The sequence below is a fragment of the Capricornis sumatraensis genome, chromosome 21 (genome assembly GCF_032405125.1).
Source record: "Capricornis sumatraensis isolate serow.1 chromosome 21, serow.2, whole genome shotgun sequence".
NCBI classification, from domain to species: domain Eukaryota; kingdom Metazoa; phylum Chordata; class Mammalia; order Artiodactyla; family Bovidae; genus Capricornis; species Capricornis sumatraensis.
Window position 1 is genome coordinate 3221073 of NC_091089.1, and position 70050 is coordinate 3291122.

Consider the following 70050-nt stretch of genomic DNA (forward strand, 5'->3'; position numbering starts at 1 on the left):
CTCCACTGGGAGCCTGGCTCCAGCCGCCACTGCTGTGTGAGCTCAGATAGGAGGAGGTCTGGCTTCCAGACGCACTGGACGGGCAGGACTTTCCTTGATTTTGAACCTGTTTAGTATCATGACCCAGAATACAGAGAACTGCACCCAGAATACAGGCAACGCTGGCACTTTCTGTCCTCCTGCTACAAACACGCCAACACAGTCCACACAGCAGTTCCGCTGTCCCAGTGATGGGCAGCACCCAACCCCCAGACGCCCACTGGTGTGGGAGGAGTGAGGGGACGCCACCCAGAGGCAGGCCCTCCGTCCACACAGTCTCCCCGAGTCCTGCTGGGGCCAGGTGGCCAGGTCAGTGAGAACTGTCAGGAACACAGAGATCACAGCCTCGCCCACCGGAAAATCCTTTACAAAAATAAATTTGCCTCTTCAAGCTAGAATTTAGTCAGAAGCACTGCACCGCTCAGAGCAGCCTGAGGGTCTCTGGGCCCCAGAACCCCAGCCTCGGCTTTCACGAGCCCAGCACTCCCTAAGTCTAATCTAAGATTTAAACTTCATTGTTTAAATATCTGACAAGGTTAAAAATATCCACGAAGGTCACTAAATTCTGGGAACTGCAGCCCAGGGCTCTGGCCACTGGAGCTTGTCCGCTTCCTCCCTGAGCCAACTTGTCCAGGGAGGCGGCACAGAGCTGAGGACAGGGCCAGGGCCAGGGCAGGTGTGCCCAGGAGGGCAGGTGCAGAGGGGAGCGAGGGGCGCAACTGCTACTTCAAGAGGCCGGGGGCCAGCGGGCGGGGCACAGAGTGGTGGCCCAGCCTGGCCCCACCCCCTCGGGATCGGCGTGGGCGTCAGGGGCCAAGGGACCATCTGCCCCTCCATGTGCAGTTTGCTCTTACAGTCTTCGCTCCATGGATTTAAAGAGCAACGTAAAGGTCTTCTGTACTATTTATACATGACATTTCAATTTGCCTTTTTTCTAAACAGACAATCAAATTAAAATATTGGGAGTTTCATTTTGAGTAGATGCATTACTGACTCTGCTTTACGACACAGGTTCCTCCTCTGAAAATCAGAGAGCTGGCACGGTTCAGAGCAGCCTTCTGGTCTGACACGGGAGGAATCAGAAAATATAAAACAGCAGCAGCTGAACTATTTGCCCACATCTCAGAGCCAAGGAGGCTTAAGACGCCTGCCCTCCCAGCCACAGGCACCCGTGCCTCCCTGCGTGCGTCAATGGCACAAGGCGCCAAGTACTGGCTATACCTTGCAGGTGCCTCGCCGAGCGGGGAGCTGGCCTCTGTCTTGTCTGCTTAGGCTGAGAAGGGCTGAAGCTCTCAGAAGAGTTGCTGGGTGGTGAAACAGACACAGCTGTTTCTTTTACGCCCACACAGGACCCCTTTCCACTGTGTAAGGGTACACCAGTCACCCACTGCCGGGCCGGGCGGGACCGGAGCCTGAGCCGGGACCGGCTCGACAGTGAGGCTGCAGGTCCCAGGGCCCTCCGTGGAGCCGTGGGCGTGGGGCGCCTCCACTCGGCCTGAGCTGGGGACACCCCGTTTAGCCTCACCCTGAGGGGCCCCGCCGGCAGTGGGGACTCCGTGGCTCTGTCCTAAGATGTCCCTATTCCTCATGAATGGCCCACGAGGACACGGTGCTCAGATGATCAGGCGCACATGGCTGCTCTCCTCGGACCCCCACAGAGCCCACCAGCCCATCCGTCAGGCTCCCCAGTGCCCCTCCTGGCTCATGTGACCCCCCCACCATGCGCACACATCTTGAGCTGCCTCGCCTGCTCCCCTTCACCCCCGCCCGCACATCCCCGCTGAGGGAGAGGCTGAGAATCCAACTGCCCACCTCCCTCCTGGTGCCTGGATGAAAGAGCCGGGGGCAGAAAGGGGGCTGCCCGTACCCCAGATGCAAAACCCTCCAGGGACACAGACCCGACCTGCTTTTGCCAGGGCAAACCCCAGCATTTTACCACTTCCTCCCAACCCATGTGTTCTGCATGACCTATTAATCATGGCACATACACCTGTAATTATGATAATGCAGCTCGCAGCCATACCCTGGGTAGAAACTCTTAATTAAACTCAAACAATGAATCAACTCGCACATATTTTTCTAAGCATCTGGCATGCGCAGGCCTCGGTGCCAGCCAAGAACTTGCTTCCCTCCTTTTTTCGCCTGCCTACAAAAACATCCAATGTTTTTTTTCTTAAATTATGGAAATCTCGAGGTATTAAAAAAAAAAACTGCAAAGTGGAAGTACACAAATTGTAAGTCTAAAAGGGTCGGAACCCCTGGGCACTGGCCTTGGAAAGGGTCATTCTCCCAGCCTGTGCCCAGGGAAGGTGCAGATGCACCCATCCTCCATTGGCGGCGTAACCCTTGGTGAGTGTGTGGCTGGTCAGCAACGGGGATCCAGAGCAAGTGGACTCCAGCCCCGGTGGGCCACAGCGCTCCCCCGGGCCGGTGTAAGAGGGCCCAGAGCAAATCCATCCGCTGACTGCCTGGGGACTACAGGTGTAGGGGAGCCTTTGGAGGTCGCGTGCACCGCACAATCCTAGAGGTGGGGGTGGGGCAAGGAGCACACCCTCTTCTGCTTGAACCCAGCTGGGCTTGTGAGGTCCACCCTGGATTTCTCAGCAAGGACGGAGAGGAAGACCTTGGGGGTTCTCTTGACTGACCCCCCCTTAGCAGCGGCCCCAGAGCAGAGGGATGAACCAGCTGCCACTGCCGCCCCTTGGAGGCCACCTCCCAGAGGGGTCACTGCCACGTGCACCAACAGGGTCAAAACCCACTTCCAACAGCCAGTGGCTCCAAACCTTGGCTTTGAGTGCAGGGCTGAGGAAACCAGGTCTTTGCAACCCAGGGAGAGAAGGAGAAGGGGCGGCCTGCAGAGAACGCCAAAGGCGAGGAGAGTCTGCCAGGGCACAAACTCAGCTCAGGGCTGGAATCTCGGACGAGGGGACAAAGGTGACAGGAGGGGCCACAACCCACGATCAGAGTCTTGTCCTGAGAGTCAGAAACCGGAAACTGGATCTACTGGAGCATGGGGGGTTGGGAGGGGACTCCCTGGGTCACCTGAGACCTCCGGAGGGCAAACCCCCAGGCCCTGGGACACTGCAGGGTTTTGGGAGACTGGAGGCTTGGGCGAGCTTTCGAGGCATAGAGAGAACCCTGGCTCGCTCTTCTAGGTGCCCCCCTACCACCGTCATCCCTGCTGAAGCCCAGGACCCCCGGGCAACCGCCTCTATGCGGACCCGGGCCTCCCTGCGCCCCCAGCCCCGGCGCCAACCCGAGCTCAGCGGGGGAATGTGGGAGCCTCCCTGGCTCGGCTCCGGAGGGCTCAGGGGCGCTTGGGCTCCTAGTTAGAGAATTCAAGGCTGCCGGAGAGGGGCTCCCTCTCTGGGATTCAGGTCTGCGTCCGGGATCCGGCTCCGGCTCCTGGCCGGGCAGAAGGCAAAGCCACGAGTGTGTATGTACGTGTGTGTGCGCGTGTGCGTGTGCGTGTGTGTGTGTGTAAGACTACATCTGCGCGCATCGCTGTGTATACGGGGGCGACGTTCCCCTCTGCAGGGCAGGGGCGGCAGGAAGGGGCGAGGAAGGAGCATCCACGCGCCGAGGACTGCATCCCGCGCCCTCTGCGCGGAACCGGGGGCTCCCGCAACCAGCCAGCACGGGCGCGGGGGATCCCTGGTCATCCCGCTCGCTTTGTCGCCCACCCTTCCTCTCACCTGAGCTCTTGCAGATCCCACGCGGAAAGACGGGGCGGCAGCTGCAACCAGACCCCGGCCACGGCCGCCCGGACCTCCATGAAAGCGCACGAAGCTGCCCGAGCCCGTGCGCGCCTGGGGCCGGACGCCAGCCCGGCTGGGGACTCGGAGCAGAGCAGGGGGCTGGGGGCGGCACCCAGCCCGGCACCGCCCTCGGCTCCGGGGGCCGCGGGTGGGGGGAGGGGAGCTTACATGTCCCTCTCGGAGTCTCCTTTGCCCCAGCCCGTCTGCGCAGCCGAGTGGAGACTCCGCGCGCGGGACTGTGGCCCCCTTCCCCTGTTCCCGCCCGGACGCTCGGAGGTAGACGCCCGCGCCCCTCCAGCCCCGCTCCTGTATCGGGATCTTACGGTGTAGACCCCTTGTCCTCGCTGCGGCCCCGAAAGACTCCAGTGTAGACCTCTCTTTCCCGCCGCTTCAGCCTCCTGTCTCCTTTCCCCTGGGGACCCCCCGCTGTAGACCCTCTGCGTCCCGGTCTCTGCCCCGGAACCCCGTGTAGAAGCCCCGAGCCCTCCCGCCCCCGCTCTTGCATCGGATCCTCGGTGTGGACCCTGCGCCCTCGTCCCCAACCCGGCCCCGGGACACTCGGGTGCGGATCCAGGGCCCCACCGCGCACGCAACTTCACCTCGGGGCCCGACTCGGCTGGCTGCCGCTCCGCTCGCCCGGCCGGCGGCCTCCTCCGGGCGGAGCGCGGCGTCTCGAGAGCCCGCTGCCCGCGGAGTCCGGCACCGCCCCGCGCGCCGCCCCCAGCCCGGCCTGGCCCTGGCGATCCGCTGCGGTGGCGTGGCGCCCCCTCGCGCCCGGCCGCGGGTCCCCAGGGCGAGCGGACCCCCGGTCTGTCCGGCCGGGAGCCAGGAGCCCAGGGCCGTGTTCCCCCAGGAGGAACTCTCGGGGGCATAGGAGGCGCAGACCCCTCTCTGCGCACTGCACCCACCGACGCGACAGGCACACGCGCCCACCCTCACGCACAGTGGCGGCTCCAGGGGCGCAGACGGCGCCCCCCGTAACCACACGCCGAAGTGGCCCTTAGGGTAAAGGGGCAGACGAGGGGCTCTCCACGTGGGTGTGGTCTCCAGAGCCGGAGGAAGGCCTCTTGTGGGGTCTGGAGACTCTTGATCGGTCACCGGAATAGCCTCCTCTCCGGGGCGGGCATTGCCAGATGCCTATGAACTGTGCCCTGATCCTGACGCGGCCTCTCTGAGGGGCTCTCATCGTGGACACGGGGATGTTCCTCTTGGGCTTGAGCCTGGACACTGAGACCTTGGACGGGTTTCTTTCTTCATGTGTGTGCGTGCTAAGTTCCTTCAGTCATGTCTGACTCTTTGAGACCCTGTGGACTGTAGCCTGCCAAGCTCTTCTTAGAGCCAGAGAGAGGGCTGGCCACCTCTCTACCCCAAAAGGCCACCTCTCCTACAGGAAGTGGTGGCTGACTGTCCCATGTTTGGGGCAGCTCCCATCTGTTAGCAGAGTCTGCCCAGCTGAGCAAAATCTGTTGGGGGAGGGGGCAGCATTTGTCCACCAGGAATGGATGTTGTAGCTGCTGAGGCAGAACTCCATGGAGGATCCCTGTGACAGAGACCCCTCCAACCCTGCGGGACACTAAAAAGTAACTAAACAAACAAGATAGCTCATGGAAGTCTGGGGCCATGTCCGGCCACAGCGAGTGCCCTACAGCTGGGTTACATAGGTGTGTGTGGCTGGGCATGTATAATTTCTAAGACCCTTGCCCTTCATGGGGGGAAATTTCCAGACCCAGTGCCACCTGGCTGCCCCTTCAGACCCTGAGCCTGTTTCCAGCCCTGGGTAATTGCGAGGAACAGAGTCAAATGAACTGTCCCCTCCCTCCCCAGATGCCACATCTCTGTTCATCTAGCCTAACCACCAGCTAGCCTGTCTTGGCACCATGGCGTGTTCTCAGCCAACTCCCGGTTTTTAGTCCATGAAAATCTCCATCTCCGCAGTGTCTGTTGGTGCTGTTGTTCTTGGTTTCTGACCTATGTTTTTCAGTTACACAGTTCTTTAAAATCTAGGTTCAATATATTTGTTTCTTTTAAATTGTTTGTCAGCTTTTACTAACCTCTTTGGTGAGCCTGTCAGGTGTTTTAGAAGCTTCATCCAATCATACAGCACATTCGCTATTTCCTCACCTTGAGCTTCCCCGGTGGCTCAGTGGTAAAAACCCGTGTGCAGAACAGGAGATGCAGGTTCAATCCCTGGGTCAGGAAGATCCCCTGGAGGAAGGCATGGCAACCCACTCCAGCATTCTTGCCTGGGAAATCCCAAGGACAGAGGAGATGGGCAGCCTACAGTCTATGGAGTCAGTAAAGAGCGGGTCATGACTGTGACTAAACAGCACCTTGAGCTAGTGGGAAAGAGGTAACTCAACACTGTCCAAAGAGGCGAGCTCGGAGGCGAGCTCGAAGCGAGCTCCACGGAGCTCTGTCTCTGTTTGGTGCCAGCCACAATGACCTTGCCTGATCACAGTGCCAGGGACTCTACCCAGCCCAGACAACCCTGGCAACACACACTTTCTATTTCCTTCAGGACACTGTCTTGCCGCGTCTCGCTGTTCAATGAACCCAGGGCAGGATTTGGGTGTTTGGCCCTCCAGCGGCCACGTGTCTGGGAATCCAGCTCTGCTGGTGTTTTATAAAGTGCCTGCTGGTCCACAGGACAGGACCAGAGGCAAAGATGAAAAATATGGTGAATCATGACTTTTCCTGCACGTTTGTTCAGTCATGTCTGACTCTGTGTGACTCCGTGGACTGTAGCCCGTCAGGCTCCTCTGGCCGTGGGGATTCTCCAGGCAAGAACACTGGAGTGGGTTGCCATGTCCTCCTTGCAGAACATGGTGCATCACTGCTTTTCTTAAATAATATTAAATTCATTGCTGGTTGATGCATTTGCATTTTTGTGTGGCTTCTGTTTTAGGAAAGGAGCAAACATTTACAAAATGTTTTTGGAATGTAATACATGCCCGTTGTAGAACATGAGTAACCTTCTGTGAAAAACACAAAAGAGAAAACGAGAAATCCCTACACCTCTCAGCTCCATCACCCACACTTTATCACTGTTACTATTTGGAACCTATTTTGGTACCAAAACATTTTGTACCCTTTAAATGTAAGAATGTTTTTGTTTGTTTCTATACAAAAATAGCATCATAACAGCTCCTGGATTTTCACTGTATTTAACAGGATATGAGCATCTTCAATGTTTTCCAGGATCCAACATAATTTTAAATGATTATCATGTGGCTGGTACCATACTGTAACTCAAACTCCATTGTGTGATATCTATGTTTTCTCCAGTTTTCTACTTTTACAAAATACTTTGGCCAAAATGGCTTTCATATGTATTTTAACCCACTTTCTTGCCTATAGTTGCATATGAGTAAATACTGACTGGTATGTTATTAGTGGAAAATCCTTGGTGTGAATGTAATTGAAATCATTTCGTTGAAGAAATAGAAAGTTGACATGCATTTCCTTGTCTCTGTCTCAGCAGGCAGTAAGGCCCTTGCACAGGGCCTTTTTATCTTTGCTTCCTTGTCCTCCACATGGGTGGGGCCTGGCACCCACATATGTTTGGAAAGTGTTTACTGTGAGGGTGGAAGTGACGAGGGGAATGAAAGCTGTTAAAACGTAGATGTCTAATTCCCTTCTTTACCAATATTTTCCAAATTAGTTATTTTCTTCTAGCTATTTATATTTAACTTTCATGAATTTTCATTTATTGGCTCCTTTTCAAAACAAGATGACACAATCAGTCCGCTTTTTTTGGTAACAGCTTTATTGAGAAGAATTCCGACACCACACAATTTATCCCTGTAAAGTGTGCGATCCAGTGGGCTTTAAGTTGTTCACAGAATTATAGAGACGTCACAACCGATGGTAGAACATGACTACCTTCGCCTAAAGAATCCCGGCCCCGACCTCCTTTCAGTCCATCTGTCCATGTGTCCATCTGTCCACCTGTCCACATGTCCCCTCTGCATTTAGCAGAGCTCCTGGGCCCTGTCAGCCTCCCAGACACGTGACTCTCTGTCTTCCTGTTCTTGGCTTTCTTTTTCGCTTTCTCTTCCTGTCCGTGTCCATCTCTGGCCTGTGTCAGCGCCCCGCCTGAGCATGGAGAGGAACCAGCCCTCTCGCCGTCATGGTTCCCCAGCCTGAGTCGCCTTTCCCTGGTTCACTCGGCTGCTACTTGGAAGCCATTCTCTTCCCGCCTCTCTCGCCTCTGATGTCTCTTTCTCCAGAGCACTTGCCGCAGTGCACGTGTTCTCTTCAGTCTGCAGTTCCCACAGACAGCCCTGATCTGTGCTCCCGCTCCCCACCCCCAGCCGCGGGTGGCCGTCTGGCTCCTGTGTCCGCTCCGTGCTCTGCTTTGATGATCAGATGCTGCCACCGCAGGAGGATGGGCCTCGGAGCCGCCTCGGCTTTCCTCCCTTGTTCACCCGTTTCATCCCCCGCCTGCCGCCCCTGCTCTGTGCTTCTCTTCTTCCATTTCCTCATCTCACTTTGAGCTCCACGCAGGGACTCCATCTGCTGAAGGGACGCCGTCTGCTTCAGCCCTTCATCTAGGAAGGCCTGAATCTCCTTGAACCTGTGGTTCACAAACAGGGTGGGTTCACCCAGGAAACAGAGGTCCTTCCAAAACGTGTGCACCATACAGTTTTGCCAATCAGCTCAAAAATTAGAGATACCAAGGGAACATTTCATGCAAAGATGGGCACAATAAAGGACAAAGCAGTATGGACCTAAAAGAAGCAGAAGATATTAAGAAGAGGTGGCAAGAATACACAGAAGAGCTGTACAAAAAAAGATTCTCATGAACCAGATAACCACAATAGTGTGATCACTCACCTAGAGCCAGACAACCTAGAATGCAAAGTCAAGTGGGCCTTAGGAAGCATTACAATGAACAAAGCCAGTGGAGGTGATGGAATTCCACCTGAGCTATTTCAAGTCCTAAAAGATGATGCTGTTAAAGTGCTTCACTCAATATGCCAATAAATTTGGAAAACTCAGCCGTGATCACAGGACTGGGAAAGATCAGTTTTCATTGCAATCCTAAAGAAAAGCAAATCCCAAAGAATGTTCAAACCACCGCACAACTGCACTCATCTCACATGCTAGCAAAATAATGCTCAAAATTCTCCAAGCCAGGCTTCAGTAGTACTTAAACTGAGAACTTCCAGATGTTCAAGCTGGATTTAGAAAAGGCAGAGGAACCAGAGATCGAATTGGCAACATCTGCTGGATCATCGAAAAAGCAAGAGAGTTCTAGAAAAACACCTACTTCTGCTTTACTGACTACACCGAACCCTTTGCCCATGTGGATCACAATCAACTGAAAAACTCTTGAAGAGATGGGGATACCAGACCACCTGACCTGCCTCCTGAGAAATCTGTATGCAGGTCAAGAAGCAACAGTTAGAACCAGACATGAAACAATGGACTGGTTCCAAATTGGGAAAGGAGTACGTCAAGGCTGTGTATTGTCACCCTGCTTATTTAACTTATATGTAGAGTACATCATGTGAAATGCCAGGCTGGATGAAGCACAAGTTGGAATAAAGATTGCCAGGAGAAATATCAATAACTTCAGATATGCAGATGACACCACCCTTATGGCGGAAAGAGAAGAATTAAAGAGCCTCTTGATGAAAGTGAAAGAGGAGAGTGGAAAAGTTGGTTTAAAATGCAACATTCAAAAAAAGAAGAATGGCATCTGGTCCCATCACTTCATGGCAAATAGATGGGGAAACAATGGAAACAGTAAGAAACTTTATTCTCTTGGGCTCCAAAATCACTTCAGATGGTGAGTGCTGTCATGAAATTAAAAGACATTTGCTCCTTGGAAGAAAAGGTATGGCTAACCTAGACAGCATATTAAAAAGCAGAGACATTACTTTGCCAACAAAAGTCTGTCTAGTCAAAGCTATGGTTTTTCCAGTAGTCATGTATGGATGTAAGAGTTGGACTATAAAGAAAGCTGAGCATTAAAGAATTGATGCTTTTGAGCTATGGTGTTGGGGAAGACTCTTGAGAGTCCCTTGGACTGCAAGGAGATCCAACCAGTCCATCCTAAAGGAAATCAGTCCTGAATATTCATTGGAAGGACTGATGCTGAAGCTGAAACTCCAATACTTTGGCCACCTGATGTGAAGAACTGATTCATTGGAAAAGACCCTGATGCTGGGAAAGATTGAGGGCAGAAGGAGAAGAGGACGACAGAGGATGAGATGGTTGGATGGCATCACTGACTCGATGGACATGAGTTTGAGTAAGCTCTGGGAGTTGGAGATGGACAGGGAAGCCTGGTGTGCTGCAGTCCTTGGGGTCGCAAAGAGTCGGACATCGGTTAGGGGGTGGGACCCACATATTTGAATTCTCTTAACCCCATGCATCTGAGGAGCCAGGCCCTTGGAGGCCTGGGTCCTCCTCTCCTGACCCGTGTGTCATCCAGTCTGTGGGCCCTGCTTGGCTGCGCTTTGTGTGTAAACTTCCGAATCTGTTCTCAGTGGGCGATTCTCATGACACTCCTCAGCGTTCTCTTGCTGTGAGAGCTTGTGACCCCAGGACACCTTGGGGTCTCCTCAGGAGCCCCTCATCATTTAATTTAAACCTACGGTGGTGCCAGCGTCTATCTGCCTCTGTCAGTTTTGTGCTTGTGAATTTAATATTTAATTTCACTCATGCCATACTTCTTGGAAGCAGCCTCAGATTGAATGCAGTAACATTTTAAATGATTTAAATTGCTTAACCCTGTACAGAATGCTGAGTGAGGGTCTGACTGAATGGGACTTGCTTTTCTCCTGAGCCACTGAGCATGAGTGACTCTCGCCTTAGTGAACAGGGCAGAGACCTGGGCTAGTCCCGTGCACGGACACGCCACTCACGCTCACCAGAGTCACAAGTCTTTGTTCACGCCTGCACCCTGCCGCCGGGCTGGACACCCTGTTCTGCGGTAGCCACGTGCGGGGGCGTCTCAGAGAGCAGAGCCCGAGATGGGAAGAGCCTGAATATTGACACCTGGGGCTTTTCTGTCTTGACTCAGCTTTTAAGTGAGCTTTAAATTCTTCCTCTCAAAACATGAACAAACCATTGTGCCCCCCACACCCTCCGCCACACACACCAATTTCTATGGAACAATGGTGGCTGAGGTCATAGAACAGCAGTGAGGAGAAGCGAGACACAGGGGGAAGCTGCGGTCTGCCCCGAGCCCCACCACACGTGCTCGCACACACATGCACACACACGTGCACACACGCACATGCAACAGAACAAAGAGCTGTTCTGGATGGACTAGCAACAGGCAGCAGGTGGCCCTCAGCCGGGGGTGAAAGTGGCCTCCTTCCCGAATAACAGTGAGTGAATCAGGAACAGCCAGGAGAGACAGGGATTTCCAGCAAGTAATGGGAGCGGCACAGGAGACGCAGAGGAGAGTCAGCAGGGTGGATAAGACAAAAATAAACACGCCTGCCAGAGCAGTGACCTCCCAGCCGCCCTTGACCGCGCTTTCCTCACCCTCAGAGAGCAGCAGCTGCCACCATCAGGCCAGGCTGCAACCGCCCCCACACCCTCCGCAGCTGCTTCGGCCACCTCCTCACCAGGATGGTGCTTAGAGCTTCGGAACTGAAAGCCAGGCAAGCAAATACAGACAGTGCAGCCACCTCCAGCGCTGTGACCCTTGTCTGTGTGTAAATGCTGCTGCTATCAGTGCCTCTGCCTAAGCTGGCTCCTCAAGTCCACCCACGTGCCCAGGTGTCCAGGCACCCAGGTGCTGTTTTGGCTGAGATCAGATCTGCCTGTGGCCTCACCCGGACCCTCACTCCCGCCGTCAGAGGACTGACTGCCATTCATCTTGCATGTGGGCCGTTATCCTGCATTTTCCTCTTAAGTCCCTGCTCCATTGCCCCCAGCACTCGGCCTGATCATGGCCCGTAAGGAGGTGCTGTATTTCAGGCTGAAGTGCCTGTCCATTGGACTTTTCCCTGGATAAGTGCTCAGCTTCGCACCCTGGCTGTCGGTTCCCTTGCGCGCATTGAACCTCACAGCCTCTGAGGCGGGAGCCTCAGCCTGTCTGGCCTTTAATTATCGACCAGCGACGTGGCTCCTGGCCTCCACAAAGACCCCGGTGGGGATGCGAGGTTTGTGCTTTGTGCTGGCTTTGGGCTTTTTCTTTGCTGAGGAATAATAAGTCCCAATACTAATTACAAGGAGTTCCCACAGTTCTGACAACACTTCCATCTGTGGCTGTCCTGCTCGCATCTGCCACCAGGGAACAGGCCGCCCACAGTGGTTACACAGCCAGGGCGCTGTGCCTTCCCTGGGGACGAAACGCGCCGAGTCATTTAGCAGGAAGCACAGTCCATGCTTCCTGGGGACCAGGAGTCCGATCAGCTTCCTAGGAGTGTCAAGGACAGGCCCAGAGCCCCGGGGACAGTCCGTGTGCCTGTGCATGGGTGAGATGGGTGTGTGAGTGTGTGTGAGCCTCAAGTGGCAGGCACTGGCGTGTGCGTTCAGAGAACAGACACAGCACCTCCTGCGGGAACTGCTGGGGCTCCTCCGTCCCGAGCTGGCCGCTGCCCCCTCCCCCGCACCTCCTTGCCCCCCTCTGCTATCCTAGGGGAGGACCCTCCCAGATTCAGAAATGTGCACCATTGTGGGTGGGTTGGGGCTGGCCCCTGGGTACGAGCGCCTGGCAGACAGTCTGTCTGGGAGCGGCTGGGATGGGAGGAGCCCTCCAGGAGGGTGGCCCCAGTGAGCCCCAAAGCAGAGAAGAGCCAGGCTGATGGGCAATGAGCTTCCCCAGCTTCTGGGGAGAGTCTGTGTCTGCCCTGCCGGCTTGGGCCCTGGGGGCCTCGTGGTGAGGGAGCAGGGACACGGGTGGAGGCTGCAGGGCCGTGGCTGAAGAGCTGGTAAGGGGCTCGGCCTCCAGGTTTCCTCCCTCCATGGAGTGGGGGCGCTGTGGGGAGGACCCACCTGCTGTCCTGAGGGACAGCCCCGCTGTCAGGGAGCCCCCTGCCCCATGTGAAGGACGGGCAGGGCCGCGTGTCCTCGGGCTGGACTGGCTCCTGCTGTGGCCCCGGGGCTGGAGGCCCTGGCTCCCAGTTTCCCGTCTGAGAGTCGAGCTGGGGGCTCTTCAGGCACAGTTTCCCACTCAAAAGTGGTCGACCAGCTCTCTTCTCATCACAAGGGCTACGTTCCTTACCTCTCGAAGCAGACAGGCCTTCAGTGTGAATTTCTAGAAAGTCACATTTCCAACCTCAAATCCTTTTGGGGAGTTATGATCACGTTTCCAGCTTCAGATCTGATCAGAGAATATGGGCTTGGACTGAGCACACTGAGGCCTTGACGTTTCATTTACTCAGGCAGCCCCTTCCCCAGACACAGCTGTTGCGTTAGCAGGTGGGCTGGCATAGACCCATACCTCGCTTCTCACGGGCAAGGACCTGAGCTGAGGCTGTGTGCAATGCGGTCAGGCCCTGTGTCCCTGGCCCACCCCTCCGCTTGTTCTTGGCAGGACTGCACCTGGACTGAGGCCACTCAGGGCTCCGAGGGGAGAGAAAGTCCTGACAACACTCTCGGGGGCGGGGGGCGGTCTGGCCCTGTGTCTGCCCTGAAATGGGTCGCTGTGTCCATAGGCACGCGCTCTTGGGACATCAGGCTGGAGTCACGGGAAGGCAGTCCAGGCCATGCTCCCTCAGCATCTGCGGAGGCTCTCCATGGGGCTCTGTGCCCGAGGTGGCTCAACATGTTCCTCCCCCGCGAGATCCCAGGGACCCCCAGTGGTTTAACCAAGGCCAAGTGTCCCCAGGTGAGCAACATCGTGGTGAACAGTGTCCACACCACAAATTCTCCATTAAACCAAGAAAGAAAATTGCTTTCAGGGCCGGAATGGGCTGTGAGTCGCTTGGATTTCATCTCAGAGCTTGTCTGGTCCCGTTTCATTCACAGGAAAGGAAAGGTTACCGAAGTCTCATACAGCTTAGAGCAGGAGAAGCCGCAAAGTTTGGTTTGTTTTCCTAGTTTCAGGGCTGACTGAGGGGAACGAAGATGGACACGGGAGAAAACAGGGAAGGATGCGTCACCACGTCAGGGGCCGCCCTGGGAGCCTGCCCAGCTGCCCACGGCCCGCAGCGGTCCTCCAAAGCCCCGAACCTCAAAAACAGGAACTGCAGAAGCTAAAAATAGGTGTGCTCTGGGTGACAAAGGCAGCCGTCTTCTTCCTTCTCCAACTTGAATATTTCCAGCTCTGTTAAGATCTTTCCTAAGCTGTAGCTGCCAGCACTATACCCTTCTGTGTGTCTGCGCATGAATCGCCCCGAGCCCCCGCTCTCACGCCCTGTGGGGTCCAGGGCTGAGACAGCATGTGAAGTAGGGACCGTCAGCTCGAGGCCTGGGACGCACAGGGAACCTACCACACCCAGGAGCTACAACTGGGCCTCTTGGGGGAAACTCGCCACCAGGCAGTGTCTTGGGGGACCTATAGATAGATGTGATGTGCAGGTTGAGAGGTGTGACATTGCAGGCAGACAGGGGTGGCTGTGTGAGCAGACAGGTGTGACTGTGTGAGCAGACAGGTGTGTGACTGTGCAGGTAGACAGGTGTGGCTGTGTGAGTAGACAGGTGTGGCTGTGTGAGCAGACAGGTGTGGCTGTGTGAGCAGACAGGTGTGTGACTGTGCAGGTAGACAGGTGTGGCTGTGTGAGTAGACAGGTGTGGCTGTGTGAGCAGACAGGTGTGACTGTGAAGGCAGACAGGTGTGGCTGTGTGAGCAGACAGGTGTGGCTGTGTGAGTAGACAGGTGTGACGGTGTGAGCAGACAGGTGTGACTGTGTGAGCAGACAGGTGTGTGACTGTGCAGGTAGACAGGTGTGGCTATGTGAGTAGACAGGTGTTGCTATGTGAGCAGACAGGTGTGACTGTGCAGGCAGACAGGTGTGGCTGTGTGAGTAGACAGGTGTGACTGTGCAGGCAGACAGGTGTGACTGTGTGAGCAGACAGGTGTGTGACTGTGCAGGCAGACAGGTGTGGCTGTGTGAGCAGACAGGTGTGTGACTGTGCAGGTAGACAGGTGTGGCTGTGTGAGCAGACAGCTGTGGCTGTGCAGGCAGACAGGTGTGTGACTGTGCAGGTAGACGGGGGTGACTGTGTGAGTAGACAGGTGTGACTGTATGAGTAGATAGGTGTGACATTGCAGGTAGACAGACGAGGCTGTGTGAGTAGACAGGGGTGGCTGTGCAGGTAGACAGGGGTGGCTGTGTGAGTAGACAGGTGTGGCTGTGTGAGCAGACAGGTGTGGCTGTGTGAGTAGACAGGTGTGGCTGTGTGAGCAGACAGGGGTGGCTGTGTGAGCAGACAGGGGTGGCTGTGTGAGCAGACAGGCATTCAGGTTACTGGCACACACTTCCTTGGTCACACGTGTCTCCTCCAAGGTGGGGAAAGCCAGCCACTGCCCCCGACCCCTGGTGAGCCGGCGCCTGGCCAGGCCACAAGCCACTGCAGGAAGGCAGGAGGGCTGCGGAAGCAGGGACGGCTTCCCTTTCGCTGGGTAGGGGCGGGGTGAGAGGCCGAGGCCCCCGCAAGCCTCCTCCACCTGCCCGCAGGCCACCCTCGCCCTGGCTTTGCTGAATCGCTCTGGCCTACTTTCCGCACGCACCTCGCTCCACACGTCCGCATCGCTCCAAGGCTCCCTGATGCCTCCTGACGGCCCTGTGCTCCTGCCAAGGTCCGCGGCCTCCCCTAGCCTCTGCCCCAGTTACAAGGCAACAGCTCCCTGAGGAGCAAGACCTGTGAGGGAGGCTTCTCTGTGTCCAGGGGGACGGGAAGTTCAGGGTCGGACACGTCGCTGTCCTTCAAACACTCCTTGGACGCAGCTGGGCCTCGGGTGGGACCGGGTGGCCTGGTGTTCCCAGGGCTCCAACGAGGCTGGCAGTGGGCGTGAGGCCTCTGCCTTCCGGCCACTGAGCGCAGCCATCCCACCAGTTCCCAGGCCGCCCGAGGGGCCACACTTCCTGCGGGTCCCCTGACCTAGGGTCCTTTTCCCTCAAGGGCCCAGGAGACGCCCCGGTGACCTGTGACCCTGGTCTGCAACTGCAAGCTTGGTGAAGACAGCAGAAAGGCTGCACTGTGACACCCTCCTTGGGAGGCTGTGTCCAGTCTGCTCAGCGGTGGAGCGAATGCTCAGATTCCTGCAGGACTGGGGCCCGACCCGGCCTGCCGTCTCAGAGGAGCAATTGTGGTCCGGAAACACACAGCCCATGGAAAACCAAACCAAAGCACAGTGAGCATGTCCTCAGCTGGCCATGGACACACTGGACCCGGGCCCACTGGTGCTGGGCTGCAGGGGGACACCACCGGGCGTGATGCTCACGGCCAGGGTGCTGGGGTGCAGTGGAGGCCCTGCCCCGGTCTGGGCTGGCCACTCCGCTGGTGGGCAGTCAGTGCATCCACAGAAAAGAACCCAGCCTGAGAGGAGTGCCCAGTGCCCGAGCCACAGGTGAGTGTGGGCGCCGGCTCGGGGCACGTCCCAGGACACGCCCTGTGTGGCTGCCCCTCCGAGGGCTCAGGACCACGGAGTCCCTGAGGTTGGGGCACCGGTTCTGCCACGGGCTCCCCCGGCCACCATCTGTGTCTTTTCTCTGGGACAAAGCACAGCTCTGAGAGGGACAGCTTCCTGTGTGTTCACGTCCAGCCTGAGGGGGGTCCTTCTGTGGATGCACCCTTCTCCCTGAGCACCCAGCTGGGACCAGTCGGATGCAGAGAGAGTTCTCTGATGGGCTGGTGTGCCAGCTGCAGACCCCGGGACGTGTCATCGCCCCAGCCCCTCCTGCGGGGACATCTACAGGGCAGACCCAGTGGCAGCCTCCGCATTTGAACAAAAGGGGAGAAGAGTCATTTCTCAATGAAACAGGCCAGAGTGGTGGGCCCTGGGCACCTGGAGTGCCATGTCCAGGGGAGGCCATGACTGCAAGACAGAGAGGTGGGGTGACTCTGGGATCCTCTTGGGAACAGGAGCTGGTGACTCAGACGCTGAGGCCACGTCTCCCCCTGAGGGGGGCCGGACTGGGGTCTCAGGAGCAGGTAATGGGCCCCGTCCTGTGGGATGCCCTTCAGTGATGTCGCAAGTGTGACGCCATCACCCGCGTGACGTCACGGGGAAGCAGGCGCACAGTGAGAGGCAATGCTGACAGGGGTGAGGGGTGCTCCTCAGGCTGGCTCAGGTGTCTCTACTGTCCTTCAGATTGCTCCCTCCCCATGTGCCCCTTTCCCTGCCCACAGTGTTATTATCAGAAGTGGGAAATACAGTTACCAGGTGAGGAACTGTGAGTAAAAATCTTTCTTGGAAACAGGCAAGGGTGCTGATTCCAAGTCTGCTCTGGGTATAAAGCTTTACTCTTTGACAGCAAGGTAACAAGCGTTGACAGGAAGTCACTTTTTGGAAAGACCTACGTGAAGAACGTTGGAAGGTCCTCCAAGCGCTCCCACCAAGTCTCAGCTGGACACCCCTGCCGCCCCCACCTCCCCAGCCAGCTCCGAACCAAGCGGTGGGCCCTAACTTGACGGCAGGCGAGCAACCCCCTGGGGACGCCTCTCGTCCTGCAGAGGTGTGTGCGTCCCTGCAGGTGACCTGGGCGGGGGTCTGCTGGGACCCCAGCCCTGGGCTCAGCCTGCAGCTCCTGGTGCCTGCTTGGAGCCCTGAACCCCTGCCCACCCCCACCTCCCAAGCACCGTAGAGTGAGGCTCCCACAGCGACCTCAGGGCAGGAACTGGGGGCAGCGCCACAGGGGCAGAGGCCAGGGCTGAGAGGACGGGGGCCAGCCCCTCCCAGCCCACAGCCACACCACCCACCAGTGGTGCTAAACCCAGCCATCCAACATGTGCTGCCTTTGAAACTGCCCAGGACTTGTCACTTTGTTCAGGTTAACCGTGGACACTCATGTGTCCCTGCAAGTGGTTTTCAGGGACCCATCCTGGCCAGGCCAGCCCCTCATGGGGACAGGCCTGGTGCTGAGACAGACCCCCCTGAGGGTCAGTGGCCCTGGGGCGTCCATGGCCAACCTGCCCTTGGTGGACACCAACATGTCTCAGGAACATTATGGCATCACCGAGGCTCCAAAGGCAGGACCCAGCATTTGAAGGGTTGCCCCGCTCGCTTATTTTCCTGTATTTGCTGTGGAGTGACTGGAAAATTCCCCATCCGTCAACACCTACGAACCAGAGATTACCAGAACCAAAAATAAAAGACGCCCCACAGCTTTCCAAGGAGGCGCCGTGCAGTGATTGAAGGCTCCCAGCCCTCCTCCAACGGCCCAGCAAGGCCTCCAAGACAGCCAAGCAATTAGAGAAACAGTTCAGCAGGGAGGAAAAATACCCAGTGCTGCTAGCGTTAGACTCCTCTCGTTTGCCAGGTTGGACGCTGGCCACGTTAGAAAGCTGAGCATGTAGATTTGAGAAGGACCTGCAGCGGCCCACTGGTTCAAGAGTAAGAGCAGGTCCTAGAAGGCAAATGCTATGCAGCACACAGAAAGAGCCCTCATGGTGCGCTGCGCCTTGCACGCCTTCCAAATATAGCCAAAGCGTAACTGAAAGCTCCCGAGTCTCTACCTTCAGCACAGGAGCAGACGGGCAGGTGGGCACACCCCGATGAGACCGGGGCTTTGCAGGGCGTCCTCAGGCCCAGAGGCCTCCATGGGCCTCCCTGGAGGTGGACCCTGCTCTCACCCTCAGCCGCTGTCCCGCCCCTGTTCCCAAGGAGATGGGGGGAGGGCGTGGGGTCCCCGCTTGCCCAGCGGATGCCCCTGCTTTGCCCTGGACAGGGTGTGGTTGGAGGGCAGCGAGGGCAGTGGCTGCAGAGCCCAGGGGGAGCAGCCCCGTCCCTTATGGAGCGTCAGCGTGCACCCAGGGGGCTGCCCACGGGGAGACGCACAGGACAGTTCTTAGGACAGTTCTCAGGGGAGGCCCCGGGTGCCCAGCCCTGGGCCGGGATGGATCGGTAGGTGGGGGAGGCAGAGCCAAGAACATGGCTGCAAACCGAGCCCAGAGCATGCGTGTGGTGTGTTCAGCCAGGGCGCAGTGTGTGCCTGCGTGTGTGTATGTATGTCTGTGTGTGTGTGTGCCTGTGTGTGTGTCTGTGTGTGTGTCTGTGTGTCTGTGTCTGTGTCTCTGAGTGTGTGTGTGCGTCTGTGTGTGTATGTCTGTGTGTCTGAGTCTGTGTCTCTGAGTGTGTGTCTGTGTGTGTCTCTGTGTGTGTGTCTGTGTCTGTGTCTGTGTCTGTGTGTCTGTGTCTGTGTCTCTGAGTGTGTATGTGCGTCTGTGTGTGTGTGTCTGTGTCTGTGTCTCTGAGTGTGTGTCTGTGTCTGTGTGTGTCTCTCTGTGTGTCTGTGTCTCTGAGTGTGTGTGTGTGTCTTTGTGTCTGTGTCCGTGTGTGTCTGTGTCTGTGTGTCTGTGTCTCTGAGTGTGTGTGTGTCTGTGTGTGTCTGTCTGTGTCTGTGTGTCTATCTCTCTGAGTGTGTGTCTGTGTGTGTCTCTGAGTGTGCGTGTCTGTGTGTGTGTCCATGTGTGTCTGTGTCCGTGTGTGTCTGTGTCTGTGTGTGTCTGTCTGTCTGTGTCTGTGTCTGTGTCTGTGTGTCTGTGTCTCTGACTGTGTGTGTGTCTGTGTGTGTCTGTGTCTGTGTGTGTCTGTCTGTGTCTGTGTCTATGTCTCTGAGTGTGTGTCTGTGTGTGTCTCTGAGTGTGCGTGTCTGTGTGTATGTCTGTGTGTCTGTGTCCATGTGTGTCTGTGTCTGTGTGTGTCTGTCTGTCTGTGTCTGTGTCTGTGTGTGTCTGTGTCTGTGTGTCTGTGTCTCTGAGTGTGTGTCTGTGTCTGTGTCTGTGTGTGTCTGTGTCTGTGTCTCTGAGTGTGTGTCTGTGTGTGTCTCGGTGTGTATGTGTGTCTGTGTGTGTGTCTGTGTCTGTGTGTCTATGTCTCTGAGTGTGTGTCTGAGTGTGTGTCTGTGTGTGTGGTGGGGGTTCACTTGGCTCCAGAGTCTGGACATTTGCTGTCTGATGAACCGCAGGCCGGTTCTTGCGTAGAGACTGTGGGGAAGCTCTAGGAAGGCCAGCGTGGTTCAAGCCTGATGGTGGTCATTCCCACACTCTCCTGGTGCTCAGCAGCACCTGTTTCCCCAGGTCACTGTTAGGAGCGAGACCCAGGAGAGTGAATGTCTGCACTCGGGGCCAGGGTCACCCCTCCGTGTGGGCTGCGGATCTCACCCTGTGACCACATTTCAGAGGGGTTTCCCTTCATTCCTGAGGTCTGCTCAGTCTGTGTGGAAGTGTAGGTGAGCGCATTTAAAGCAACTGAAAATCAGAGCAAAGGCGGCGTTGGTTTGTCTGGCGTCAGGGTGGACCCGGGTGAGCGGGCTGCTGTTGGTCTGCAGGGGGCGGCTGTACCCGGAGCCTGCGGGACCGGTCTCCGGTGCCGCCCTGGCCTGGGCTCATCGTACCAGCTCCCAGACGACTCATCTGCGTGCAGCCAGGTTCCAGAGGCTGGGCCTCCCGTCTCTGCACCCAGGCAGCTCTGTATTGGTTTGATTCTATGAAGCGGAGGAAGACGCTGAAGAGGTCATAAAGAGACCAGCAGAGCCGAGGTCTCTCCCCAAACAGGCCGCAGAGCGTCACTGATGACGGGCCTTGGCAGTTTAACGTCTGCACAGGGCCATGCAGGCGGCCTGCACGGCCGTGCTGTTATTAAAATGAATGTTCTGAACCAACCGTGAAGCAATGTATCACAGGAGATGCTTCGGTTCCTAACTGCTGTCCTGGAGGTTGGTCATCCCGGCTGCCTGGGTCAGTGCCCCAGTCCAGCAGGGTCAGGCCCCTTGGCGGAAGGGGCTGCCCCGTACCGTCACCCCATCACTGGCTCAGCCTCGCCAGCTCACACACTTTCTAACACAGGTGTCGAAGGGTGTGCTGTTGGCGTGAGCTGCCGGCATCCAGGGATGCTCCTTGGGCTGGTATAGCCAACACACGGGAGGAATTTCAGGCGCGAGCTCAGCGCCAAGCTGTTTCCAGGGTCCACTCGTCTGCTCTTCCACTCGGCACCGGCGGAGTGACTCAGCAGCGGAGAGGAGCGCTTGTGGGCCTGCATGGAGGGTCAGGGCCCCCACTGACCCGGCCTGTCCCCGCCCCGGCCCTGGCTCTGCGTGTGGCCGGGTCCAGGGACTGTTCTCCTCTTGACGCACGTGTGTGTTTACAGTGCAGCAAATGCAACCAGTTAAGTTCATACGCGTGTGGGTTTCATGTGTATTTTTTTGATACAGAAATGAAACTACTGCTAAATACGTTAGATGCATATATATGTATAAATATATATATGTCCTGACTGCGAGTCCCAGGGGCTCCCCTTCCCACAGCACACGCAGGAAACCAGGCTGTCCCTGACTTCAAATCTGGGCCTGCTTCTCTGGAACGTGGGCGTCTCAGGGGAGCCGCAAGGGCCAAGAGGCTGCTGCCCAGAAAGTGCTCTGGAGCTCGGTCTGGCCTCTCAGGTGGCGTGTCACCCAGTGACCTTGTCAGCCCACGTTGTTGTGCGGAGCTCAGACTCCAAGGCCGGATCCTTAGGGGCCTTCGTCTGCACTCAGGCGGCCCTGTTGGTGCCAGGCCGCAGCGGGCGCTCAGCTGGTAGAGGTCGGAGCCTGAGGAAGCCATCTCCTGTGAATACGGTGCTAGCCCACATGGGCCGTGGCATGTGCGTGCATGTGTCTAGATGGGGTCCATAAGGTCTCAAGGACAAGCCGTGCACTGAGGTGTGTCCAGCATGGGCCACAGACACTGATGACCTCAGGCCCAGGGGCCCCACGGGAGGCAGGCAGCAGGGAGATGGCTGCCTGCCAGTGGGTCTGCAGCTGAGGGTACAGGGACCCCAGAATCGTCCGTCTACCTCAAAGCAACTGGCCTTGTTCTGTGCATCTTTAAGACTCAGACTGAGCGACTTTGTTCATAGTGTTGTCACTTGTTATTACAAAACATTCCAAACACACGCAAAGCAGGCAGAACTTGAGGTTTTCCTGGAAATAGCGCTGACCTCGCATCCCTTCCAAGCCTCAGCTCTCCCGCTGTGCCTCGTACTGTCCAATGCAAACCTCAGCATCATGTCATTTATCATAAGTCTTTCAGGACTTTCTCTTTAAGGGGGCTCTGGAAAGAGGTGCACTTCGCTTAAGTGAACAATATTCATCTGTGTCTCACATCCGCTCACATTTAAAGTTTCTGTTGTCATGCTGTGTGTTTGTGCACGCTCAGTTTGTGTGAATTAGGATCCAAACAAGCCCACGCACCGGGATTGGCGGGCATGCTTGTCTTCAAACTGCACCGAGCACGCTCTGCTCCATCTCTCTGGCTTTTCCTGAGAACTACCTTTTGAAGGAAACAGGGTGTCTCTCCAAGTCTCTGGCAGCCCGCCTTTGTTGGTTATTGGTGAAGAGACACGGAGGAGACATAGGTGCACGCCACTAAGTGAAAGAAAGCAACCTGAAAAGGCTGCCCTGTGTCCAACATCTAACCACAGGACTTTCTGGAAAAACTATGGACACAGTGAGGTCAGTGGTCTAGGGACCAGGGAGGGAGGGATGAACAGGGGGGCACAGAGGATTTTTAGGGCAGTGAAAGCCTCTGAATGAACCCATTGTGATGGATACATGTCATTACACATCTGTCCAAACCCACTGAGCATACAATGTCCAGAGGGAATTTTAACATGAGCTGTGGACTTGGGTGATGATGTACCGATGTAGGTCCATCAGTTGTACAAATGTCCTGTCTGGTGGGGAAGCAGACAGCGGGGGAGGCTGTGTGCAGGGAAGATGCACAGCAAAGCTCTGAACCTTCCCCTCAGCTGTCCTCTAGGTTTAAAACTGCTCTAAAAATTAATTCTATAAAAACAGCATGTTTAAGAAACTAAAAAAAAGAAACTGCTTTGAAATGTTTATGTGGGTGGACTTGGTGGACTGAAGCCATTTTCCTTCTCCATCTTTGATGGTCGATGTTGTTGTCATTCAGGGGCCAAGGCGTGTCTGACTCTTTGTGACCCCCTGGCGTCCCAGACCCTCACTATCTCCCAGAGGCTGTCCAAGTTCATGTCCACTGTACTGGTGACACCATCCAACCATCTCATCCTCAGTCGCCCTCTCCTCCTTCTGCCCTCAGTGTCTATGTTATAAGGTCACAATCAGATTTATCTTAAAAGGCCAGGCACATGACCACAGGAAAGCACCGAAAGTGCTGGCTGTGACTGTTACCCTGGGTGCCTTTTTCCTTTTTTTACTTAGAAGCTTTTCTCCCGGGGCACATTTTAGGGCAGGATGTTTAGTATTTAGTTACCGTTGGCTGTGCTAGGTCTTCGTTGCTGTAAGCGGGCTTCTCGTGACGGCTTCATTGTTGCGGAGCACAGGCTCCTGAACGCACCGGCTCAGGAGTTCTGGCGCATGGAATTAGTTGCCCCAAGGCACGCGGGATCATCCCAGACCAGGGACAGAAGCCGCTGTCCACTGCACTGGCAGGCGGACTCTCAACCACTGGACCACCAGGGAAGTCCTGGGCAGCAGTTTCAAAATGGAAAAGCTTTATTTAGAGTCAGGCTGTGCCTCTGAATGTGCCTGCGCACACATGACCCTCGTGAGGACAGAAGGCGGGGAGGGAGTCAGGATCCAGGAGAGAGGACGAACTGCGGGGAGGGAGTCAGGATCCAAGAAAGAGGACGAACTGCAGGGAGGGAGTCAGGATCCAGGAGAGAGGACGAACCGCAGGGAGGGAGTCAGGATCCAGGAGAGAGGACGAACCGCGGGGAGGGAGTCAGGATCCAAGAAAGAGGACGAACCTCGGGGAGGGAGTCAGGATCCAGGAGAGAGGACGAACCGCAGGGAGGGAGTCAGGATCCAAGAAAGAGGACGAACCTCGGGGAGGGAGTCAGGATCCAGGAGAGAGGACGAACCATGGCGGGGCAGTCAGATCATCTGGTGGACTTTTGGACCAGCTGTACCTGAAGCTACACCTCACTTTTTAGACCAGTCAGTCAACAAAGAAAGACAAACCCACTGGAGCTGCGACTGTTCCTTACAACTGTTGCACGTGAGGATACAGCCACAGCCAACCCTCACCTTTAACCGGTGATCACCCCAGAAGAAGAGAAAGGCTTGCTCTGCTGCTGACCTCGAGCTGAAGCAGGCCTGCTTTCTACGCCTGGTGGCTCAGCGGTGCTGTCTCTCATCCACACCTCAGACTGGCGCCGCAGACGCCCCAGGCCCCAGCAGGTTTCTTATGCCTTCCTGGGCTCTGTGCCTCCACCTGCAGGCCAACCCAGGGTCACCAGGAAGGGCCAGAGGGCCGTCCTAGGGGAGGCACGATGGTGAAATTGCCCTGGTACTGCCTTGTGTGTGGAGGCCGGAGGCGAGTGGCTGGGGTCTCAGGTCAGCGGTGCCAGGCGGGCTCTCACTGGCGCCATCTGAGCACACAGGCCTGCAGGTGAGACCCGAGACCCTGGGGATAGGACCACGCTGTCCATGCTGCTGGCAGACAAGCCGTACGTGACGAATTTTACAACCTTGTCAGCTCTGAGCTCCTAGGATCAGAATTGCTCTGCTTTCCTTCGGCGTTAGATCTAATTTTCATAAATCTATTAGAAACAGCAGCGGTCCTCAGCTTTTCTAAAGCTTTGGTGCGTACGAAACGAGCAACAACCACGGGCCAGCTTGGGAGGACCCTGCTTCTCCATTCCAAGGCCCAAGGCCCTGCTCACTCACCCATGAACCTCCCCACGTCTCTGCCCACGACCTCCCTGATGGGCGCTGGGGCGGGGCGGCGGGTGGCTGGACCCTGTGAGGAGGGAATGGGGCCGGGAAGAAGGCTTACAAAAAAGACTTTTATTAAATGAAAGAAAAATCTGTTTGGGGGGTCACATATGAAACAGATATACAAAACTTTACATCTGATCTCACGAAGGAGCCAAAGGCGGTGGCCTTTGTCCCGATGCCCGTGGGAGTAAGGAGGCGGCCTGGGCACAAAGCCACAGGACCTGGTGTCAGTGAACCCCACGGGTCATAGTGCACCGGGAGCCCTGGCCCATCTGCACTCTGCGCAGGTGTGTGCGTGCCACGCAGCCTCACTTAAACCCTGCGCGCACCACCGCTTTCAGCAGGAGAGCCAGGATGCCGGGCTCCTGCACACCATCCCCTGAGTCTCGTCGGCGCCCCAGGCCTCACCCTAAGTGACGTGCTGCGGCAGTAACGGCACAAGCGCCCCCCGCCTCCGATGACAGACCCCATGCTCCAGCCCACACCCCTCCTCTGATGACAGATCCCACGCTCGGTCCTGCCGGGTGGCCTGGCCGAGCTCAATGACAGTCTCTGGCGTGGCCCGCGCTCCCCACGATGCTGTCCTTAACAAGTCGGCCTTCCTGTGGTAAAACTTCTAAAAACACCTATTTCTGCAAAATAATGTTTCTGCAGGTGGAGCTCTGCAAACAGACACGTCCTTCCATGGGTGAGCTGCGGGCCATCCCAGGTCACATGAGGTCACCCAGCTCAGCCTCCAGCGCGGCCGCCATCTCGTCTGCTTCCGAGCTGCCCCCCTCCTCGTCCTCGCAGCTGGATGCCCCGCTGGACTCGCTGGCCGCGTCCTCTTCGTTCAGCTTCCTCTTGTGGCCCCTGCAATGGAAGCAGACGTGCTGTGAGCTGCACCCAGCCCTGATGGCCAGGGCCCATAGCAGGTGACACAGTGACTGTGCCACATGAGGACAGGAGAGGGCAGGGTGGGACCAGCCGCCGGAAAGGGGCATTGGGTCAGTCGCCAGCAGACAGGTTCATGGTCTAGGCCTACAATCTATTTTGAGTTAATTTCTGGATAAATTTCTGACTGTGGCCAAGATTATCTTGCACTTGACATCTAACTGTTGCAGCACCATTTATCGAAAAAGAAACTTCAGTTTTATAAGAGTACGTACATCCCCTGACACACACCTCTGGTTTGGGAAAACATCCCAGAAAGAAGAAACCCCCCAAAGTGCATCTCTTAGAGCCACAAAGGGCACTGTCAGCAGCCACACACACAGGACAACGTCGCCTGTTACTCAAGCTCTATCACAAAGATGCTTCTGCAACAGACAACAAACGATCCGATCGTGAGAAACACTCCCCAAACAGAAAACAGCAACCGACCCCCTCAAAACAGAAAATTCAAAGAGGACAATAAACACTGAAAAAATAGCGCGAATTAATTAGAAAGTGAAACGGAGGAACAGTTAGGAAGCACCTCACCTCTCAGGCTGGCAGGATTAGGGGTGGCCCTGGGCCTTGCGTGGGAGTAGGACTGGCCCTGGGACGCGAGTTCCCGAGCCAAGACGTGCAACAGGCACGTCTCCCCACGAGGAGACACGTCCCCGGACAGCCTCCCGCTACGCCCAGCGAGGTGCTGCGGGGCGGGCGCTGGACGGGAGCTCGGCACCCTCAGCTCCTCGGCTCATGCACCCATGGCCTGGCACCCGGAACCGCCCCCCACCCGAGGTCACACCCCCCCACACTGAGCTCAGAAGCTGAGGGTCCCCCACATCCTCCACCTCCAGCCCCGCCCAGAGGGACACATCCTGGCAAAGGAGTGGGCAGCGGACACACGTGTCTAAGTCGCGGCCTTCCATCTGCACCAGGTAAGCAAAGCGTCACTCTGGATGCTCCACTGTCGTCACGGTTACGAGAAGAGCTGCAGGCCGAGCAGCCTTGGGGTGAGGCGCATCTCCGTTTAAAAAACCACTCCGTTTTACGCTGTCACTTACAGACAAACGTGAGGTGGTGGGATGAGTTGACAGGTGAACTGTGGGTCTCTGGAGCCTGAGCTCAGAGGCCTCGTGGAGCAGCCGCGTCTGGGAGGGCAGCGGGCCCCCAGAGCATCCTGCCTCAGCCTAGAAACAGCCCTGCGGCAGCCGCACCCGCCTCAGACAGACGGACACAGGACAGGGCACAGCCACAGACCACAGCCGCCTTTCCAATCAGTGCCCACAGTTGGAGCTGGGCGCTGGGCCCCGCAGGCGGCGTGAGGGAAGGGAAAGTCAACTGGAAAGAACCCGTTCTCTCAGGCCCCATTTGCACCTTGAGGAGGCTGGGCTGGGAAGAGGAGAGGGTGCCAGGGCCTGGACACGAGGATGGGGCCGAGTGGGTCCCTGTGATGCTTCCAGGAAAGGCGCCAGCCAAGCTGGGGTGGGGCGCCGGGCAGGGGTAGGCGGGGATGCAGGGCTGGAGCTCTCAAACCAAATCAGAGCAGACACGGGGCCCCGGGCCGGCCCGACACTGCAGGCTGACTCTGGACGTGCGGAGATGCTCGAACAGAAGGAGTTACTACGTGTGATTAATCTGAAGCACCCAGATTATTTCCCTTTGTTGAGTGGTGAACATGCAGATACATTTAGAAACGTCATGTAGAAACAGTTTTGAAAGACTGCTTACTTCTTTATCGTTCAAACCACTGCACACAACCCCAATAACCACATTCCTCACAGGGGTACCACCTCCCAGGGACAGAACTGGAGGTCGTGCGTGCGTACATGTGCACAGCAACAATACATGTGCGGTGAACACACGGCCCCAGGCGGGTCCTGTTCAACTGTGGATGCTGGCCCCAGGCAGGGGGTGACCCAGGCCTCATCCCCAGCTGCACGGCCTCGGCCGCAGCAAGACCCTGAGGTCATGGGCTGTCCCTCCAGCTCCTCCTCGGCCACCTTCCACTCCGCGTGCTGGGAGACCCACAGTGAGTCACCGGGGATGGGGTGGGGTGGGGGCGGGCAACCTTCCTGGAGGTAAGAAACATGAAGTGCAGAGACCCTCATGTGCCCCAAGGTGTTTCGATGAGGAGCTGAGGCTGTCAGCGGTGAGCCCCCAGGGGCGAGGATGGGGCCAGGCAGGGCCCCAGGGCAGAGGCACAGGTCCCCACGAGGGGCACTCCGAGCCACTTGTCGACAAAAGCTTCTCAACCGCATCTGGAGACACTGCCGCAGGGGCAACGGCCCCTCCACTCTCAGGGCAATGGCCCCATGGGCCTCGGAGCCGGGAAGACGCGAGCCCCAGGGAGGCGCCCGCAGCCAGCCAGGAGGGGGGCCCACAGCCTACTACAGCCTCCACTCAGAGACGAACGCCAACGTGCTGAACCCTGGGGGTTCCACAGGAGGAAGGCTCTGGGATCTTGGGGTCCAACAGGCGGGCTTGCCAGGGACGAAAGTCAGAGGCCACAGAGGCAGTGCCCGGGGGTGGAACAGGCAAGCCCTCAGTCCCGGTTACACAATGTTTGGAATAATCTCACGTCCAACACAATTGAGTTTTAGTGCTTAAATTACCTCAAAGGCTGGAAACAGCTGCAAGCCATGGTTAATAAAGGCCTGTAATTGAGACCAGCTTCCTCTCCTCTCAGCAGAACAAGCAATATTTGTGTTTTGTTTCCACAACCAGCTGCACAGTTCCCTAGGGAAACGCTAACAGATTTAATTTGGAGAAAATTTAAGGCCCGAGAGTCATCTCAGATTTGATGTCGAATAAAGCAACAACGTGAACAGGAACACAAACACGCATGCAAATTTCCTCCCCCAGGGCCCACTGTCTGAGCACTTTGCCGTAGAAAAGCATGTAGACCCACACCTGAAGTCTGCTGTTTAGTAAACACTAAATAAAAAACTTATTTTGTATCAACACCTAGCCCAGATCAGACAGAATCCACAGAGCACGTATGTTTGAACTGCTGGTTACAACCCGCTGGGTGTTTTCGGCAAAAAGAAAAGGGCAGCATTGCACCTGGTAAGGTCATTAGTTCACCCATCAAGGCCACGTCGGGTGCAGGTGCGTGCACACGCGTGTTTGCCTGGACAGGTCTGTATTCCGCCGCTGTCCCAGCTGCATTCACAGTGGAGAAGCTGGTTATTTCTGTGCACGTGGGCATTAAGTGGAGGTTACGACTGGCGTTGCAGGGGGGAGGACGGCAGGGCAATGTGCCAGGAACAGGGCATCAGGAGGGAATGGCAGCCTGGTGCTACCAGGACACAAAAGGATCTGAAAAGAATGTCTCTCTCATTTGGAAACATGGGCCATTCTTACAAAAATGAGGAAACACCTGATCTGATCCAGCAGTTTTGGCAAACCCTGAGCTGAGCACCCCAGGAGCGCCTGCCCTGTGGTGTGGAAGGCCACTGGGGCCCCGAGGCTCAGAGGATGCCGCCTGCCGGGTGGGGTCCCGCCCGGCCCGGCCACAAGGGAGGCTCTGCGCGTCTTCAGAGACGCACATGTGGGGAGCGTACCACGGCATCAGGGCATGCGACCCGGGTCAGGACCACAGGGTGAGCGGGCACGCTCCAAGAAAAGCTTATCCAGACCTCATCTGCTCTAACGTTTCTGAAAAGCCTGAGCGCGTTTCATAATAAAAGCAGCTGTCTGAGCCCTTGTGGGATGGAGCACAGGGCTCCCCCAGCCCTCACACCCGGCACAGATGTGGGATCCACGACGCCTGCACCCCTCATATCCTCCACCCTGACAGCAGGACTCCCCACGTGTGAGAACACGGAGTCAAACCATCGTGTGCGGCTGATCACCCAGAACAGAGTTCACAGTTCTCTCCTCGACCCATGGAACAGCGTTCCTATGAAGCGGGGAAGCACAGTGCGCCGAGGGGGCTCCAGCAGCGGAGGGTGCGGTGCCGCCCTCCACCTGCTGCGGGGCACTGGCCTGTGCCCGCCTGAAGGGGCCGCACTTTCTCCGCAGGTCAGTTCACCTACAGGACGGCCTGCAAGTCAGACCAGATGGCCAGAAAGACACAGATGCAGACACCCACAGGCGCTCATGCAGCGAAGCTGGACCCGGCCGCCTGCTCAGAAAGCAGGGAGGCCTCTGCCCTCTGGGGACCCCCTCAGGGTTCCCACCCCTCCCATCAGGGTCCCTGATGCCAGGAAGATCTTTTTGCCAAAAACAGGATGGTGCACGCTCACCACGTGGGAGGCGCCCAGCCCTCGCTCACCTGAGCCCGCGGCCGTCTGCCACGCTCCTCTCCAGCCGGCGCCCCCTTGGCGCCCCCAGGGCTTCGGGCGGGCCGTGCCCCAGTTCCTCCTCCGGAGGCTCCTCCTCTTCCCGTGGTTTCTTCTCGCTGTCGCTGTCGTCGCTGCCCTCACCCAGGATGTCGTCCACCTGACAAGGGGCTGAGCGTCAGCACGGACAGAGCACCATCCCGAGGAACCCGCCCTGCGGCCCCTTCCCAAGACGGGTCTCAGTGCTGCCTGCTCCAGGAAGACACACGGCAGCTCCTGCAGCTCCGATGTGGGGTCTGCCCGGGCGGGAAGCGGCGGCCCGGGCTGTGCCTCCTCCCCCACTGAGAACTCCAGTGCCCAACAAATCACCATTTCTGCTGGAGCCCCGAGTCAGGGAGGCCCAGCGCCCAGGACAACGGCCGGTGCCCTTGGAGCCCTGTCCCGGGTATGTGCCCCACACACCTGTGCACACCACGGCTCTACAGGGCCCACTTCCCTGCAGAAGTCGTGGACGCACAGTGGACAGTGGGGACGCCTTGGAGGAAGGCCCTGGAACCTGGCATGGCCAGGATTAAAAACCCTCTGATGAAATTTGGGCGATGGGGTTGAGGGGGGACATCCCCGCCCCAAATAGAGCAGCTCTGAGCAGGAGGGCTCAGACCAGCGACATCTCCAGCTGAAACCTACACGTGCAGCTGAGAAGGGACAAGGCTCACGCATGCATGAATTAAAGCACACACACGCTGCGTCGACAGTCCAAGGACCGGTGGTGGTGTTGGGCCCACAAGGTCTTCCAGGCGTCCCTGGTAGTGCAGATGGTAAAGAATCTGCCTCAATGCTGGAGACCTGGGTTTGATCCCTGGGTCAGGAAGATCCCCTGGAGAAGGGAATGGCTACCCACTCCAGTAGGCTTGCCTGGAGGATTCCGGGGACAGAGGAGCCTAGTGGGCTAAAGTCCACAGGTCACAAAGAGTCAGACGCGCCTGAGTGACTACCACTTTCACAAGGCCCTCACACGGAATGCACCCTCTTCAGTTGAGCTGAAGGCCTCCATTTCTCCCATGAAACATGAGAATGCCCATGAAGGGAGGCAAGGCAGGACTCCTATGCTGAGAGACGGCACTCACTGCTCCAAACAGAACCACACGTCCGCAGACACGAAGCGCCCAAACTCTAAGAGTCTACAGTCTCCTCCGAGAGGCTGCCCATGGTCCACGGGCGGGGCACAGGCTCCCCGGGTGGGGCCAGAAAGCTGCCTCCCGCGCTGCCCAACGCTGACCAGTCGCGTCCCGCCGGGCCGCGCCGGGCGGACAGAGGGCAGTGCGGGCTCACCTCCTTGTCCATGCTCTCCAAGTCCTCCTTGCACAGCGTGTACAGCGGCATGGTTTCCGACATGCTGGGCTGGCGCTTCCTCCGGGAAGGACCAGGCTGCTCCCCATCCTGACTGTCGGGCAGGTCGTCACCAAACACCTGCTGGGGGCGTGGCTGCACCGCCCTGGAAGGGAAGTCACAGCCCATGAGCACAGCCGGCCCGAGCCCGACTCTCAGGACAGGTACACACGTGCACACACACACACACACACACAGTATACATACACCGAGGGTGCACACACCCACCTGGGATACACATACACACACACGGTATATGTGCACTCAGGGTGCACACACCTACCTGGGGTACACACACACAGGGTATGCACACACACCCGGGGTACACATACACACACAGGGTATACATACACTGAGGGTGCACACACACCCACCTGGGTATACACACACAGGGCCCACACACACACATATAGGGTATACATATACACACAAGTTATAAACACACCCAGGGTAAACCTACACACACCACCAGGGCGTGCACACACACACACAGACAGTATACATATTCCCAGAGTACACACACACAGGGCATACACACACCTGGGGTGCACATACACACAGAGAATATACATATACCCAGGGTATACACACACACCCCCTCAGGGTACACACACACACAGTATATAAACATACCTGAGGTACACACACCCCCACCCACACAGCATATATACACACCCAGAGTACACATACAGAGCACACACGGGAAACCTGAGCTGTGAAGACACACGCTGCCTCATGGGTGGCGCCTACTCGGGTTTCATCAGTCTTTGTTTACGAAGCCAAAGCCCAGCAGGTCCAGCCAGAATGCGGCAGGTCAGGCTCTCCTGTCCTCAGGCTGAAGGGAGACACTGACCTCCTCTCTCACCAACAAGCCACACTGCTCAGCACCGGTCTGGCGGGGTGGGCAGGCAGGGTGAACACTTGCCCGGAAGCCCGCGTAGGGGGATCTGCGCTCCATGTGAGGTCAAGCAGCCACAAGATCTCCATACAGTCCCACATCAGGTCACATCAATAGCCACAGCTCTTATGAGTGTGGAAAAACGGCAGCAGCATCTTTGTACTAGAAACACACCTGTTACAGCCTCCCTCCAGATCCAGAAAGGGAAAGGAGGAACATGAGCGCCCTCCACGGGAGGCGGAGGCCCGGGGTTCCGCTGGGGTGGCTCCCTCGAGTGCAGACTCCGCCCAGCGCACACGCATGCCTGCCCCTCGCTGCCTCGGGCTGGGGCTCCAGGGACCCTGCAGGCACCGCCAAGATGCTCCCTCCTCCAGGGACAGGACGGGCTTGGCCACCACTCCCCCTCATGGCCTCCCCTGCCAGATGGCAATCCACCGGGCAGGCAAGCGGCAGGCGGGCACCCGCCCTCCATCAGCCAGAGATTCCCCAAAACCCAAACAAGCCACGCTTCTCCATACGTTTCTTTTCTACTTGGAAAACAGTCGTGTGTGACCCCAAGGACTGTAACCCTCCCTCCAGGCTCCTCTGTCCATGGGAGTCTCCAGGCAAGAACACTGGAGTGGGTAGCCATTTCCTTCTCCAGGAGATCTCCCTGACCCAGGGATAGAACCTGGGTCTCCAACACTGCAAGCAGATTCCTTACTATCTGAAGCACCAGGGAACTGGAAAATAGTTGCTCTTCATTAAAAAGGTATTAACATGCAAAGGTTTGCTGTGTTAAGAAGAATGAGAAATAGGTATTTTAAAGATGTCTCCACAGTCTCCTAACACGGTGACCACCAGTTGCCGAAGCCCCGCCGCTCCAGCCAGCTCTCAGCATCCCATGCTGCCTGCATGGCTCCCCAGGCCAGAACACCCGCGCCACCTACAGAGACTGGGGGGGTCAGACGGCCACGAACCACTCCCCGCCCCGGTGCTAGCAAGCCCATAGCAGCCCCCATGGCCGACCTGGGAGAAACAGAGACACGCACACGTTTACAGCGGCCCTGTCTCTTAGAGTCCAGAGCTGGACACGCCCCCGATGTCCTCAGCGAGTGGGCAGTCACAGAAACTGCTGCACCTCACACCACGACGCCCTCTGAGCAGTCGACACAGTGACGCTGGGGCAGAGTCTCCAGGGAGCCGAGCCGGGCGGAGCTGCCAGCCCACCAGCCCACGCTTTCGGATGACAGGACAGGGACGGGCACAGACCAGGGGGGCCGTGGGAGGTGGTGGGGGGAAGGGGGCCAGCGGGGGTGGGCAGGGCAGCTGGGGATGGCAGGGGGCCCAGAGGGGGTGGCCACTCCAGGTCTGGACCGTCGGGATGGGCATCTCAGCTCGATGAGGGCAGCAGGTCTGGAGATGTGGGCACTGGGGGGAGATGGTTAAAGGGTCCCTGGGCTCTCTGCCATTTCTGTTAACTGCCTGTTCACCCACAATCATCTCCAAAGAAAACCTATACTAAAAAAAACAAGACATTCACAACCTGAAGCATTCAGCTACGAAGGGGCATAGAAGAAGCTGTTTCAGCGGCTGACCCGCTGGGAGACAAGTGTGAGGCATGCTGCCGTGGCCCCGACCTCGCACCCTGCTCTCCAGACACAGCCCTGGCCCAGCGACGCTGTGGAGCCGCGCCTGCCACGCAGGCAGCCCGGACCGGGGCCCCAGCCCAGTGGCTCTGAACGGCAGCTGCTCTCCCCTCCACGGTCCCAGCGGCGACCTACACACGGAGATCCTGGTGAGAGGCGCTCCACCCATGTTCCCCAAGGACCTCTGACTCCAGGCCCCTTGCGGGCTGGCACCTTAGCCCAGAACCAGAACATCAAAGCAGGAGCTCCCGAGACTTACGACTCCCAAACAAGTATCAGACGGAAGCAACCGCCTAACGGCTGTGGTGTCCAGTCACAACCGGGTCTGCCCTAGGGTTCTGGATCAGAACACCCCGGCATGCTGCCCCCAGGAGCGCAGCCCACCCTGCCCTCCACACACGTGTGGGCAAGGCGCCATGTCCAGGAAACAGGACCGGAAAGGGTGGATGGCCCAGGGGGTGGCCTGGGCTGCACGCTCGGAGGCGAGCCCTGCACCCCGTCAGGCTCACCCTCACAAGGAGGAACCTCAGAGACGGAGCTCACTGCAACACTCCGGAGAAGAGCTTAGTGGAAGGATGAGTACACAGCGAGCACGTGCCATGCTGCGACAAGCAAGACGTGCCACACATGCGCGAGGAGCGACAAGACCAGCTCCACAGAACAAGAGCCCCATGAAGCTTCTGGGATGACAGAACACAGAGCTGCATCCCAAAACCCAAACGCTGTTTAGGATAAGCTGCATGAGCTACTCTAGAAACACTGGGCCGCTTCTGTCCAGATGGCGTGCCTTCCACAGACACACACCGAGGCCAGCGCAGCTCCAGGGCCCTCAACCCACCACCCGAACACCTGCTCTCCGTCAGGGAGGACCTAACAGAGAACACGACAATCACCGCAAAGAAAACCCCAGCAGGCCACGTGTCCACATGGCCGAGGAGCCAGCACCGCTCGGCCGGCAGCACGGGGCCAGCATCTTCTGACCCAGGCAGTGACGCAGCCCTCTCACAGCGACCGCCACCCAGGAGGACCAGGGCAGAGCTCCCAGAAGCCAGCCGGGAAGAAGCATCGGCTCAGGATGCGAGGCGAAGGCCAGTGAGGTGGAGGCGGGCCCACAGGGCTGCAGCGGCCAGAGACGTGTCACAGCGCAGCCGTGTGTCCGAGATGGGCCAGGGCCGGGAGGCTGCCGGGCAGGACTATGGGGCTCAGCAAGCCTTGGGCGAAACAACAACCAACTGCCCCATTTATCAGAGTCAAAGATGTCCACGACCTTTAACCCAGCCAGAAAGCAACTCCACGGGAACAAAAGCAGCACACGGGCTCACGACACATCTATTTAAACGATTAAGTATCACGTCGTCATGAAAAAAAAAATCAAAGCTCTATCAGTGACCACGCTCTTAGTTTCAAATAACAAAACCACCAACCAACACCTAACTGAAACTGGCCTCAACAGCTGGAGCCCAGCAGCAGGACAGATACACAGCCTACAGTCTCCAGGGCCCATGTGCCTGCGCAGGGCGGGAGCTGCTCCTGACAGGCCCGCCCTGTGTCCCAGAGATGCAGCCGGCAGGGCAAGGCAGGAGGGCCAGGGGTGCCTCCTGCTCCCTTGCTGACCCTGGGCAGAGGAGGGCCACGTGCCCGTCCAGGCAGAACCACACCTCCTCAGGCCCAGCCCCGCACCAGATGGGAGACCGTGCACAAGGCCTGCCCACACACAGCCTGCTCCTCGCGGCTGGCCATGGCTCAGGGATACCTCCCCGCGAGCGGCTGGAGTACCTGAAGGAGGAGAGCCCCGCGTGGGGCAGGGCGCCAGGTGGCCCAGGGCCCGAGGTGGCTGTGCGGATGAGCTTGCCCGTGCTGGCATCGTAGATCCGGACTTCAGGACCAGGCGGGGCCTTGGGGTGCACGGGTGTTGGGTGGAACAGGGCGGCGGGGAGCAGGCTCTGCCTGTCAGGGAAGGACGCAGGGCCGTCCTCCCTACGGAAGAGAAGGAGAGCTGTGAGAAGGGCTGGAACCCACTGGACCCCGGCAACCCCTCCCACTGGGACGTGACTCTGCAGGGGGCACACGGTTCCTGGCCAGGCCTAAGGCTCTGCCGCGGCCTTGGACACAAGGCAGCACTCTTGCACTATCTCTCAGGCTGTCTGCAGCCCTGCCTGTAAACCCAGCGCCTGCTCTCACGCAGAGGGGCGCCCGCCAGCCCGCTCTCCCCACACTGTGGCCCACGCACCTCTGCACCTGCCCTCCCCGGCCACCACCTCCCTCCACGCTGGACTCTGCAGAGACCCCCGGACTTCACAGAAGCATTCCCAGCCTCGAAACACCTGGAAACCAGGAATCACGGCAGAATGCCGTCTCATGTCTCAGAAGCAGCTCTCCTTCTCCAGGTGGTACCGGGGAGAGGGGCTCTGGGTGACAACCCGCTTGGCGGGGACAGGGGAGAGACTGGTGGGCGTCTCCGCAGACGGGAAGCCGCGGGCTGCGAGGGCTGAGCAGGCCCGCCGCCTGCACCTGTTTGTCAGGGACCGGGTGCCCGGAACTCACCTCTGCGCCCTGGCCTGGTCGTCGCGCAGCGGGAACAGCTGCTCCTCCACCCTGTCCCAGCGCTCCAGGCAGCTCCACAGCCAGTCGGGGTTGACCACGTGCAGCTGCCCACACTCCTGGGCCTGGCGCACCTTCTCCGTGCCTGCAAGCAAACTCGATCCACTCAGAGCCACGGTGGGGGGCGGGGGCCCTCAGGGTGGCAGGGACAGAGGGGCGGGGCTGAGGGGGCAGCACGGAGGGCCGGGGCTGCTGGGGCTGGGGCGGGGTGAGGGGGGAGAGAAGCACGGAGGGGCGGGGCCGGGGCTCGGGGCAGGAGTCGGGGGCCGTCCTAGGAAGCTCCTGAAGGGCCCCGAGCCCCTGCTGCCTCTCTACTTGGCCCCCAACCAGAGCCTCTGGCCGGGAGCTTCAGGCCTTGGGCTCGGCAGGGCAGCGGGCAGGCTGGGAGTGACTCACCGGCCCTTGCGGCGATGAGGTGGGTGGGCCGGGCGGGGTCGTCGGGGTCGAGCACGAGCTGGGTGAGGATGCGCGCGCCCAGCGCCCGGGCATGGTAGTGCTCCCGCGTGCGCTCCACAGGGAAGTTGGTGGGGTGCAGCCCGCTGAAGATGATGGCCACGTCCGCCAGCACCTTGCTGCGCAGCTCGGGGACGATCTTGCGGATGTCGGGGGCCTCGGGGCTCTCGCCGCTGAGGAAGCGGTCGTACTTGGCGTAGTAGTCAGAGTGCACGCGGGCAAGGATCTCCTCCAGGTGCACCAGGTGGTCGTCGTCGTCCGCGTCCTCCTCCTCTTCCTCTTCCATGCTCTGGTCCAGGGACTCGCCCACAGTGATGCCCGACTGCTCGCTGTTCTGGGACTCGGTCTCGGCCTCCTTGCGGTCAGCGCAGCCGCCGCCAAGCACGCACAGCCCGTCCCTCTCCCCGTCCTCCTGCGCGTCTGCCGGCACGCCGGGGCTGGGCTCCCCGCAGTGGTTGGCGCCCGCGAGCCGCTCCCCGGCCAGGCTTGGGGGGCCTCCCTGAGGCGTGGCCTTCCCGGCTTCGCGGGCGGCCTGGGGCTTCCTCCGGGTCCGCCTCTCCCCGCTCTCCCCGTCGGAGGGGGTGGGCGAGGGCTGGCCCTCGGACTCGCTGCTGCTCCCGCTGTCGCTGGGCATGTCCGGGTCCGGGTCGGGGCCGGCTGGACCCCGCACAGGCCTCTTCTCTGGCGGAGTCTTTCCGCGTGGCTGGGAGCCCGCCGAAGTTCCGCGGCCGTCAGCAGAGGGGGTGCGGGCAGTGGACCGGGCGCCCCTCTCCTCCTCCTGGCAAGGCCAGCATCCCCGAGGGCCCGGGCCCCCATTGAGCTCCCGGGCGGGCCTCCCAAGGCCGTTACTCTCCACCGCGGATGCTGGCCTTCCTTCCTCGGGGTCCCTGATGGATAGAGGCTGCTCTGCGGCGTCGGCACCTTCAGGACGATCGACCAGGCGAGGACACAGGAGACAAGGCCACCATTACTCAATGAGCGACAGGAAGCCTCCTGTGGACTTGCTGCCCGCCTGCCCGCACCTGTGGTTCCAGACACCTCTGGACGTTGGCACACACCAGGAGGTGGCCAGCGGGCGACTGCTCCAGGCTGGCCGCCTCGTCGGTCACTGTGTTAGGGGCTCCACAGGGTCCGAGACGTGTGGACCGCTCTTGGCTCCCAGGCTGTGGTCAGAACGCCCCTGCCTCAGCCATGCAGGGTGCCCTGGGGCCTCCCTCCCCCCGCCAGGCCTCAAAGTTCTGCTTCAGCCACTGCAGCAATAACTGTATTCTCAAAATAATTTAAGGGCTAAAGATTATCAGACACTTTAAACGCTCTACTGTCTGGAGGGGCTCCATGCAGGTCTGGGCAGGGTGCAGCGGCCCCGCCTCTGCAGGAGCCCCCACATCGCACCCCTGGGCCTGGCTGTTCTTTCCAGGGAGAACCAGGAGGAAAGGGAGAGTTCAGGTGCATTAAGTCAAGTAGCATTCTTCACTGGACTCAACAGGAAAAAACGCTCAGGCTAATACTGTTACACTGAAACCAAATAGTATCAGTGTAACAAACAAACCCACCCAACCTCTCTGATGCCGAAACAAAATAAACTGAACAAAACCAAACCGAACCCTGAAGGAGCAGTAGCCACAGCTGAGACGGGACCGAGGCTGGCGCACTGCCCGACGGCCGGGGACCACCCACCTCTCTTCCTCGCTGGGGGCTCCCGGGGCGCGGACGGGGCGTGGATGTCCCCAATGCCCTGGAAGTAGACGTACTTCTTCACGGTTATCAGGTTGGGGGCGAACTTCCAGACGTCTTCTCGGTCGTCGATGATGCAAACCATGGAGTCTCCACAGGGAAAGAGATTTCTGGAAGTAATGCGCACCACTAGTTCCCTTTATGGAAGTCAGTCCCCACCAAACGTCTACACCGTCTCTCACGTGGAACCAACGGAGAGCAGACTAACCAGAACCAGGCACGAGCTGCACAGACGGGCTTGTTTAAAAAACAAGACTCTCAACATTTCCAGGGAAAGCGACACCAAGGCTGCCAACACTCCTCCCCTGTCTGGTGCTCCTCGGGGCAGGAGCAGGACAGAGTGAGGCGGCAGGGCTGCGGAGAGCCCTGCCTGGGGGAGCTGGCACGGACCGACGGGCCCGGCCAAGGCCCGTGCCCTGTGAGAGCTACCGGCTCTGGGCAGGAGGCAGAGCCCCACTCGCGTCTCAGCTGGGCATGAACGTGACGTTAGGACAGAACAGTGACGCTGGGTGCCAGGGGAGCAAGGGTCGAGCAAGCCTGAGGGACACGGGCCTGCTCTGGGGTCTCGTCACCTGGCTTCTGCCCCCAAGGCCAACATTCAGACAAGCAAGTGCAAAGACAGAGAGTCAGAGAATGGTGCTCCCTGCCCTCCTTCCAGGCCTGAGGAACAAACCCAGCAGAAGCACCTGCCACGGCTCAGGTTTTCTAGCTGCCACTAAAGGCAGGAAAAACGTTCACATGTCCGAAATGTTTTCTGTGAGTCTGTTTCCACGGGCACAAGGTACCTACAATGACTTACACCAGCGATGCTTTCAGCACCTCTAACTCCAGCGAGACCAGGGAAGAGCTCGCAGCCAGAAACCTGCCCCACCAAGCACCTCCGCCTGGAGCTGCCAGGAGCCCTGTCCCTGGATGCCCCGTCCTCAGGTAGCTTCTCCCTTGACAAGCATCACACCTTCTCTCGTGCCTGTATCTGCTCATCCAGATGCTCAACCTGTAGGCATGAGCGCTGTTTCCGGACAAGTGCCCAGGCTCTCTTATGTACTACAGATGTGAACAGGACGTCCTGAACCTGAAACTCGAAATGTCAGCTAAGGGTGGCCAACACCAGCCAAAAGACCACACCCGAGCCAGGGGTATGTACCCCCTTACTGGGGAGAGGCTGCTTCTCTCTAGGTAGAAAACGGGGAAATTCCTTATACAAGCTGAGCAAGAAATTCGCAATATGAAACAGGCCTTCAGTGAGGGGTTGGAGGCCAGGATGGGAGGGGCCTGTGGGGTGGAAGGAGGCAGGACACTGACGGCAGGGTCAGCACACGCGAGGCCCTGAAGGAACGAGGCCCCGGGGGCGGCCGGGGTCTGCAGGCGCTCCGCCCCAGGTGCTCGCCACGCTCCCTCCCACACGTGTGATCCCGGGCTCCGGCCCGAGCCACCCAGGAGCCACCACTGACTGGACATTCAGAGAAAGCAGGCAAGGGAGGGGTCTAGTTGGAAGACAGCGGCCATCCACATGCCAGAGTGGACGCTGGGGACTGGGAGCGGATACGGAACCAGCAGCCAATGCTCCAGACGCAGACTTTACGACAGCAGGTGCACAGCCAAGCACCTACCTGAGGTTCCCTGTTTTGGAAAACGGGTCAATGCATTCGTCCCGCGATAATATTCGATGAGAAAACAGCTTCTTCTCAGGATCTAAAAAGCCTTTGAAAAGAAAACAGGACACGGTCATGTGTCTGAGATGCACTGCCATCCCACTGTGAGATGGGGAGACACGGAGCCCGCCCCCCTTAGGGGAAGGGGATCGGTCCAGATGCTGACGGCACCCCCCACCCGGATCCTGCTGGCTCAGCAGACGAGGTGAGCACAGCTCAGTGCTGCCCCAGGAGCCCAGGGTCTGCCAGTAACCAGCACGGGGACCCCACACAAGCCACGGCTCCCGGGAGGGGCCTGTGGCCCGTGCGGGTCCCTGGGCCGTAGTGTTTGTACAGCAGAGGGGAGAGCAGGGTGTCCGGGCAGCGCTCTGAAACTCGCCCCGACAGCAGAACGGCGTGGACACGGACGAGGAAGCACCTACCCAGCCGTGCACGGCGCCAGTGCTCAGCTGTTCCCAGGGTCACTGAGCACCCACCAGAGCCCTCGCCCTTTGATAGGACCCCGAGGTCACAGACTCGACACTCACACTGACTGCTGTCTACCGACTGTCCGTCAACTGAGACAGACACGTCCCTGGTGACCAGGCTGGCAGCCCCGAAGGTCTCTGCCTGTATAAGAAAGCCCTCACAGAGCGCTCCTACTTCCCCACGCATCTGTGATCCTGACCAGCCTCTCCAGTGGCCTGCGGCATGCAGCTGACAGAGAGTCAGGGGCTTGCACTCGGGACTGGAGCGCGACTGCCGCCGAGCAGAGAGGAGGTTCTGGAGGACTGGCCTGCCCGCGCCCCAGCCACCACCGCGGGGCCAAGGCTGAGGCAGGCAGAGCCTCTGACCTTCCCTCCATCTGCAGGACCCACCGTTGAGAAAGAGAGGAGCCAAACCCACACGCAGGCCGTTGAGTGTCCAGAGCGGGACAGAACCCCATGAGCCGCTCACCTGCGATGGTGTGCGCGTACAGCCGGCTGCCGAACGTGAACACGTGCAACTCGTACAGCCGGGCCACCTTCTCCAGGAACTCCTTGCAGTGGGGACGCAGGCGTGTGTGCAGCATGGGCTCTCCCCGGCCCAGCTGGAAGTGGAAGATGCCCTGCAGAGAACAAGGCCGGTCAGAGGGCAGCACCGACATGCGGCAGGTGACAGCCACCAGGCTGGGGGGTACAGGGGGGCGTCACAGCAGCACAGCCTGCCGCGCCACACAAATGCCTCCCTCTCTTATGCTCTGTAAGGGGGGTCAGCCTTTTCCTGCAGTAACCGCCCAGGTGAGCACTCCGGCTAATCCCAGCGACTGCCCAGAACAGCCGGGTGGCCTGCGATAGCTTCCTGTGACAACTGTGGCGCCTTAGCTGTCTGAGGACCGGGCACCAAGGGCCTCACGAAGTCTCAGGACCCCGGTGGACACTCACGCACCAACCATCTCACAAGCACCTGGGCAGGCAGCCAACCGCCGCAGATTCCAGGGTCTATCCACAGTGCCTCCCGGAGCCAGAAAGGAAGGTAAGCAAAGAGCCCCACACAACTCAGCCTAACTTCCTTACGGTTATAAAATGCAACTCCACTGACTGACAGCACAAAACCAGGTTCATCTTTAGGAGACAGATGAGATCAGTAACTCCAACCTGCTCACACGTGATCAACACGCACGTAAGTCTACTCTCCTTAGAAAGTTAAACTCTGATCCTTTCAATTCTGTTTATCGTTCATTTTCCCGTAATAATAAACTCGAAAAGGAAATGACCTGAGGCATTGTTAAGTTTTCACTGGCTATAAATCTGTCACACTGTTCACGATGGGGCTACTCTGGTAAAACACTTGGGAGTCGAGATGGTACAACCACCACCCAGCCCCACCCCAGCCCCATGCTCAGTGGTAAACCGTCTGGACGCTGCAACAGAAAAACCCTCAAATCCCAAGTGAGGGTATCCGAGGTTAAGGGTTCAACCCGCCTCTCTAACTGCTGCCCACAGGTCTGGGAGCTGCAGTGGTGGGGAATCGGGGGGGCACAGAGAAGCCCCTGGCAGTGGGCATGGTCCACGCGGCCCCAAGGACACCTTGCTACCACTCGTGCTCACACTGGGCGTGATGCAACTATTAAAACTCTTATGAAACGAATGGAAATATCCGGCTCTGCAGTGGACAAGCCCCAAGTGGCTGCAGTCGCCACCGCGGCGCCCCACCCCTGCCCACCCAGCTCTGCCACCCGTGAACGCGGTGGTCGTGATGCAGGAAACCGAGACACGTCCACAGGTGACGGCACAGACGGCATGGAGAGCTGTCCCTGGACAGAAGATCCCACAACACAGAAATGCTAGCCACCTGAAAACCTGCACTGCTCTGCGGGAGAGTGGGTCCACTCCAGCCCCCACCAGCTCTCCACTGTCCCCCCACCGCGGCCATGAGCTCAGGGGCAGAGCCTGCTTCCTTCCTAAGCCGAACACCCAGGCTCCTTCCGAGGACGGCCGCACCCCCACCGGCCGCGCCCGCGCCCTGGCCGCGCCCGCGCGCACCTTGTTGGACATCTGCTGGCAGTGCTGCTCCGTGGTGTGGATCAGCGTCTGGTCCAAGTCCACCATGAGCACCAGCTTCCTGTTGCGGTGCAGTCGCTGCTGGTCTTCCCTCCCCAGCTTTTCCGCTTGCTACAGCCGGGGAAGCAAAGAGAAACGACTGAGGAAGGCCATGTGGAGACAAGGTGGCGCTCCATCTTCTCAGGAAACAGAACCGGAAGCTGGGGGTGCCTGCTGCACCCATGCGCCCAGCAGCCCAGAGTCAATGCCCTGGTGCCTAAAGCCCGTTCCGTTTGCTCGAATGTCCTCAAGCCAGTCTGATCGTGACCGCTGCTAGTTACGTGTGGACCAGTGATCGGGGGCGGAGAGGCAAGAGGCTGAGTCTACACAGACTCGCTCAGGGCGGGGCGCGGGAGGACTGAGATGCTGTGAGCCGCGGGGCAGCTGCGGCCATCCAATGAGCGACAGGAATCCCACCCTGTGCTCCCGGAAGAGTTTATGCAGAAAGGCCAAGAGCTACTCTGTCACAACAGAAACAGCAGGAACACTTCCTTCTCTTTTCTACCTCAGACTTCCTTGTTTTGTCTTAAACATACTTACATATTTATGCTTAGATTTCAGTAATTCAGAGAAGTCAGAACCACTTCTCTGGCGTGGTCTTTTCCACAAAACACAAAATAGGCGTATGTCGTTTACAAACACAGTGCTTTGACTGACAGCTTACAGAGACGCAGAGCTCCAGGGCTCCCTTAACAAGACAAGAAGCCAGTCCTCACGGGGCCTGTGCTGGCGCCCTGTCCTGGCGAGGCTCGCACCTGTGTGGGCCCTGACCCAGCATCAGGAGGCCTCTGGCCAGCACAGCCATGTGACTCTTGCAATGTGTAAGAGCAAGCTTTCCGTTCCCAAACCTCCCCGCAGCACGCGCATGTCTACTAGTGAAAGCATGCACTGGGCCCCCACGCCCCCGTGGCCAACACCACTTAGCCAACAGCGCTTACTTCCTGCACAGCCTTGCTCCCAGGCAGGGGCCTTCGGTGCCACCAGCTCACGACCTTGCCTGGCCGGGGCTCCCCGCCCAAGGTTGTCTTCCCCTCTGAGCCCAGGCTCCGGAGGCAGCATCCCGGAGAGCTCCCACCCCAAAGGCAGGGAGATAACAGGAGAGGCACGGCCCCTGTCCCGCGGGCAGGCCGCTTGCTTCACATGGACCATCTGTGCACTAAGGTCACTTGGGACAGTGACGAGAACAGGCCTGCCCTCTCCGCCCCCACCCCTGCCCTGACTGAGAAGTGCCCCCAGGACCACCTTCCCAGCCCCGGCCCCCCAGGACACCTACCTCGGAGCTCACCATGAGCTCGGGGACGCTGTGCACCATGGACACGGTGGCCGTGGACAGCGGCACCTGCTGCCGCCCGTTCTTGCTCTGCAGCCTGCGGAGAGAGGGGCGCTGAGGCTAGGGCTCTAGCTCGCTAACTCACGGGGACTTTAGCTTGGTCTGGTTCTAGTGGACGTGTGCTGAAGTGTCCTCCCCATCTGGAAACACAGGAGCGCTGAGGAAGAAACTAAATCACACTCACAAAGTTCCCTTTGAAAATAAAGACGGTCCCAGAGCCCCACAGCATGAGAAACAGAAGGGTCCACACCGCTCCACACGCGCGAACCCGGGAAACCCTCGACCACAGGGGCAAACCCGCCCAGGCCAAGACACGCCTGGGCGGGAAGTCCAGGCCAGGTCCGGGACGGCTGTCCCCAAGGGTCGAGGAGGAGGGCTCGTCACAGCTGCTCCCACCACACCGGGGTGCATGCCTCCCGAGGAGGCAGCCGGCCCATGGTGTATGGGGGAGAGCGGCACCGCCGCCTGCACCCCAGCGCTCGGCCCTCGCCCCCACAGGCCCCGCCGCTCCCGAGCGCCAGCACTTACTGGGTCAGGTCCTGGCCACACTCGGCGCACAGGCCCTTCATGACGACGGGGTGACTACATCCTTCTAAGCGCACCAGGACAGCCCTGGAAACGGGGGAGAACGAGCCCGTCAGCACGAGCTGCAGCCCCTGGGCTTATCGGATGCCCCAGGACTGCAGGGGGTCACGCCACCCCCGGGCCATCTCTCTGGCGATGAAGTGAAGGGCTTTCCCTTCCGTGTGTCCTTCACGTGAAACACGGCAAAACTACCTACGGAACAATAGAAAGGACTCAGGATGTCCTGTCAGATAACAGAAAACTGTCTCAAAATGCATGAGAAGCTTACATGGGATTCTCCTATGGTTTCTGATAAACAGCTTAGAAAAACTGAAACGTTAATATGACAAAGAACAACTCGTTAAAATACAGACAAATAATAAATGACTCTTGTTTCCTGTAGTCATTCTCAGTCTGGAAAAAGGCTTATGATTAATCTAAATTTTTCTGACAGGACTAATATTCCTAGTTTTCATAAACACAGAAATTGCTGTTTTCTCTGTACATTCACCTCAAATCCTGGTGGCCTGGCAGCAGTCTCTGAAGGGGGGCTTTCAGCTCTGCAACCTGGTGGCTGTGGGTCAGCGTGGTCCCACCTCCCGACCCAGCGGGTGAGGGCCTGGGCGCCTGGCGTGGGGGCCCCTTGGTTGACTCCTCACAGACTCTCTGAGACCTCTCCCGCCTCCCGGGCAGTGACCCCATCCCTGCTGTTCACGACCCGGCTCCCCGTGCCCTCGGCCAGGCACCCCGCAAGGCCTGTGCCGGGCGGGTGGCGCGACCCCTTCCCTGAGGGCCCACTGTCAGCGCCATCTCAACGCCTCCCAGAAGCTGCCCCCTCACCCTGACCCTAGACAGGCTGGAGGAGCGGATGAGCCCCTGCCCTGAGCACACGCAGCTCCCCCAGGTGACCCTGCCCGTCAGCAGTGCCGGCGTGGGGTCTCACCCGCTTCTGTCCTCGGTTCTGGGGTGAGGCCACTGCTGCCACGGCCCCCCACCTTCCCAGATCCCTTCCTGCCAGGGACCCTCCTGCGCGCAAGAGGGGGACGGGCCCAGGACGCGCCTGAGACCACGCAGTGGAGCTGGCAGGCGGACGGAGGCGCTCTGCGCACAGCCTGCCGCGGGTGGCGGGCCGGGGAGAAACAGTGACTGCTCATCCACCATCTCGCCGACGCCCCTCATGCTGCGGTCACAGGCCCCGCAGACCTGCTGCCCGTGAGGCCACAGGGACACAGCGGCCGGTGGGCCCCACACGCCTCTCCTCTCGGCAGGTGCAGCTCGGGCTGACACTTGCCAGGTAATTTGCGGGAACGCCCAGCCCACATTAGAGGGAAGCTGACCTGACAGTCACCTGTGTGTATCCGCAGGAAGCTGCTCCCAAGACCCACTGGTACCAGAGTGAGAGGACGCTCTAGTCCCTTACAGAAAACGGCCCGGTGTGTGCACACATCCTCCTGTGTACACTGGCCATCTCCCGGTCACCGGTGACACCCGCCACAAGGTCAGCACTATCACAGTTGCTGGTATGTGGGAAATTCAAGCTTTGCTTTTTGGAACTTTCTGAATCCCTACCCTCACTGCTCAGATGTTCTGACCCAAAGTCAGCTGAACACACAGGTGGGGAAACTCATGGACAGGGAGGGCCAACTGCATTTTCTGTAAATTACAGGACCACTCAGATCTGCCCCCCCAGGGTCAGAGCTGGGTGTGACACTGTCCAGCTGACTTCGGCATCTCTTCTTGGGCTTAAAAAATTTCCACCCAAAGAGATGCAGTCCCCAGAGAGGGAAAGGGGGTCAGAGAGGAGCAACAGTCACGGCCTTTTGGCACGAGATGCCCTCCCTCTTCAGCTCTGCAGACCTTGCCACGGGCAGGGTCATTTTACCCTCAACCCACCGCACAGTCAAGGGACTGACATGCTGTGAACTCTAGAAACACTTCAACCAAGGAGACGAGCCTCAGAATGGCAAGCCAGCCACCAACACAGGCCCACCTCCCCCGCTGGTGCCTGAAGAGAGGCCATGGGACAGGCATCAGTGCGGTCCCCACACAAGGTATTCCCCTCAACACACAAGGACCAAGCTCTCCGGAGGCTTCTGTGCTCAGGAGCGTCTGTGTCTGCTCTAACGGGGAGCTCAGAGCGCACCGGCTGTGTTAGAAGTAGCGCAGCGTCAAGGAGCGGGTCCCGGTGCGCTGCCAGGTACTGGATCTGGGCGAGTCGGACAGGTGAGGGGCGAAGGGACCTCTTTAGAGCAGTAAACATCTGACTACTGAAGAGCACTGGGGGGCGAGACGTCCAGACCACGGCTGCACTGAAAGGAAGCAGGACTTCTTTGAGAAAGGCTGATTCCAGGGCTGTGTCAGGAAACAGGACCTGGAACAGTGCCTGCTGCCTAGTCCAGGATAATCTGAGTGTTGAAAAAGTAACTGGAAATGGACTATAATCCACTGAATAAGAACCCATGAGTCCACGCCAATAAGTTAGTTTTCCTTACAGTAGAAAGCCAACCAAGAAAGGAAGAAGAAACGAAGGAATTAAAAACATCACCACTGTACAATCCTGATACAAACAGCAGATTCAGACAGACAGGCTACCGGGCACAGACAGTGCTAGTTGGACGTCAAGAAAAGACGCAAGCACGCACCTACACAGCCTCCTCCTGTGCCGGTCCTTATCCATCACCAGGCTTGTTTTCTGATTATTTTATGTGTATATTTTCCTTTCCTTTGGAGACTTCAATGTATCCACATGAATTGAAAAAAAAAGTAGACAAGTGAAAAAAAAGGACAAATAATTAACAGAAATACTTTCTGCTAACAGTGCCCTGTCAGAATATTTCCAAATCAAAATAATTTCAATCCACATACGCAATATGAGGACAGAAACAGACTCTTCTTTCGTCTACTTCCCCCACGGGGATGCCCTGGGTGAAATGCAGCTTAAGCAGACAGCGGTGTGGAGGAAACCCGGGGAAGCCCAACAGGGACCAGGCTGGTGTGTCAGAACCTGCTGGGACCGCGTCTCCTCCTCTGTCTAAAAGGTCAGAACAATCCTCACTCTCCCCGACAGTGTGAGCGCTACAAAAACACACAATCCCATCACAGGTCACAAGAGCATCTGCCATTTCCACTACATCCAGAGACAAGGTCTCTAAGTTCCTGGAACTGTTCACTGCCGGAGAACAACCTCTGGTGTGGTCAGGATGAGACCAGCTGATGACGGCAATGACGGACCCAAGGACAACTCCGGCCATAGAGCCTGGCTCTGGGCTGGTGCTTTACACACCCTCTCACACCTGCATTCCAGGAGAAATGCTACCACTGCTCAGAGTCTCAAAAGGCCCTGGGACAAACAACTGCAGTAAGATACCCCAAGACCTGAAACACCAAAAACCAGAAAACTACCAGAAAATTACCCACAGCTGGGAACTCGTCACTAGGCCAGCTGCTGGGCTGACTGGTGGCATTACCTGACTGGGCTCCTCTGCTTTGCAGGATGGCTGCATGTGAAGGCTCACTAGCTGCTGTGACCAGTAACCAGCCTGCCTGGGCCTTGGGGTCGTTTCCGTGCAGTCAGAGTAACAGAACAACATGGAACAGATGTCTTTCCCTCAGGGGTTTTCTACCCAGTGAAACAGCAGCATCAAGCAGCATGTCCATCGTCCAGGTGGTGGGTTTACAGGCTCCTTAGGGCCCAAGCAATGGTCAAGGAAAACCTGACTTCAAAGCAACGCTGAAAGCACACCAGGGTGTCACACACAGAGAGCCTCTCCCTCGTAAGGCCAGGCGGATGGCTTTGGCAATGGCAGATGAGAGTGCAGCCCAGCCACCTCCCCTGCACTCTGTGGCAGGTACAGAAGGCTGAAGACCTGGCTCTGCCTCCAAAGATGAGAGAAGAGAACTGGATGCGAGATGAGGCACCCAGGACTGTGAGGCAGGCAGGCTCTAGCCATGTGGAACCGGGTGGAAAATGTTCAACAGCCAGAGGATGAACTTGAGCCACCAGGAGAGGAACAGGGGCTAGTGCCCACCTCTCCAGGGAAGGGCCAGGGTGGGGAGAAAGGAAACTGAGCGCCCAGGGCTCTGGGCCCCCCCAGAGGGAAACTGCACCCCAGCCACTGAACAGGAGGCAGGGATGCTCACCTGCCCCAGGTTTCCGTCCCTGCAATGGAAACAACCACACCAGTCATGTGTACACAACTTTGCACACAACAGTGGTCAACTTATAAACAAACAAAAAAATCCCTTCACAAGGTTAAAACGGGTACGACAGCAAGAGCCGATGGTCTAGGAGGATACTACTGCTTGCCCTGACCTACCTATGCCAGAGCCACACCCCCTTCCTGAGCTATGAAGCAAAACTGCCAGGTTTTACAACCACGCTTCACAAGGTTTACTAGGACCTCAACAATTGCACGCCTCCCAACAATTAACGCTGTGACAACAAGCAAGGAGCAGCCTGCTTCTTCCTGTACGTGCTATGACCCCTAGCTTTCCTAACTTACAAACGTGACGTCTTGGGTGGAGACACCTGTCAGAGAGAGAAAAGAACGCAACTGTCTTTCAAAGAGTGCAATTTCGGTGACACAGGGCTTTTTTTTTAAGTTTGTTGCCTCCGATCAGTAGATGACTAGCAGGGACTGTCACCCAGCCTCAGAAAAACAGGCAGAGGCGCAGCTGTGCGCCCTACCTTGCAAACTTCTCCCCGAGCGCAGCCCCTTCAGCAGCAGCCCGGGAGACCCCCTCCCACCCAGTGCCCAGCCCAGGACCCGCTCCCGGCCCAGGCCCAGAGCTTCCTCCAGACCTGGCTTCCTCCCCCGTTACCACTCACCCGGGGGCCACCACCTGGCCCGGCTGCGCGCACAGCTCTCGCACCACGCCCGCGCGCTCCGACCTCAGCCTGCGCTCCGCGCGCACGCAGCCTCCGGAGCCGGTGCGGACAGGGGCGGGCCCGGAGGGCTGCGTGGAGGCGGCGGCCTCGCACACAGCCAGCACGGAGCCGATGCGCACGGCAGCGCCAGCCGCTACCCTCCACTCGAGCAGGCGCAGCGGCCCGGGGCCGGGGCAGCGCACCTCCGCTACGGCCGGCGGCTGGGAACCCTCGGCGGGAAGGCGGCCGCCGGGCGGTGCCTCCATCGCAGCCAGGCGGAGACGCTGCGGAAGGGCGCCGGCAGAGGCTCAGGGCCCGGCGCCCCTCGCCGCGGGCGGGCGACCCCGGCCCAGGAGGGGACAACGGCGGTAACGCTGCGATCCTCAGCCCCGCACCGGCTTCCACCCGCCGCCCGTCCCGCGCCGACTTCCGGGACAGCGTGCGGAGTCACGTGTCGCCGCGCGCGCGCATGCGCCGAGGGCCGTGGCGGACGCACGCCACGCGGGGCCGGAGAGGCCAGGCCTGTCCCCGGAACCGGCCGCTGCCTCTACGGCGCGGGCGGGGCTGGGCCTGCTGGGGACGGGGCTCCTTCGTCGCGTCCACCTCGTGAGCACCAGCATCCTGCACTGGCGACGGCAGGCAAAGCGGGGACCCCGGGCCGCAAACCGCGTCAGGCGCTGCGGCTGGACGTCCTGGGACTACGAGTCCCGGCGTCCAGCGCGCCCCGCGGTATCACGAGTCCCTGTCTGGCGCCGGGAGTCCCGGCATGCAACAGGGGTGTCTGTCCCGCAGCCCCCATCGCCGGCTCGGGGCCGGTGCCAGGAGAACTACAAGTACCAGTGTGCAGCGCGCCCCGCCGCCCTTTCCGCGCTGAGGGCTGGCTGGCGTCTCAGGACGGCGGGGCCGGAGACCCGGCGCTCGGTACTCGCCCGGTCTGGCGCCGCGGGTACCGGCACGCTGCAGCGGCCGTCGTCCCACGACCCCTCCCATCACCCTCGGAGGCCGGTCGTCCTGGACTCCGAGGCCCGGCGTGCCGCTGCCCCGGGAATCCCGGGCTGCGTTGTGAACCCCGGCGTGCGGAGCGGGCGTCGTGAACCGCTGGCCCAGCGTACCCCGTGCGGCGCAGGGTTGGGGCTTGGTCGCCAGGTCCCCTCGCCCCGGAGTGCGTGTTCTGGGGTCTTTTCCGGCTGGACCTTCACCGTACTGTCCGCCTCGCCTTGACTCCGCCTTGGGAGACCTGGTGCACTGCCCGCAGACAGCGGGAACCGCCGCGGAAACGAGCTGATCCAGTCCGGGAGCAGTGGGCGAGGTCGTCTGCGGAGGCCTTCAGGGTCTTTCTTGATATGATTTCTGAAGAGCTGCTTTTTCTCTGCTGAGATTTGGACAGAAGCACCTGTCCCAACAGCAAGAACCCCCCCATCCCTACCCCAGGTGCATGAAGCAAAAACTGACACAATTAAGGAAGGCAGACAACTCAGTATTCGCATATTTTTGCTTCGTTTTATTATGCTTCCCAGATCGTGTTTTTTGTTTGTTTGTTTTACCGCTTGGAGGTTTGTGGCAAGCCTGCATGGAGCAAGTCTAACAGTACCAATTTTTGCAACAGCATTTGCTCACTTTGTGTCTGAATGTCACATTTTGGTAATTCTCACAGTATTTCAAACACATTTGTTTTATTTGTTACAATTATCTGTGATTCATGGCCTTTGATGTTGCAATTGTAATTGTTTTGGGGTGCTGGCAGCTGCACTCAGGTAAGACAGGGAATGTAACTGATAAACGGTTGTGTGTGTTCTGACTGCTCTACCAACCTGTGTACCCTGTCTCTGTTCCTCTGGCCTCCCTGTTCCCTAAGCCACAACAGTATTGATATTAGGCCAATTAATAACTTTACAATGCCTCTAAGTGTTCAGGTGAAAGGAAGAGTCGCACATCTCTCACTTTAAATCAAAAGCTAGAAATGATTAAGCTGAGTGAGGAAGGCATGTCGAAAGCTGAGATAGGCCGAAAGCTACGCCTCTTGCGCCAAACAGTTAGCCAAGTGGTGAACGCAAAGGAGAAATTCTCGCAGGAGGTTAAAAGTGCTACTCCAGTGAACACCAGAATGATAAGGAAGCGAAATAGCCTTATTGCTGATATGGAGAAAGTTTTGGTGGTTTGGATAGAAGATCAGACCAGCCACAACATGCCCTTAAGCCAAAGCCTGATCCGGAGCAAGGCCCTGACTCTCTTCAACTCTATGAAGGCTGAGAGAGGTGCGGAAGCTGCAGAAGAAAAGTTTGAAGCTAGTAGAGGTTGGTTTATGAGGTTTAAGGAAAGAAGCTGTCTCCATAATGTGAAAGTGCAAGGTGAAGCAGTGAGTGCTGATGCAGAAGCTACAAGTTACCCAGATCTAGCTAAGATGATTAAGGAAGGTGGCTGCACTACACAACAGATTTTCAGTGTTGTTGAAACAGCCTTATATTGGAAGAAAATGCCATCTAGGACTTTCATAGCTAGAGAGGAGAAGTCAATGCTTGGCTTCAAAGCTTCGAAGGACAGGCTTACTCTATTGTTAGGGGCTAATGCAGCTGGTGATTTGAAGTTGAAGCCAATGCTCATTTACCATTCCGAAAATCCTAGAGCCCTTAAGAATTATGCAAAATCTACTCTGCCTGTGCTGTATAAATGGAACCACAAAGCCTGGATGACAACACATCTTTTTACGACATGGTTTACTGAATATTTTAAGCCCGCTGTTGAGAACTACTGCTTAGAAAAAAAAGATTCCTTTCAAAATATTGCTGCTTATTGACAATTCACCTGGTCACCCAAGAGCTCTCATGGAGATGTACAATGAGATTAATGTTGTTTTCCTACCTTCTAACACAACGTCCATTCTGCAGCCCATGGATCAAGGAGTAATTTCAACTTTCAAGTCGTATTATTTAAGAAATACGTTTCGAAAGGCTCTAGCTGCCATAGATAGTGATTCCTCAGATGGATCTGGGCACAGTAAACTAAAAACCTTCTGGAAAGGATTCACCATTCTAGATGCCATTAAGAACATTCGTGACTCATGGGAAGAGGTCCAAGTATCCACAGTAATAGGAGTTTGGCAGAAGTTGATTCCAACCCTCATAGATGACTGTGAGCAGTTCAAGACTTCAGTGGAGGAGGTAGCTGCAGATGTGGTAGAAATAGCAAGAGAACTAGAATTAGAAGTGGAGCCTGAAGATGTGGCTGAGTTGCTGCAGTCACATGATAAAACTTTAACAGATGAGGAGTTGCTTCTTATGGATGAGCAAAGAAAGTGGTTTCTTGAGACAGAATCTACTGGTGAGGAAGCTGTGAAGATTGTGGAAATGACCACAAAAGACTTAGAATATTACATAAACTTAGTTGATAAAGCAGCGGCAGGATTTGAGAGGATTGACTTCAATTTTGAAAGAAGTTCTGCTGTGGGTAAAATGCTATCAAACAGCGTTGCATGCTACAGAGATATTGTTCATGAAAGGAAGAGTCAATTGATGTGGCAAACATCCTTGTTGTCTTATTTTAAGAAATTGCCACACCAGCTCCAGCCTTCAGCAACCACCACCCTCATCAGTCAACAGCCATCAACATCCAGGCAAGACCCTCCACCAGCAAAAAGATTACGACTCCCTGAAGGTTCAGATGATGGTTAGCATTTTTTAACAATAAAGCATTTTTAAGTTAAGGAATTTACACATTTTTTTATAGGCACATGTAATGGACTGCAGTATAATATAGAAATAATGTTTATATGTGTTGGGAAGCCAAAAATTTGCGAGACTTGGCAATATTCACTTTTACCGCAGTGGTCGGGAACCAAACCCTTCACATCTCCAAGGCAGACCTGTCATGGTCTTTAATTGGATTTCTCTCGCCCTTTGTTCTTCCCTCCCCTCATTTAAAAACTGTAAATCATGCACATACCAAAGACGGCGTAATCCTAAAATGAACCTATCTGTGGTCTGAAAATGTTGAACATGACCAATGTTGTTATAGCTACGTTCGTGCTCCTTACGATCCCATCTCATCCCCTTGATTTTGCTGCTTCTGTATGAGTGTACGCACGAAGATGCTATTTAGTCATGCTTCTGATGTTTATTAACATGTGTCATACGGTTTTAAATCTGTGAATGGTTTTTTCATTCATCACTGTGTGTCCAAATTTTATTTGTATTATTTTATATGGGTACAGTTTATTGTGACTTCTATATAATAGCTCATTGGGGGAATATGACAGGATTTATTCATCCATTATTTTATAGAAGGACATTTAGAATGTTTTCCCTTTTTGGTAATATGGAAATTGCTACAATGAACATATTTCTGCATGTTTCTTAGTATAACGAGTTGAAATCTGAGGATTTGTACATAAATGTGGAATTGCTGAATCAGGATATGCAAGTGTTCAGATTTATGAGCTTTGTCAAAATTGTTGTCTCGGCTCATATTCTCACCACATTCTCAATGACTTGCTATTATCCTACTTAATCTTTGCCAATCTAAATGAAAATTGTTAAAACGAAGTTGTGATTTTAATTTGTATTCGTCTGCTAGCCATTTTGACTTAGTATCTTTTCCTATTTTTTTTTAAATTTGCCTTTTGTGTTTTTTGAAAAATGTCTATTCAGGTTTGTTGCTCATTTTTCTGTTGGGTGGTTTGTCTTTTTCTTGTTGAGCAGTGGTAGTTCCTTGTGGCTCCTGAAACTGATCTTGGATTGTTTATATCACCTATACCATCCCTATACCATCCACCAGTGTTTGACTTGTATTTTTCATGGTCATTTGAGAACAGAAGTCTTTAATTTTAAGAATGTATCCCCTAACCTGAGAGTATAAAGATAGCTTCCTTTTTTACTCTTTAATTTTATAAGAGTTTGCCTTTCACGGCTCAGTCTTTAATAAGAAATGGATGTTCTGTCTATGGTGTAAGGCAGGGATATGACTTCTCTCCCATATGGGTTACCAGTTATCCTAGCTGGTTATTACTGGTTATTACTACTAGCTTACTGCTGTTGAAAGGCTTATCTTATTCCCACTGAGCTGCAGCGCCACTTCTGATACTCAGTAAGTCTCTATAAATACATGGGCTTATTTTGGACTTTCTATTTTGGGTTCTTGCCTTGTCTTCATTGCTATAGCATCATAAGAAGGCATATTATTTGTGAGGGCAATTGCCTGTAGTAGTTTACTTATTTAGGAAGAAGTTTTGTGTCTATTCTTGGCCACTGCTTCATAAATTTTTTAATTAATACGTCAAATTTATTGATTATACCTGTTAAGAGTTTTGTTCAGAAATACATGGAATCTATAATTCAGGTTGGGGAAGAGACATCTTTGTGATTTGAATCTCCCCATCTATAAACAGTATATCACTCTAGTTATTTAGGCCCCCTTTAAAATCTTCCAATAAGAATTTATGATTTTCTGCATGTAGGATTTTTATATTAGTTACATTTATTCTGGGGCTTCCCTGGTGGCTCAGAGGATAAAGTGTCTGCCTGCAATGCAGGAGACCAGGGTTCGATCCCTGGGTTGGGAAGATCCCTGGAGAAGGAAATGGCAACCCACTCCAGTATTCTTGCCTGGAGAATCCCATGGACAGAGGAGCCTGGGAGGCTACAGTCCACGGGGTCCCAAAGAGTTGGACACGACTGAGCACCTTCACTTTCTTTCTTTCACGTTACAGTTATTCCTAGTTCCTCTATTTTTTGTTCTTGACCCTTTTGTCCATTATTTTTCATTGTTGACACTTTTGTCATTGCATGATACTTTTAAAAATTGATACTTTCTAATTGACTGCTGGTGGTATATGAAAATGCAGTGGATTTTTGTGCAATGATCCATTTACTTTAATAAATTATTTTAAGTGGTATATCAGTAGATTCTTTGGAGTTTTCATATCATTTACAAATAATTGTTTAACTACTTCCTTTCCGAGTTCTATATTAATACCTGCAGGGCGCATGCAAGCTTCACACCCCCCCCCCCTTCCCCGCCATGCGTCACCCTGTGTCTCTCTTCCATCCGATGCCACATCCTTCTGAAATAAACTGGTAATCAAGTAAGAAAACAGGTTTTCCCAGGTGCTGTGAGCTGTTCTAGCAAATTAATCCGACCTGAGGAGGAGGCTGTGGGAACCTCTGATTCTAGCCAGCTGGTCAGAAGTGCATGCAACAACTGGACTTGCAATTGACATCCTGAGTTGGAGGGGTCCTTGGGATCTTGAGTCTGTAAGGAGGACAGAACCAGGGCTTTCGACTGGAGTCTGAAGTGGAGGGCTGTCTTGTGGGACTGAGCCCTTTAAGCTGTTGAGTCTGATTTTGTCTCTAGGGAGACAGTATCAGGACTGAGTTGGATTCCTGGATATCCTGCTGGCATCCAAGAATTGCCTGTTGATTAGGGAAGCCTGCACACACACACACACATTGGAACTGGGTTCAGGAACCCAAAGAACCTACATTCCTTACTTAATAAATGTAAAGTTAAATTTCCACTTTCCTTCCAAACAACATATAGATCTCAGTACACTATACCTCTGTTCTTCAGACTTACACACTTATAATTATCTAATATTTTAATTCTTCATTTTTTGCAACTCTCAAATTAGTCATTGTTTTATAGACTGTTTTTCTTTAACCTATGTTTACCAATTGATGGTTCAATCGGTAGAGAATCTGCCTCCAATGCAGGAGATGCATGTTTAATCCCTGGGTCAAGAAGATCCTCTGGAGAAGGAAATGGCAACCCACCCCAGTATTCTTGCCTGGGAAATCCCACGGACAGAGGAGCCTGGTGGGCTACAGTCCATGGGGTTGCAAGAGTCGGACCCGACTTAGTGACTAAACTACCACCATATTAACCAATTTGTTTCTCACCATTTTTTCCTTTACATTTCATAGCTTCCTTTTTGGGGTAATTATTATGAAAGAGCTACATTCCAATGAAAAGAAACTTGTCCACCCACATGGTGGATATCTGAAATATTTGCATAATATATAATCAGTAGTTGTGATATTGGCGAGTTCCCTGAGGGTCACTCTGCTTCTTGTATTTTCTTACTGGACTTCCCTCCCTGGGTCAATCTCATTAGGATTTCCTTGGTTTGAGAGACTTCAGGATGTCCCTGGTAAAGAATCTGCCTGCAATGCTAGAGACCTGGGTTCGATCCCTGGGTTGGGAAGATCCCCTGGAGAAGGGAAAGGCTACCCACTCCAGTATTCTGGCCTGGAGTTCAGTGGACTGTATAGTCTGTGTGTTGCAGAGTCGGACATGACTGAGCAACTTTCACTTTTAGGATGTCCCTTGCTTCCTTCAAACCTGGTGCTGGCATGGAAATTCATGTCCTAGACAGAAATCTAAGTGTTCTTAGTGTGGGGCCCCTAGAGTCTCTAGACTGCTGTCCCACCCAAAGTGGAAACCTCTTAGATTTTCTTCTCTGTTTCTAACTGGATCACATGGCAGAAGTGATCCCTCCCCCGTCCCCCCACTCCCCTCCCCCTCCCCCTACTCTCCTTCCCCCCACTCTCCCCTCCTCTCCCTACCCTCCCCCCATTCCTCCCAGGAATCTCTCCCTCCACCGCCCCCCCCCCAACAGGCCAACAGTGCTCTCCCACTAACAGGAGCTTTCTCCATCTCCAGCTTTCCCTCGGCCCCACTCACCAAAACAGAAAGGGCAGTGAGCACAGGGCTCCTCTAAGACCAGTGCCTTGAAATACAGAAAAGCCAGAGGGCGAAAGGGACAGCGACTTTCCCAGGAGCATGTCTCGGCCCTTCAGGGCAGCTGGGTGATCAGGAGAGTCTCCCTGCTCTCTCTATGGTCTTACTCCCCAGTAAAGGGGGATGTTGTGGCATCCCCTTGGGTCTCCTGGACCAGCCACAGTAACATGCTGTCTGTGCAGCCAAGCCCGTGGAAGCAGAGAGTCAGTGCTCCATTGGTTAAGCCAGAGTAGTGTAGCACTCGCCACCTACATGAGGGGGTGACTCTAGTGCCAGCGTCAGCAGCACCGCTCTCCCGGCATCTTTCCGGCACACTGTCTGTTATGGTGGGGAGAGGTGGCCTGGAGGCAGTTATACTCGAGCCTTCCTGTGTGCAGGCCTGCTCAGCTGCTCAGTCGTGTCTGACTCTCGGCAACCCCACAGACTGTAGCCCTCCAGTCCTCTGTCTACGGAATTTTCCAGGCAAGAATACAGAGTGGGTAGCCATTTCCTACTCCAGGGGAACTTCTGGACCCAGGGATCAAACCCACATCTCCTGCATGGGCAGGTGGATTCTCTACCACTGAGCCACCTGGGAATCCCTTCCCACATGGGTTAGGTTGAATTTTTTAAATTATTATTTCAAGTCAGATGCTGAGAAAAGATAGAGTGACTCTGGTTCACATCTCTAAGCCAGAGGTTTTCACTTGAAACTTCTCTTTATCAGGTTTAGAGGCAGGGAGTCTGCCCTTGTTCTGGACTGAGGGTCCGCTTTCCTGGGTCTGAGCTGGACTCTGTGCACTCCATGGAAGGGGGTGCGTCTGTGGGCTCTGCGGTGCCCCCTGGACAGCAGGCTCCTGCCACAGCATGCCCTGCTGTTGGCTGTGCTGCTCGGAAAAGTCTATTATTTTTGGAAAAATGAACATGAGACCCATTTGATTTTACATCATCAGATGGGTGTAAAAAGGCTGTTTAAAGAGAGCTAGACTTTATAGGCAGAGTCTGTGCAGCTTACAGAGGATGGCTTCCTTTTACTGTTTCAATTCCTGTAGGAGACTGTTGTTCAGTTGCTAAGTCATGTCCAACTCATCTGCGATCCCATGGACTATAGCCCACCAGGCTCCTCTTCCATGGGATTCTCCAGCAACAATAGTTGAGTGGGTTGCCATTTCCTTCTCCACCTATAGGAGATTACTGGTGGTTTAAGAACAACCTTTATCATTTAAAGATGTGTGATGAAATATTTACAGATGAAATAATAGGATACCTGGGATTTATTTCTAAACAATCAGGCCTACTGAATGGGAAGTGTGCTTGAACAAGGTAGGTTCTGTCCTGATCAGAGGAATATCAGGAATGTTGGTGTTTTTGCATATCTGAAAACTTTCCTAATAAAAAGTACAATGTGTGTGATAGGAAGTAATGTTCCTGCATGAATTCCACATGATTTTATGTACAGATTACCTCCTAATTTGCTTCTCATCTCATGACCAAATTTCCATTACAGCTGCTGGAGAGAGTTTCTAAAAAGCAGGTCCCAAGACAATCACGTACGTGTAATCACAGCAGAGAATGTGTTGGAATCCTCTCCCGCCGGTCCCTGCTCTGAATCCAGCACAAGACAGACATGAGAATAAGCTATGGAGTTGAGAGAGTCCTTAATAGGAAGAAATCTCTCTCCAATGATGCTTTAAAATGTTAAATTTTACGATACAGACCATGAACGTCCTAGAATTTCAAGTTCTGTTCCATTGATCTTTATGTCTGTCCTTATGTTAACACCAGCTGATCTTGATTTCTGTAGCATAATAGTGAGTTTGAGATCCAATAATGTAAGTTCTCCAACTTTGTTCTTTGTCAAAATTGTTTTGGCTACTCTAGGTCCTTTTCATGTCCACATATTTACTAGGATCAGTTTGTCAATTTCTACACAAAGATGATGGGATCTTGATAACGACTGCACTGTTTCTCTATAATTTGTAGGGAATTGACATATAAATAATACTAAATCTTTCAATCTGTGAGCATGGGATGCCTCTCCATTTAAATTTTCTATCATTTCTCTCAGTGATATTTTATAGTTTTCAGTGAATAAATCTTGAACTTTTTTTTTTTTTTACATTCAATGTTAGGTGCTTTATTCCTTTTTGATGATATTGTACACAGAATTATTTTCTTAATTTCATTTCAGGTTATTTGATGATAGTACAATTGACTTTTTAAGAACAGGATGCTGACCCTTCTGTGCAGTCAAAAGTCTGTGTATAACTATTGACTCCCCAAACTTAACTACTGAAAGCCTAACGTTGATTGGAAGCTTTACTGATAACATGACTGGTCAATTAATGCATATTTTGTACGTTGTAAGTATTATATACTGTATCCTTATAAAATAGAAGCTACTCCATGCTATTACTATCTCAGCACCCATTTTGTTTGGCCAAGTGGCTTGTGGGGTCCTTAAACTGACGCTAGCCCTCATGCAAGAGCACACTCTACAAAACAGCCGAAGAGTCATAATCAAGTATAAATTCTTAATATGATTTCCCCAACAGTTGTTGTTCAGTCACTAAGTAGTGTCCGACTCTTTGCAACCCCATGGACTGCAGCACACCAGGCTTCCCCATCCTTCACTCTCTCCCAGAGTTTCCTCAAGTTCGTGTCCACTGAGCCAGTAATGCCATCCAACCATCTCATCCTCTGTCGTTTCCTTCTTCTCCTGCCCTCAATCTTTCCCAGCATCAGGATCTTTTCCAGTGAGTCGGCTCTTCTCATCAGGTGGCCAAAATATTGGAGCTTTCTCTTCAGCATCAGTCCTTCCAATGAATATTCAGGGTTGATTTCCTTTAGGATGGACTGGTTTGATCTCCTTGCTGTCCAAGGGTTCTCAAGAGTCTTCTCCAGCTTCACAGTTCGAAAGCATCAATTCTTCGGCGCTCAGCCATCTTTACGGTCCAACTCTCACATCCATACATGACTACTGGAAAGACCATAGCTTTGACTCTAATGACTTTTGTCAGGAAAGTGATGTCTCTGCTTTTTAATAACCTATGTCTAGGTTTGTCATAGCTTTTCTTCTGAGGAGCAAGCATCTTTTAATTTCATGGCTTTTCTCTAAATATTAATGTATGATGGGATGTACCACTGAAACCACATAGGACTGAGTTTTTCTTTGTTGAAAGACTTAAAATCACCAATTGAATTTCTTTACTTGTTGTAGGTTCGTCCCAGTTGTCCGTTTCTTCTTGAGTCAGTTGCGGTCATTTGTGTCTTTCTAGGGATTTGTCCATTTCATCTTAATGTTTCTTTACTTCCGGCATGGTTTCTCGTGAAAGCCCCTCTTTCATTACCAGTTTTGCTCACTGTCTCCTCTTTTTTTCCTTGGCCAGTCTAGCTAAGGATCTCTCAACTTGAGAACTAACGACATTTGGGGCTAAATAACTCATCCTGCACATTATAGACTGTGCACACGGGCCTCGGGGTATGAGATGTGAGAGGAGAGGAGGGGAAGCAGGACTGGGGTGGGGGGAAGTGAAGTTGGGGCTGTCAGAGCTGTCGCCAGACGCTGCCCCGGCTTCTTCCCCTGTCCCGACAGCTCTGGCTGAGGCACTGAGGTTGGAGGGGCTGCTTCGCTCCTGCAGCAGTGGGGCAAGCAAAGCCCTCTGGGGGTGGAGGCTGGGGACAAAGCCCTCTGGGGCTGGGGGCTGGGGACAAAGCCCTCTGAGGGGTGGGCTGGGAAAGGCACTTTTCCTTAAGCCTCCCGGTGAGGGAGACCCGCTTAGGGAGTTAGGACGTGAACTGTGGCCGGAGCGGAACTGAGCTCATGAGCTGGCTTGTCTGGAGGTCTTGGGACCACCTTCCTACGCACTGCAGTGGGAGCACATGCCATGCAGGGTGAGAGGCCCTCCCAGAAAACGTGCTGCACACAGAAGGATTTGCTATCTGCTTTATCCACACCTGTAGCCGCGTGAGGCTGAGGCTGCATCTCAGCTGGAAAATCAACACTTGAATCCTAAATAATAATAATTACTGTTTCTGGTTATTTTGAATCCACTGACAAAGGCCTTTACAAAATAATTGCACTGATCAATCCCCCGCGAGTTACAGGGGAAGATTCTTGAGTTGGTGTGTGAGGAGAACGTGAGTGGGAATTCTGTAATGGGTTCTGTTTAGCACTTGTAATTGTAAGGGATACATCGTGTTAAGCTGCCTGACGTAGTGTCTTGCAACAACACATGGTTTCCATCAAGGAGCAGATGTTTCTCAGCCTCCCCTTAGAATAAAACATCATAATTTAACCACACCCACCAGCTCCACCGTGGAGCGAATGTGAAGGCGCAGGCTGCACATTTCAGATCTGTGTAATTGCAGCTTGAAAGCACTTTTTAGGGTGAAAAAAACGAGACAACTTTTTAGAATATTAGCTAAAGGAATCATGAGAAAATTGTGTTTAATAGGAGCTACAGCCGTGGTTTACAAACAAACAAATGAAAAAATCGATTTATGGTAAGACTTGTGGCCCCTGGATGTAAACTTCACATCCCCAAGACAGAGCGAAGAAAAAGACGCCCTCACCGCCACGCTTCAGATAATATAATTTCACCAGAAGAAGGCACAGTGTTTTCTTTTTCTGTTCATATTGAATCCTCCCATAACCGTTCTTTTTTTGAAAATTGAGATGTAATTTTTACCAGGCAATTCATCCCTCTAAAGTGTACAATTCAGAGGGTTTTAGTATATTCAGTGAGGTGAGCAGCCATCAGCACACTCATTCCAGAACTTTTTCGTCACCCTGAAAGCAACCCCCTGGCGCCTTTTAGCCAGAGCTGCCTTCCGGCTGTAATGAGAGGTCTCTGCCACTAGATGGAGACGTTCCTTCAGCGAATTTCTCTGCGAAGTCTGGTCCTTCGCTGTGCCGGGATGGGGGTGGGGACGGAGGCGCTCCCGCGCTGGGTGTCAGGGCACGGCCGCGCCCTCTCGCCCTTACCCAAAGGCAAACCGGGTTCTTTCAAGCGGTTTTCCCATATTGAAACGCTGAGACTTTTTAGGTAGCCTAGGGACAGTCAGTCTTAAAGGGAGTCAGTCCTGAATGTTTGTTGGAAGGACTGATGCTGAAGCTGAAACTCCAATACTTTGGGCACCTGATGCGAAGAACTGACTCATTTGAAAAGACCCTGATGCTGGGAAAGATTGAGGCAGGAGGAGAAGGGGAAGACAGAGGATGAGATGGTTGGATGTATCACGGACTCAGTGGACATGAGTTTGAGTAAACTCCGGGAGTTGGTGATGGACAGGGAGGTCTGGCGTGCTGCAGTCCATGGGGTCGGAAAGAGTTGAACACGACTGAACTGAACCGAACTGAGGGACAGACGTATTTTAATTTACTCATTACATAGTTATTACGTATTTGTCTGAATGTGTAATAGAAAAAATACAACAAATATATTAAGCCTATGATGTTATTCATTTTACTTAGGATAAGGACAAGTTTTTCTTTTTAAAAAAAGGATTACATTTAAAATTAATTCAAAGAAAATTATTAAGTAACTGAACAGCACAAGTGTTGTGTAAATATGGCAAAGCTGTGTGAGCACTCAGCGTGCTGAGGTTTGGGAGGATTCAGTAAGAACCCCTACCCACCGTGAGAAGGGGAAATTTCATTTCCAGAAACGAAAGATCCTCTCATGTCTGGAGGGGCGTCCTCCCCGTGCTGGTCAGGGGGAGTGATCCCAGGTTATTTGCCTGGTCCTCCCAGGCCTGGCCAGCAAGAGGCCTTGGGTTTCCTCTGTGCTCTGGGATGGCCCTTAGATGGGGAGAGCTGCCCTCCGTCATTTGGACGGCCAGTTGGAAGTCGACCCTTGTAGAACGAGAGGCCACTTGTGTGTGCTCGGGGTCCTGACTGTGGCCAGCACACGCTAGAACCGGGCAGGACAGCAGTTATCCAGGCTCAGCTGCAAACCAGGATTTGGAAATACCCTGAGCAGTGATACGGAGTGGGTGAGCGGCTCGGTGCTCAGCAGCAGCTCTCCGCCCAGGTTTCACCTCCCTGCAGTGAGCTTCCTGCCCCCAAGTTGTCCTCAAGGTGTGCTCACCCCCTTTCTGATTTCATTTCCGTGACATCCGTGAGAGGTAGGAGGCTGCATCATCCTTGTTTCCTAGATGAGGAAACTGACTTCCAGAGAAGCTAGCAACTTAACTGGTCCCTGGAGAAACAGCATTTGAACTTCGGTCTTCTGACTCCAGGTTTTCTTTTACTGTATTATTCTTTCTTAGGTTTGTTTCCACCCCAGCACAACAATGCACTTATATAATTACCTACATCACTTGTCTGTCGTGGCAACTGCCAGCTTTTTTGGAAAACACTTGGAATGAAGCATTTCTTTTCATTATAAAGTGTTGCAAGTTTGAAGACGGGGATTCATGCAGTAATTGCCTTTGTGAGAACGAAATGTTGAACTGGGTGATCATATTCCATAAAGGGATTATTCTCGTGCTAGTAAAGTGTCTGCCTACCACGCTGGAGAGGGTGTTATACACGCATAAAGAGCAAATGAATGAATTAATAAATTAGATAATAAACACAGTACCTGGTCTGAAGGAATTAACAAGCTAACAAAATCTATCATTGTTGCAAAATGTAGGGTTCTGCAGAGAAGCCAGGCGGCTGCCCATCCCCAGTGGGTTCCCCTTCTGCAGCTGCCCTCAGACCTCGAGCCAGTCGGCACAGGCACGTGGCAGTGAGGCTCCCTGGTTTGCATTCTTTCCTGCCACCACAGTGGGGCACAATTTGCCTTTAGAAGTACATGTGCAAGAGGGAATCTGTACTTCTGTAGTCAGTATCCTCCAGGTGAAAATGGCAAAGCCCTGTCTGCTCGACAAGGGGAGGAAAGGCCGGGGCTGAGGAGAGCCGTGCTCTTGTCTGGATGGAGAGTGAGTGAGAGGGCTTTGAGGAGGACCAGGAAGGCCCGGAGCACTGGGCGTGTGAAGGGCCCAGTGCAGGCGGAAAGCGGAGCCTGTGCCAGATGCACGGACCTCAGGCGTTGACTCCTGTGCTTGGCCCCGGCCGGTGCCCCCTGCGCAGGGCGACTGTCTCCAGGTTACAGAGAACTCAGGAGTGCCCTGCTTGTAACACAGCAGGACGGCGAGGCAGGGGGTCTTCAGGTAGAGTGTCTTGGTGGCTTTGTGAGGGCTGCCGCATCAAACCATCAGAACCTGAGGGTGGTGGTTGGTGCCAAGGGGCAGCAGGGCTGGAAGGCTTGGGGTGAGGATGTTAGTAGGTGCCTGGGGGTTGTGGCTACCTGGGGCCTTTGAAGGCTCTCTGCGTTACCCTCCACTGAATCTTGACGGGGTTCTGATAGTCTTCACCAGTCATTGAGATGAAAAACATGGAACCCAGGTCAGGCAGTACCCGAGACTCAACAGCAGGTTCTGTGTGAGTTGGGGGGGCTTCAGGATGTGGGGGCTGCAGAGGAGGAGGGGCCCATGCCCGCAGGAGCAGGTGAGAGGCGCTTACCCACTGGGACAGCCAGGAACGCGGCCTGGGCTGGGAGCTAACAAGGGCTCCAAGCCCCGTTCTCCCCCTCCAGGTCTCTCTCTCATCACAGAGTTTTATTAGCAGAAAACTTATTTGAAGATGACATTGGTCATCAATGTCAAAAACAGTCATTACTGGTGTATCTGGTGGCACTAATAGTAAAGAACCCACCTGCAAATATAGGAGACACAGAGATGTGGATCCGATCCCTGGGTCGGGAAGATCCCTGGAGGAGGGCACAGCAACCCACTCCAGTGTTCTTGGCTGGAGAATCCTGTGGACAAAGGAGCCTGACAGGCTATAGTCCATGGGGTTGAAAGAGTCAGACACGACTGAGGGGAGCACACTGTACTGGATGAGTTGTTTTACAAACCTGTGTCGCAAGTAGCTTAGAGAGAGATGGAGTCACATATTAAAATACCGCTGGGTGCCATTGTATTGTGATAGGGCTGCTCGCAAGGCTTGATCTTCAGGTAGCAAAGATGCATCTTTCCAGCTTCACAGCGAGGTTCCCGGACCAGCACTCGCAGCGGGTGTTTGAGGACCTGCCAGGACGCGGACTGCAGGGCCCCGGGGAGAAGCTGAGCGCTCAGCACAGCCGCCTCCCCTGGACGTGCCTGGAGGCCGTGTCCTCGTCCCCGCCCTTTCACTCCGAGAGTGTGGCTGGCCACAATCCGTCCATCTCATGAAAGGAATTTGTGACATATTTTAAGTGATTGTCATTCTTTTTTTCCAAGTCCCATAAAACCTGCCCTCTCCTCCCACTCAGACTCCCAGAGGGAGCGTCTCCGCTGGCAGGAGCTCCCGCCTGCCGAGGCCCCTGTCCTGGCCCGACTCGGGCTGGGGCCTGCCCCCGCCAACAGAGGGCTGCCCAGTCTTGCGGACACGTGGTGCTGCGGCTGACGGAAGCGTCCTGAGAGCCTTCCCGCTTCTCAGAACGGCTCTCAGCCCAAGTTGCTGGGCAGAGGCTGGAAAGCCCAGTTAGAACAAAGAGCTGAGGGTGGGGGGGTGGCGCGGGGGTTGGGGAGGGTGCAGAGCCAGGCAACCTGCCAGCAGACACGGAACCAAAATAAATACCCTTTTCTTACAGAAACTTCTCAAGAAAAGTTTTCCCCAAAACTTTTAAGCCTATAAAAACATTTCAGGTCGGAGTTTCTTATGTACAGAGTCCAAACGCTGGCAGAGTTTGCCTCAGTCCAGATGGCTGCCAGGGGAGATTAGAGCCGGACAGAACCGCCTCACTTCAGAACAGAGACACTCAAAGCTGATAGCCTTGCGCACAAGGTTGGTGACAACCTCAGGTGGACGCACACTCCACCTTCTCTCTGATTCTGGCTTGTGGGGAAGCAAGGCGGCCAGGCTGCCAGCAGGAGGCTTGGAGAGGGGGCCGCAGAGCCTTGAAAGAAATGCCGTGAGTCTGCCCAGAGTCAGAGACGGAGAGGCAACGGTGGCTCAGGCGCTGAGCTTTCCATGGAGCTCCTCTGCAGACTCCACTGTGATACTGGAGCGGACGGGAGCCTGGGGGCCCTGCTGTCTTCTTGGGGGGTGAGGAGCACTCTCCAAGGCCCTTCCTAGCCTCTGCCCACGTCACAGCGATTGGAGGGCACTTTCCCGCCAGAGGGCATGGGCAGCCCAGGCCCGCCCCGTGTAGGCTCCGTCTCTTCTGTGCACACGGGTGTCATCCAGAAGCAGTTCCTCTGAGTGGCACGAGCCTGCAGACGCAGCTTCACAGCTCAGGGGGCCAGAAGCCAGCCTCTCCCAAGAAAAGGGTCTGAGGTTGTGCCTTCAGCTGCTGCTCTTTTACCCCACGGGCTGTGACTGGAAGGTGGGCCCAGCCTGGCACTGGGTGACCCCTGGCCAGGTGTGCAGTCATATAAACCAAGGAATGCCTGGTGGGAGTGCTGTGCCTTCTGGGGGCTCCACCCGGGGGGCCAGGGCCACAAAGGAGGGGCTGCATCCCACCTCAGAGCGCGGCGGCTCCTATCCCAGCACTGGCACCCTGACCCCTGGTCCCGGCACCGGCACCCTGACCCCTGTCCCAGCCCCGGCACCCTGACCCCTGGTCCCGGCACCGGCACCCTGACCCCTGTCCCAGCCCCGGCACCCTGACCCCTGGTCCTGGCACCGGCACCCTGACCCCTGTCCCAGCCCCGGCACCCTGACCCCTGTCCCAGCCCTGGCCTGCAACAGCTTACGCACCTCCAGGAACGCCTCCTGCCCGCTCTCCTGAGCCCCGTGTGGAGGTGCTCCTCTGGGAGGCAGCCCTGGCTGGGGCGGGAACAGGGGCCCATGGCGTACCAGGGCCCCTCGGGCCTTTGGCTTCTCAGAAATGCAAGCAAGGGGTAGAGTTAAGCGACCGTTCACCATGTGGCTTTTTGGGGGGGAGGAGGCAGAATCTTTAAGAGGCTGAGTGAACCTGGGAGATTGGGATCAACACATATACACTAGTATGTATTGAAGAGGTGACTTGTGAGCACTGGGAAGCCGACTCAGCGCTTGTGGTGACCGAGAGGGAAGGGAGCCCACGGCAGGGGAGACGTGTAGGGAGAGGCGGGCCGCGGCACCGCGCAGCGGAAGCAACACGGCATTCTAAAGCGACTGGACGCCAATAGAAACTTTGAAAACCAGTGTGACATTGTGCTCTTGAAGATTGTTTCACGTGTATTAGATACTGGAACAGCATGGAAGTTACTTTTCCTGAAGGTAGAATTTCGCTGCAATTGGCCTGAGCCTTGTACCTCAGAGTTTTGCCCTAAATACAAGTCGCTTTGCGTCCCCTGCCGCTGTGGTGTCCTGAGGAGGCTCCCCTGCCCAGCCCCCACCGGTGCAGACCCACCACAGAGGCAGGATGTGGCCTGGCCTCGCGTTCATGTTTGTCCCATATTCGCGTCTTTAGGTTTTGGAATTTTTTCAGTGTCAGAATTCTCACGTAGTTTATTTGACATACTTTTGTTCTTTTGCTTCAGATCGTGCGTTGATCTGATGTCCCCTAGTCATTTACAATCCCTAGAGTGTCCTACAAGCTCTTAGGACCCCATGGTGCTGATAAAAGTGTTTACAAAAACCTGTATAAATGAGCATCGAGTGGATTTGGCCTTTCCCCCACCCTGTGGAAACCTGCTCTCGAGCTTTAGCACAAGGAGAATGCCGTGAGGCCTGGCGGACGAGTGTGGCACACACTGCTCTTCAGGCCCCGACTGTGCCACCCTCGGGAATAAAGGGTGTGAGGGGCTGCGGGCTGGGGTCCGGGGAGGTGACTCACCCCTGGTGGGGGCAAGTGCCTGGGCCTCGGGGCCCCGAAGGTCAGTCCCAGCCCAAGACATTCTGCTCATCCTCTGTTCCGTTCCGTCTCGTTTCAACCCCAAAGGGATTAAAAGCTCTAACACCAAATACACACATAAAAAGACAAACACAATTAAAATTCAACATTAACAAAAATTAATTCAAGGCGCGATTCTACATCCTTGATCTCGGACACTGGTTTCAGGTCTGAGCGTGGGTGCCGGAGCCCGAAGCAGAGCTGTCCCCTGGCAGCTCAGGAGGGTCCCAGGGTCCCAGATCGGAGCTCTCCCCTGAGGGTCCATGCAGGGGCCCGCTGCAGAGGGGGCACTGAGAGAGGGCTGTGCCCTGCCCAGCTTCCAGTTTTCCCTGCCTTCTTCCTCTTCGCCCCTGGGCCCCTGTCAGAGCAGAGGGGCCCCTGATCTGTTTGGCTTCAGGTTCGAGGAGGAGCTGGGTTTGCTGCCTGGTTCATGTAGGACTAAACGTGAGTGGAGGTCCGTGATGACCCTGGGGCCCTGGGGGAGCATCCCACCACCCTCCTGAAGGGTTAGAGACAGCAGAGTTTCTGTCCCAGCCACCGAGGCCTCTGCCACTGTCCTCTGCCAGCCAGTGTCACCTAGGGGCCAGAGAGGGGTGGTGTCCAGGAGGGAAGACTGGCCCAGTGTGAGACCACCGAGGTCAGGACCCCCATCCTGGGGCCTTGAAGGCTCTGCCCCCAGCAGGGCACAGCCCCGGGGGCCCATGGCGTCTGGCTGAGCAATCCAGGCCCACCTGTGTGAGGCTCTGTCTGCGGCAGCGGCCACACCAGAGGACACCATGGAGACCGTGGGTCCAGGAGACGGGCCTGGAGCAAAGAAGATGTTTGTCAGGTGGGAAGAGAGCCACAGAGGAAAGAAACCGGGAGAGTGAAGTGCTGGGGTCAGGAATGCAGGCCTAAGCAGGACAACAGGGCAAAGGTAACCTGGAAAGTGGGGAGAGCATGTGAGCAAGAGCCTTCCCAGATGTCTGGTGCCCTTGGAGCAGCTGGGGGAGCGGCGGGTGCAGGGAGGCCATGGGGAGCGGCCGGTGTAGGGGGGCCATGGGGAGGGGTGGGTGCAGGGGGTCATGGAGAGTGCAGGGGTTCTTAGGGAGGGGCGGGTGCAGGGGGTCATGGGGAGGGGCGGGTCAGGAGGGGGCCATGCGGAAGGGTGGGTGCAGAGCCCATGGGGAGGGGTGGGTACAGGATGGGGGCCCCATGAGGATGATCCACGGGTGGAGATGCTCGAGGGCTATAGGGGCGATGCTGCAAGTGGGCCCAGGAGGCACTCAGAGTCCTTGGAAACCGGGAAAGGCCCGAGGCTGACCATCCTCCTCCGGCAGAGGCGCGCCCTCCCTGCGGTCCAGGCCCCAGGAAGGCCTGGATCAAGGGTCAGTGTGCTGGCCGTCCTAGGGTCGCTTCCTGTGTCCTGGCACCTTGGGCAGGGTCAAAGCCAACTCACTGGTCGGGGGGCCGTTTAGGCCCCTCGGGGGCCAGGGTGCCTGAGATGCTCAGGGGCCCCTCGAGATGAGAGGGTGCAGCCCTACAGTCGGATCCTAAAGGGGGTCGCTCTGCTGGCCCCATGTGCCACAAGCCCTGAAACATCTTTGCCCTCTGGTCAATAATTCTGCATCCAGGACTGACTCCCGGGAAAGGTCGGCCACCCTCACGTCGACCCCGTGAGGTGTTCTCTGCAGTGGCGTCCATAACCTCATAAGAACCACAGTTTCAGAGGACGGGCCTGTTGTGGGAAAGAGTGCCTCTGCAAGAGGGTCTGGGAGCCAGCACTCCAGACCCGCGACAGACGCCCCCTTGTTTGGGGCTGGATTTCGGCCCAGGCTGCACTGAGCTGTTGTCCTGCCTCCACACACATACACACACACGCCTGCCTGCATGCACACACATGCACACACACAGTCATGCATATAGACGCACACATGTACACACATACATGCACGCATGCGTGTACACGTGCGCACACACACGCACACACATATACACGCACACAATTGAGAAGAATCATGCAGGG

The 70050-nt window shown here is 55.8% G+C and overlaps 2 protein-coding genes across 2 annotated transcripts; one reads left to right on the top strand and one right to left on the bottom strand.

Moving 5' to 3' along the window:
* Nucleotides 1-24720: 24720 nt before the first annotated feature.
* On the bottom strand, nt 24721-49748 carry CTDP1 (CTD phosphatase subunit 1). Its single transcript, XM_068993694.1, has 13 exons — nt 49444-49748; nt 44580-44663; nt 43995-44088; nt 42665-42793; nt 41097-41247; nt 40119-40209; nt 38452-38618; nt 36718-37695; nt 36265-36406; nt 35497-35697; nt 31138-31300; nt 29799-29965; nt 24721-25462 (listed from the first exon to the last, which is right to left on the bottom strand). Exons 1-13 carry the CDS (start codon nt 49746-49748, stop codon nt 25321-25323), a joined length of 2814 nt encoding a protein of 937 aa, XP_068849795.1. The 3' UTR covers nt 24721-25320.
* A 1628-nt stretch (nt 49749-51376) lies between these two features.
* On the top strand, nt 51377-53150 carry LOC138097731 (tigger transposable element-derived protein 1-like; the record flags this gene model as incomplete). Its single annotated transcript, XM_068994008.1, is given in 2 exon segments — nt 51377-52240; nt 52242-53150. Coding segments are annotated over 2 exon segments (1773 nt in total), but the record flags the coding sequence as incomplete, so codon positions are not given.
* Between the last annotated feature and the right edge of the window lie 16900 nt (nt 53151-70050).

Excerpts from the sequence above, each read along its gene's own strand:
- CTDP1 (XM_068993694.1), bottom strand. The coding sequence starts at position 49,748 with ATGGAGGCACCGCCCGGCGGCCGCCTTCCCGCCGAGGGTTCCCAGCCG. Across the intron at positions 41,248-42,664 it reads GCCAGCAGATGTCCAACAAG|GGCATCTTCCACTTCCAGCT; the intron begins GTGCGCGCGGGC and ends TGTTCTCTGCAG. Across the intron at positions 35,698-36,264 it reads GACCAGGCCAGGGCGCAGAG|GGAGGACGGCCCTGCGTCCT; the intron begins GTGAGTTCCGGG and ends TCTCTTCCGTAG.